This window comes from Rutidosis leptorrhynchoides, chromosome 5 (assembly GCF_046630445.1).
Source record: "Rutidosis leptorrhynchoides isolate AG116_Rl617_1_P2 chromosome 5, CSIRO_AGI_Rlap_v1, whole genome shotgun sequence".
NCBI classification, from domain to species: domain Eukaryota; kingdom Viridiplantae; phylum Streptophyta; class Magnoliopsida; order Asterales; family Asteraceae; genus Rutidosis; species Rutidosis leptorrhynchoides.
Genome location: NC_092337.1, coordinates 112,855,435 through 112,927,523, shown reverse-complemented (window position 1 = coordinate 112,927,523; position 72,089 = coordinate 112,855,435). Strand labels below are relative to the sequence as shown.

The 72,089-nt window shown below is 34.7% G+C and overlaps 1 protein-coding gene and 1 non-coding gene across 2 annotated transcripts; both read right to left on the bottom strand.

Moving 5' to 3' along the window:
• Positions 1 to 7,100: 7,100 nt before the first annotated feature.
• LOC139848940 (uncharacterized) lies at positions 7,101 to 8,745 on the bottom strand. The gene is made up of 2 exons (XM_071838621.1): positions 8,341 to 8,745; positions 7,101 to 7,766 (listed from the first exon to the last, which is right to left on the bottom strand). The coding sequence occupies exons 1-2, from the start codon at positions 8,743 to 8,745 to the stop codon at positions 7,101 to 7,103; spliced, it is 1,071 nt and encodes a 356-aa protein (XP_071694722.1).
• A 39,210-nt stretch (positions 8,746 to 47,955) lies between these two features.
• LOC139851110 (small nucleolar RNA R71) lies at positions 47,956 to 48,062 on the bottom strand. Its single transcript, XR_011760470.1, has one exon. It is a non-coding gene; the product is annotated as a small nucleolar RNA R71 (small nucleolar RNA).
• Positions 48,063 to 72,089: the final 24,027 nt, after the last annotated feature.

Below are 72,089 nucleotides of genomic sequence, written 5' to 3'. Positions count from 1 at the left end.
CTAATTGATGCGAATCCTAAAGATAGATCTATCGGGCCCAATAAGCCCCATCCAGAGTACCGGATGCTTTAGTACTTCGAAATTTATATCATGTCCGAAGGAGGATCCCGGAATGATGGGGATATTCTTATATGCATATTGTGAATGTCGGTTACCAGGTGTTCAATCCATATGAATGATATTTTTATCTCTATGCATGGGACGTATGTTTATGAGAAATGGAAATATGAAATCTTGTGGTCTATTAAAATGATGGAAATGATTATTTATGTTAAACTAATGAACTCACCAACCTTTTGGTTGACACTTTAAAGCATGTTTATTCTTAGTATGAAAGAAATCTTCCGCTGTGCATTTGCTCATCTTAGAGATATTACTTGAAGTCATTCATGACATATTTCAAAAGACGTTGCATTCGAGTCGTTGAGTGCATCAAGATTATTATTAAGTCAATTATAGTAAGATATATTACGAAATGGTATGCATGTTGTCAACTTTCGATGTAATGAAAGATTGTCTTTTCAAAAACAAATGCAATGTTTGTAAAATGTATCATATAGAGGTCAAATACCTTGCGATGTAATCAACTATAGTGAATTGTTTATAATCGATATGGACTTCGTCCGGATGGATTAGGACGGGTCTCTACAAGCTGCACCAATAGCTCGTGCTCCTTATAGACTCACACCCAGCGAGATGAAAGAACTGCAAAGCCAACTACAAGAACTATTAGAACGTGGTTTCATTCGACCAAGCACATCACCATGGGGAGCTCCTGTTTTGTTTGTCAAGAAGAAGGATGGTACATTTAGGTTGTGTATTGACTACAAAGAGTTGAACAAACTTACCATCAAAAACCGTTATCCACTACCGAGAATTGACGACTTATTTGGTCAACTACAAGGCTCGTCGGTTTATTCGAAGATCGATTTACGTTCTGGATATCATCAAATGCGAGTAAAGGAGGATGATATTCCAAAAACTGCTTTTAGGACGCGTTATGGTCATTACGAGTTTATGGTTATACCGTTTGGATTGACTAACGCACCAGCTGTGTTCATGGACCTTATGAAACGAGTGTGTGGGCCATATATTGACAAGTTTTTCATTGTTTTCATCGATGACATACTTATTTACTCAAAGAATGATCAAGAGCACGAAGAACATTTGAGAAAAGTGCTAGAAGTATTGAGGAAAGAAAAACGGTACGCTAAGTTTTCAAAGTGTGCATTTTGGTTGGAAGAAGTTCAATTCCTCGGTCACATAGTGAACAAAGAAGGTATCCAAGTGGACCCGGCAAAGATCGAAACCGTTGAAAAGTGGGAAACCCCAAAAACTCCGAAGCATATACGTCAATTTTTAGGATTGGCTGGTTACTACAGAAGATTCATCCAAGATTTCTCCAAAATAGCAAAACCCTTGACTGCATTAACGCATAAAGGGAAGAAATTTGAATGGAAGGATGAACAAGAGAAGGCGTTTCAATTATTGAAGAAAAAGCTAACTACGGCACCTATATTGTCATTTCCTGAAGGGAATGATGATTTTGTGATTTATTGTGACGCATCAAAGCAAGGTCTCGGTTGTGTATTAATGCAACGGACGAAGGTGATTGCTTATGCATCTAGACAATTGAAGATTCACGAGCAAAATTATACGACGCATGATTTGAAATTAGGCGCGGTTGTTTTTGCATTAAAGACTTGGAGGCACTACTTATATGGGGTCAAAAGTATTATATATACCGACCACAAAAGTCTTCAACACATATTTAATCAGAAACAACTGAATATGAGGCAGCGTAGGTGGATTGAATTGTTGAATGATTACGACTTTGAGATTCGTTACCACCCGGGGAAGGCAAATGTGGTAGCCGACGCCTTGAGCAGAAAGGACAGAGAACCCATTCGATTAAAATCTATGAATATAATGATTCACACTAACCTTACTACTCAAATAAAGGAGGCGCAACAAGGAGTTTTAAAAGAGGGAAATTTAAAGGATGAAATACCCAAAGGATCGGAGAAGCATCTTAATATTCGGGAAGACGGAACCCGGTATAGGGCTGAAAGAATTTGGGTACCAAAATTTGGAGATATGAGAGAAATGGTACTTAGAGAAGCTCATAAAACCAGGTACTCAATACATCCTGGAACGGGGAAGATGTACAAGGATCTTAAGAAACATTTTTGGTGGCCAGGTATGAAAGCCGGTATTGCTAAATATGTAGGAGAATGTTTGACATGTTCTAAGGTCAAAGCTGAACATCAGAAAAGATCAGGTCTACTACAACAACCTGAAATCTCGAAATGGAAATGGGAAAACATTACCATGGATTTCATTACTAAATTGTCAAGGACTGCAAGTGGTTATGATACTATTTGGGTAATAGTTGATCGTCTCACCAAGTCAGCACACTTCCTGCCAATAAGAGAAGATGACAAGATGGAGAAGTTAGCACGACTGTATTTGAAGGAAGTCGTCTCCAGACATGGAATACCAATCTCAATTATCTCTGATAGGGATGGCAGATTTATTTCAAGATTCTGGCAGACATTACAACAAGCATTGGGAACTCGTCTAGACATGAGTACTGCCTATCATCCACAAACTGATGGGCAGAGTGAAAGGACGATACAAACGCTTGAAGACATGCTACGAGCTTGTGTTATTGATTTCGGAAACAGTTGGGATTGACATCTACCGTTAGCAGAATTTTCCTACAACAACAGCTACCATTCAAGCATTGAGATGGCGCCGTTTGAAGCACTTTATGGTAGAAAGTGCAGGTCTCCGATTTGTTGGAGTGAAGTGGGGGATAGACAGATTACGGGTCCGGAGATAATACAAGAAACTACTAAGAAAATCATCCAAATTCAACAAAGATTGAAAACCGCCCAGAGTCGACAAAAGAGCTACGCGGACAGTAAAAGAAAAGATATAGAGTTTGAAATTGGAGAAATGGTCATGCTTAAGGTTTCACCTTGGAAAGGCGTTGTTCGATTTGGTAAACGGGGGAAACTAAATCCAAGGTACATTGGACCATTCAAGATTATAGATCGTGTCGGACTAGTAGCTTACCAACTGGAGCTACCTCAACAACTCGCGACTGTACATAACACTTTCCACATCTCAAATTTGAAGAAATGTTTTGCTAAAGAAGATCTCACTATTCCGTTGGACGAAATCCAAATCAATGAAAAACTTCAATTCATTGAAGAACCCGTCGAAATAATGGATCGTGAGGTTAATAGACTTAAACAAAACAAGATACCGATTGTTAAGGTTCGATGGAATGCTCGTAGAGGACCCGCGTTCACCTGGGAATGTGAAGATCAGATGAAGAAGAAATACCTGCATTTATTTCCAGAAGATACGTCAACACCTCCAACTGCTTAAAATTTCGGGACGAAATTTATTTAACGGGTAGGTACTGTAGTGACTCGAACTTTTCCATGTTTATATATATATTAAATGAAATTTTTATTTACATGATTAAGTGTTTCCAACATGTTAAGCAATCAAACTTGTTAAGACTTGATTAATTGAAATAGGTTTCATATAGACAATTGACCACCCAAGTTGACCGGTGATTCACGAACGTTAAAACTTGTAAATACTATACGATGACATTTATATGGTTATATATATAGTTAACATGATTTTATTATAAGTATGTATCTCATTAGGTATTTTAACAATGAGTTATATACATAAAAATGAGACTATTAATTTAAGAAACTCGAAAACGATATATATAACGATTATCGTTATAACAGCGTCTTCCTAGGTACATATGAATCATATTAAGATATTGATACACTTGGTTAATTATGTTAAATGATAAGTAAATATATTATTAAGTGTATTAACAATGAAATACATATGTAAAAATAAGACTACTAACTTAATGATTTCAAAACGAGACATATATGTAACGATTATCGTTGTAACGACATTTAACTGTATATATATCATACTAAGGTATATTATATATCATAATATCATGATAATATAACAATTTAACATCTCATTTGTTATAATAAACAATGGGTTAACAACATTAAACAAGATCGTTAACCTAAAGGTTTCAAAACAACATTTACATGTAACGACTAACGATGACTTAACGACTCAGTTAAAATGTATATACATGTAGTGTTTTAATATGTATTCATACAATTTTGAAAGACTTCAAGACACTTATCAAAATACTTCTACTTAACAAAAATGCTTACAATTACATCCTCGTTCAGTTTCATCAACAATTCTACTCGTATGCACCCGTATTGGTACTCGTACAATACACAGCTTTTAGATGTATGTACTATTGGTATATACACTCCAATGATCAGCTCTTAGCAGCCCATGTGAGTCACCTAACACATGTGGGAACCATCATTTGGCAACTAGCATGAAATATCTCATAAAATTACAAAAATATGAGTAATCATTCATGACTTATTTACATGAAAACAAACTTACATATCCTTTATATCTAATCCATACACCAACGACCAAAAACACCTACAAACACTTTCATTCTTCAATTTTCTTCATCTAATTGATCTCTCTCAAGTTCTATCTTCAAGTTCTAAGTGTTCTTCATAAATTCCAAAAGTTCTAGTTTCATAAAATCAAGAATACTTCCAAGATTGCAAGTTTACTTCCAAGTTTTCTAAATCCATTCCAAGTAATCATCCAAGATCAAGAAACCTTTGTTACTTACAGTAGGTTATCTTTCTAATACAAGGTAATAATCATATTCAAACTTTAATTCAATTTCTATAACTATAACAATCTTATTTCGAGTGGAAATCTTACTTGAAATTATTTTCGTGTCATGATTCTGCTTCAAGAACTTTCAAGCCATCCAAGGATTCTTTGAAGCTAGATCTATTTTTCTCATTTCTAGTAGGTTTATTCAAGGAGCTTGAAGTAGTAATGATGTTCATAACATCATTCGATTCATACATATAAAGCTATCTTATTCGAAGGTTTAAACTTGTAATCACTAGAACATAGTTTAGTTAATTCTAAACTTGTTCGCAAATAAAAGTTAATCCTTCTAAATTGACTTTTAAAATCAACTAAACACATGTTCTATATCTATATGACATGCTAACTTAATGATTTAAAACCTGGAAACACGAAAAACACCGTAAAATCGGATTTACGCCGTCGTAGTAACACCGCGGGCTGTTTTGGGTTAGTTAATTAAAAACTATGATAAACTTTGATTTAAAATTTGTTATTCTATGAAAATGATTTTTATTATGAACATGAAACTATATCCAAAAATTATGGTTAAACTCAAAGTGGAAGTATGTTTTCTAAAATGGTCATCTAGACGTCGTTCTTTCGACTTAAATGACTACCTTTACAAAAATGACTTGTAACTTATTTTTCCAACTATAAACCTGTACTTTTTATGTTTAGATTCATAAAATAGAGTTCAATATGAAACCATAGCAATTTTATTCACTCAAAACGGATTTAAAATGAAGAAGTTATGGGTAAAACAAGATTGGATAATTTTTCTCATTTTAGCTACGTGAAAATTGGTAACAAATCTATTCCAACCATAACTTAATCAACTTGTATTGTATATTATGTAATCTTGAGATACCATAGACACGTATACAATGTTTCGACCTATCATGTCGACACATCTATATATATTTCGGAACAACCATAGACACTCTATATGTGAATGTTGGAGTTAGCTATACAGGGTTGAGGTTGATTCCAAAATATATATAGTTTGAGTTGTGATTAAAACTGAGATACGTATACACTGGGTCGTGGATTGATTCAAGATAATATTTATCGATTTATTTCTGTACATCTAACTGTGGACAACTAGTTGTAGGTTACTAACGAGGACAGCTGACTTAATAAACTTAAAACATCAAAATATATTAAAAATGTTGTAAATATATTTTGAACATACTTTGATATATATGTATATTTTGTTATAGGTTCGTGAATTAACCAGTGGCCAAGTCTTACTTCCCGACGAAGTAAAAAAATCTGTGAAAGTGAGTTATAGTCCCACTTTTAAAATCTAATATTTTTGGGATGAGAATACATGCAGGTTTTATAAATGATTTACAAAATAGCCACAAGTACGTGAAACTACATTCTATGGTTGAATTATCGAAATCGAATATGCCCCTTTTTATTAAGTCTGGTAATCTAAGAATTAGGGAACAGGCACCCTAATTGACGCGAATCCTAAAGATAGATCTATTGGGCCTAACAAACCCCATCCAAAGTACCGGATGCTTTAGTACTTCGAAATTTATATCATATCCGAAGGGTGTCCCGGAATGATGGGGATATTCTTATATATGCATCTTGTTAATGTCGGTTACCAGGTGTTCACCATATGAATGATTTTTATCTCTATGTATGGGATGTGTATTGAAATATGAAATCTTGTGGTCTATTGTTACGATTTGATATATATAGGTTAAACCTATAACTCACCAACATTTTTGTTGACGTTTAAAGCATGTTTATTCTCAGGTGAATACTAAGAGCTTCCACTGTTGCATACTAAAATAAGGACAAGATTTGGAGTCCATGTTTGTATGATATTGTGTAAAAACTGCATTCAAGAAACTGATTTCGATGTAACATATTTGTATTGTAAACCATTATGTAATGGTCGTGTGTAAACAGGATATTTTAGATTATCATTATTTGATAATCTACGTAAAGCTTTTTAAACCTTTATTTATGAAATAAAGGTTATGGTTTGTTTTAAAAATTAATGCAGTCTTTGAAAAACGTCTCATATAGAGGTCAAAACCTCGCAACGAAATCAATTAATATGGAACGTTTTTAATCAATAAGAACGGGACATTTCAAAATCCATATGAGCCACTCGAGATCTTTGTTCTTTGCTCTAGAGGAGATCCACATGAAAGTTTGTTCTTGTATCTCACTTAATGCCATCGGGGCACTCCACTACTTTCCTTTGAAAACCATGTTGTTCCGATTTTTCCAAATGAGATACGCGCACATCCACATTAAGGCTTGCCACAATGAAGTACCGAAGGAAAACATTGAGCTCAAACTTGGGCCATTTGAACTTAACAGGCCCTCGAGACTAGCATTTGTGACTGGTCCAAAGCCCAACCATTTTTATGAACACGATTCCACACATCTAATACATGTTTACACGCAATGAATTCGTGATCAACCGATTCTAAATCTTCGTCACATATTGGGCATCTCAACGAATGGAGGTTAATGCCCCTTTTGTCAAGCTCCAATTTAACGGGTATGCTTTTCTTGAGTAGCCTCCAAATGAAAATATCAATCTTCTTGGGGACCAGATTGTTTCGCGATGTACCCTGCTGAGAATTGAAAGAAACTAGCGATTGTTCATCAATACGTGTCGATAATTTTTTAACGGTATAAATACCATTTGAAGCTAACCCCCAATTCCACGAGTCACTGTTACTATTGTTGAACATGAAAGTCTGCAACAAGTTGATTAACGAGTTTAGTTCAGATCCTGTACGGCCCGAAGGTGGACGGGACCAGTTCCAAGTCATAACTTGATTGCTACCTTCTGATATGATTCTGTTTTGGACACAAACAGATTGCTGCATCTCTAATCTGAAAAAGTCAAGGAAATAATTTGCCGAGTTTATCGCTTCCAATCCAATGTTCCAACCAAAAGGAAGTAGAACCACCGTCGCCAATCGTCTTGATGAAGGAGTTGCAAAACGCCAATGGAGTCTCATCAATTGCTACACAGGCACTTATAATATTATGCCAAACACTCAATGGTGAAGAATGGTAAAAACCATCTTCAACCATTAAGCCACCACCCAACCCATAAATGCTACGTATGATTTTGGTCCAAAAAGAATCGGTTTCGGTTTTAAACCTCCACCACCATTTACCCAATAAAGCCAAGTTTCTCCCGTTTAAAGTCCCAATATTGAGTCCCCCATTCCCGAAGGAATTTAAGACATTTTCCCATTTTACCCAAGCGATTTTGTGTCCCGAACCCGAAACCCCACCCCCCCCCCCCCCAAAGAAATTTCTCCTAATTCTCTCAAGATTTTTTAACACACTTGGCGGAGCACGAAATAGCATACAGTAGTACAACGGCAGACTATTTAAGACCGATTCAATTAGGACAAGTCTTTCTCCAAAAGATAGCGAACGCATTTTCCACCCCGAAAGTCTACTTTTAAATTTATCTAACACCGGGATCCAATTTTTTGCCTTCTTCATATTTGCACCAATAGGTGACCCTAAGTAGATGAAGGGAAGTTTACCGGCTTAGCATCCAATGTGACTAGCAATATGGTTTACCTCATCAAAACCTACCCCAACACCAAAAAGGCAACTTTTTTGAAAGTTAACTTTTAGACTCGAAGAGAGATCAAAACACTTTAGAATATTTTTTAGGCTAAGAGTGTTTGATCTTCCCCATTCCTCGAAGAATATTTTGTCATCCGCATATTGCAAGTGTGAAATAACAACCTTATCGTTACCAACTTCGACACCCTTAAAGAGCCCTTTTTCGATAGCCACTTTTGTAAGGATGTTAAGACCTTCCGCCGCAATGATGAAGAGAAAGGGAGAGAAAGGGTCACCTTGACGAACCCCTCTACTTAGATACAACTCATTAGTCGGGGATCCGTTAACCAAAATTGAGATGGAAGCTGACATGAGACTCGAAGATATGCATTTAATCCACTTTGATCCAAATCCCATACTGTCACAACTCGGAAAATTTCGACTAATTTTAAACCAAACTCTCGATACGATGTAATATTTTTGACACGATTAGCAAAGTCTGTTAGGTTGGATCTAAAAAATTTTGAACCATTTCATATATTCAATTGACCTTCGACTGCTCTCGACGATTCACGAACAACTAATTGTAAATAGATACATATATATATATATATATATATATATATATATATATATATATATATATATATATATATATATATATATATATATATATATATATGTGTGTGTGTGTGTATATAAATGTGTATAAAAATACTACTTGGTAATATATAAAATAATATTAAATCTATTTATTTAAAAATATATAATATATATTTATGTGATAAAACTTGTTATTTAAAACTGATTATATATATAGAGAGAGAGTAAATAGAAAATGAATGATTTCGAGTTTAATTGGCAAACGTCGGTAACACTCGGTTGATGTTTTGTTAGTTTTAATATAGATGCAGTACATGTTTATGAAGGATTAAAATAAAAGTTGAACTGTAAATCGATTACGAAGATTTTAGATTTGTTAAAAATATTTTTACCTTTTTAAGATTAAATATTAGTACTCCGTACATATAAATTCGAACAGAAAAGAAATAATTATGGAACCTTTTTGATCAGGTTTCAAACAGTTAATGAGTGAAATAATTAAATATATTTAATCTAAAAATTTAAGATTTTTAGGAACACTTTCATACGTCAACTGTTTAGCAATGGACACGATTTAGTCATCTGTGTTAAACTGTCGGCAGAGTGATAATTAATTAACCCGTAAATGATTAAATATCAATCAAGTTCACTGTTTCTGATTTATGTTTGATTGGCTAATAATTCATCCACGTACTTTATAAATACATATTACATATATACATTTACATAACAAGGAGTAATATATCACCCACCATCACAACTCAAATAACACCATGAATCACTACCGGAGTTTCACTTTTCATTGCCATAACTCGCCACCCTTTCTAACCGCCGTACAACCACCACTACAACATCATACTCCACCATGAATCACCTCACCACAACAAACCAACGTCATCTACTGCTGTAGTTGTATTTCTCGTTTCTGTTTCAATTAGTCTACAAACCAAACAACCATCGCCACTTTAACTGCCATCACCCACAGCCATTGATCTCCACCATACCCGACCATCGATTACCACTGTGTTCCACCATCAAACAACCTTGACTGGTTTCTATTTCTAGCGTGAACAAACATCACCACTTTCACTCTCTCAAAACATATTTGTTGTTGTATATAATTCCTGTCCGAGACCCATGTTGTCACCACCATTAAAACCATCATCACCACCCTTATTAACCGCAAACTACAAAACCCAAACAGTTACTCCTGCATTTTTTTTATTATTTAGTTATGCTCCTGTGTTATACCATCGTAGAACACCCACAAAGTCAACTTCTGTGATGATGTTTCCTGATGGTCGACAATTACAAATGATCAACCCCACTGACACACATAAAGTCCTTGAATTGGGCTAAATTCCTGATGGGCCGAGTATTTGCTTAGTCTGTTAGGCCTTACACTGTGAAAGGTAGCCATGATCATGGACGAATGATATTGATAATGATCACGAGATTTGATGAATAGGATTAGGAGATTAATAAATAAGATGATGATAAAAACAATTATGAAGATGATATTGCTACTCGCTATTTTCCTCGTTTCTGTTTCAGATTTCGTTCAACAAGAACACCACTCAAACCCCACTTTCATGATCAAACAACCACTCCGTCATCACCCTATAACCCACCACCTTAAAACGACACCCACACACACCTGTACACCATCAAACTAGGATATTGCTACTGCTATTTCTTTTCTGCGTTTTTATCAAAACTAAACCGAAGTATTTCATCAGCTGCTTGCGTGTTTCTCCTTTTCCTTTATGGCCGACAAGAAAACCCCTCTTGTGATTAAATAATATGGCGGCTAAGGTCTCCACAAAATCCTTTAAATCGTTCCATATATTTAATTGTAATGTTGGGCTTATAGTGATATTGGACTGTGAACGTGTTTCATTTATTGGACGTGGATTTATTTCGATTTTGGGCCGGGAATATAGATGAGTTTCATGATGAACATGATTGGGACGAAGGAGATTAACAGAAAATGAGTAAAATACTTTTAGATTAGTATGATAATAATTTCAGAAAATTAATGGGTAGCCTAATGGTTTGGTGTGTTTGTGCTTAAGTGAGAGGTCTCGGGTTCGAGTCCCAGCTCGGGCAGTTTATTTCCTTTTTAGCATTTTGAGGTAGTTTTTGTTATTTTTATTATTATTATTATTATTATTATTATTATTATTATTATTATTATTATTATTATTATTATTATTATTATTATTATTATTATCATTAAATCATTAAAATTATTATTATTGCTAAAATAAGTATTTTTAGTATTAATATCATTATGAGTATCATTATTAGTAAAAGTATTATTATTATGGTTATTATTATTACTACTACTATTATTATGATCATTTTTATTTTCAAAAATATTAAAATTATCATTTTTATTATTGTTATCATTTTTTGTATTATTATTAGTATTAGAAAAATTATCATTTTTATCAAAATTATTATTATTAGTATTATTATTTTTAATAAAATACACCTTTTAATTATTATTATTAATGTTATTTTACCAAATAAATATTTGTTATATAAAAATATATTTAAACATATATGACTTAAATATATTAATATTCTTATAATAAATACTAATTATGTATCTAAAGTATATGGAATCAAAATAGTTAATTAAGTTATTAATGAAACATATAAATTACTAAAATAACAAATACTATATAAATTCGTTTGATTACAATTATGTGTGTTAATATATATATAAATGATATAGGTTCGTGAATCCAAGTTCAACCCTATACTTGTTCAATGTCGTCCTATGTATTTTTACTACAAAATACATTAGGTGAGTTTCATTTGCTCCCTTTTTAATTGCTTTTGCAATATATATATTTTTGGGCTGAGAATACATGCGCTGTTTTTATAAATGTTTACGAAATAGACACAAGTACTTAAAATACATTCTACGTTGAGTTGTACCACTGGCATATTTTCCCTATAGCTTGGTAACTACTATTTACATGGGTATTGTAAACGCAAATCCTGTTGATAGATCTATCGGGCCTGACAACCCCAACCGGACTGGATGACCAGTATTCAACGGTTGCACAGTACTTCGTTTTGTAAATTACACTTGGTACGGTGTAAGATGTTATATAAAAGGGAATATGCGACGTTAAGTAATAGTTAAGTATGGTTACCAAGTGCTCAACCACTTAGAATGCTTTACATACACTTGCGAGTGTATTATGTTTATGATTATGAAATCTTGTGGTCTATTAATATATTGAAATGATTGTTATGATAAACCTATGAACTCACCAACCTTTTGGTTGACACTTTTAAGCATGTTTATTCTCAGGTACGAATTAAGTCTTCCGCTGTGCATTTGCTCATTTTAAGGACATTACTTGGAGTCATTCATGGCATATTTAGGACAGTACCTCGCAATGGGACCAGATATTGATGACTTCGTCCAGGTGGATAAGGACGGGTCCTCACAGGTTGTATCAGACTGGTTTAATGCTGTTTATTAGTGGGTTAATCGTAGAGGGGGTTCTCACAGTGTTACCTGTGATGAAGCATTGGCTCTTACTCCTCGTGGTCCCTATTAGGGTTGGCTGTACGTTGCCGAGAGACGGGTCGTAAAATCAGTGTCTGAGGTACGCTCAGTGGTCACCAGGCAGTTAGCTGGGAAGGCACTGAGTGGGATGCGTCCCCACTGTTCTCACAGGTGGTATCAGAGCGTTGGTCCTAGCGAACCAGGTCTTGCATTAGTGTGTCTAACTGATAGTTGTTAGGATGCATTAGTGAGTCTGGACTTCGACCTTAGCTGCATATTATAAGTATTGTATATCATTCCTAGTGGAAAATTACCTGCTAATCATTTCTAAGTCTAGACATGACTTCCTGCACTTATTTGATAGATAGTGTACAGATAAATTCATATCTTAGCGTATCTGCTAATTCATATCTTAGCATATCTGTTACTGTAGACTTTATCTAACACGTTTCCTTATTTTTCTTCGTAATCTATGGGATCTTCTGTACTATGTATAGGTATTCTATATAATTAGAATATTATCGGATATCCGAAAATCATTTCATATCGAAAAATCCCTTATTCAATCGTACGCAATGGAACTCACCATTAGATCAAGTCCCTCGAATTCCAATATGGAGTCCCACTCCAGCTCCGAAAGCAGCGTCACCAGAATGAATCAATCAATCAGCCATCCCGAATTCATCTAATGGGTTCGTAATCGACTTAATCAGTGGAGGCGAGAAGAAGGCGATCCCTTTTATCAACCGAATTCATCTCTTGGTGAAGAACCTGAAACACTTACCGGTGAACCTGTTCGTAATACCATTTTCTCTCTCATTTCCAGAGTATCTCTTCATGATTATATACCATCTCAAAACCTTATTCACTCGCTCATTCCTACCGACAATCATCCTGGAGTAATAAGTCAACGAGATTCGTACCCGAGTTGTATCGTTGGAAAATATGGTGCAAAACCTACCAACTTCAGCAACATCACCGACACCAACAGCACCACCAACATCGACACCATTACCACCAATAACACAAACCTCAACATTACATGCCTCAATATCACTATTTGTACTTCGAGTATGATCTTCATTCTACATATCGTTCAACATCGATTATCTTCGTTCTACGTATCGTTTTACCTCATTTATTTTCATCCAACACGTCAATTATGTAATCTCTAATGTTTTAGAGATTATGTATTCTAGTTCTAACGGTAAATCATATGAGTTTAATATCATATTAACTCATTAAATCTATGATTACATCTGAAGAAAATATATATGTATATATGTTTTCATAAAGATTGTAATTAAAAATTCTTTTGTACCAACTGTTAATGATGAATATATTTTAACGGGTAGGTAATACCCGAGGAATATTTGGGTTTCACATTAATAAGTTACACTGTACATTCTTTAAATCTGATTCAGCAGTCATTTACTATCCTACTTACATCCACAAAGATACGAATCCATTCACCGCAGAATAACCATTTTCATTCAATTTCATATTTGGATTTTGACCTATCAGAATCCAACAAGTGGCATAATGAAGAAAACATTGGACAAAATATTGTTAGAAACAAACGAATTAACTAATTGAAATATTGATAAGTATCCATGCTAACTGTTCCTAGCTAACTGGTTACATTTTATTTACCGCAATTTAATTATCGCAATTTATATTCTCGCAATTTTATTTATCATCATTTAATTTCTGTTATTTACTTTTACACACTTTAAATCGGGACACATGTACACAATACGTCGGATTAATTCTAAGATAATAAGTTGTACATGGGTCATGATACGTATTTATTAATTCAAATATTTGGTATGTCCTAACACAATAAGTATACAATACGTTTTGATAAATCCTAAGATAATACGTACACAATACGTCTTAGTTAATTCTAAGACAATACGTCTACAATATGTCTCTGGGTTGATGCAAAGACAATACGTATACAATACGTCGTGGGATAATTCTAACATTTTATATATATAAACCGATTATGGGACTATCAACATTGGACAATTAAAAATGAATTAAAATATTAATTATAACATATGAAACTAAACAATTCTTCAAGTTTGCCACTTGATTTCATCTTAAACCTCATTTGAATCTTGACGATTCCAATCCATGTTCAAATCTTTTATGATTCTTGAAAACACCTCGATCGAGAGGATGAACCAGCCGCACTTCATCTACGGAAGAAAAGATTGATGCATATAGTTATGCACCTGAAAAGAAAAACTCTCAGAAACTGAGTAAACGTTTAACACGTAGCTGTGCTAATTCCTTTAGTATTGTTATTACCTAAAATAATTTGGTAATCCCTTTCAAAGTAGCAAATTTTGTAACAGCTCCAGCAAACCAACTTCGACTTTCATCTGGATTAGCCTTATTATAACCTTGATATATAAATTTACCTTTCATCATCATTACCAGAGAACCGTTTATATTCCACCACATTAGCAGTAAACTTACCAGCAACTTTATTACTCATTGGCTTAAGTCTCTCCTAAGAACCATTATATTTTTTCGTTAAAACCTATTCATATACTCATTCACATCTTATAACGAGAGTTGCCATACCAAATACTGGGAAGCATTAATCATTAATTCTCGAATTTCGCAGCGTTCCTACATCAACAGTTATATATCTATATATAATGTATATCTTCTGGACCGATGGATTTCAATTCAGAATCTCTGAATTCCTGAAAAGCACTCTAGCTTACGAATTAGATCTCTGAGTTCTAAAAATACTGATGAAGTAGCAAAAACTGTAGATGGTCTTAATGGCCAAAAGTTTGATGATAAAAAAAATGGAGTGTTGGGAACACTCAATAGAAAATTGGTACCGAAAAACGGATTGAGCAAACCATGAAGGAGTCTGTAGACAAATCACCAGGATTAAACCTGTACTTAACGAATCCAGACGATTCAGTATCTGACGAAATCTCTAGCGAATATCTTGCTCCTTAATTAGTCTAAATCCTTGCGGACGAATTTCTTCATAATTTTCTGATCTTAAATATTTTAAATTCTAAGATATCATCGTATCTTTAGTTATAAATATGTTAGATATTTCTGAAGATACCTTCATAAATATCTTTATTTGAAATTATCTATCTCTTCGTCCTATCCGTGTTACGTCATAAAGGAAATTATTTTAGTTTTTAAATTACTTTAAAATTCGAGTTTGAATTATGAATGATTTCCTAGAGAAGTGTTGGGAATTGAAGCATGAGTTAGTATAATATAATGACGTCAGGCCAACGTGATTATATTACAGTAAGTCATGCTGATTTTCTAATGAAATGTGATGATTCTCAGTACCATCATCATGTGTCATGTTACACGACTCTTTCATTCTACTTAATCTCTAAACATATCACGGAAGTATTTCCTTGATATTTCTATTCTTCCGTAATTTCAACAAATTGCTAATAAATCGTGCCATTACATTTTTTTCTAATTAGAAGATTTCCTTAAATTTCTTGAATTCTGGAAATCCTCCATGACTAAAGTTAAGACGAAACTTTTCACTCTTTTGTGATAGCTTCACTCGTACGCTTCGCATGATCGAATTATTTTATCTATATTACTCAATGATGTTAAAACTCCATTATCACCTCATATTCATCATGAAAGCATTCTTATTGTTATCCCTGACGACCTCTATCAAATTTCGGGGACGAAATTTCTTTAACGGGTAGGTACTGTCACGACCCGGAAAATTTCGACTAATTTTAAACCAAACTCTCGATACGATGTAATATTTTTGACACGATTAGCAAAGTCTGTTAGGTTGGATCTCGAAAATTTTGAACCATTTTCATATATTCAATTGACCTTCGACTGCTCTCGACAATTCACGAACAACTAATTGTAAATAGATACATATATATATGTGTGTGTATATAAATGTGTATAAAAATACTACTTGGTAATATATAAAATAATATTAAATCTATTTATTTAAAAATATATAACATATATTTATGTGATAAAACTTGTTATTTAAAACTGATTATATATAGAGAGAGAGTAAATAGAAAATGAATGATTTCGAGTTTAATTGGCAAACGTCGGTAACACTCGGTTGATGTTTTGTTAGTTTTAATATAGATGCAGTACATGTTTATGAAGGATTAAAATAAAAGTTGAACTGTAAATCGATTACGAAGATTTTAGATTTGTTAAAAATATTTTTACCTTTTTAAGATTAAATATTAGTACTCCGTACATATAAATTGGAATAGAAAAGAAATAATTATGGAACCTTTTTGATCAGGTTTCAAAGAGTTAATGAGTGAAATAATTAAATATATTTAATCTAAAAATTTAAGATTTTTAAGAACACTTTCATACGTCAACTGTTTAGCAATGGACACGATTTAGTCATCTGTGTTAAACTGTCGGCAGAGTGATAATTAATTAACCCGTGAATGATTAAATATCAATCAAGTTCACTGTTTCTGATTTATGTTTGATTGGCTAATAATTCATCCACGTACTTTATAAATACATATTACATATATACATTTACATAACAAGGAGTAATATATCACCCACCATCACAACTCAAATAACACCATGAATCACTACCGGAGTTTCACTTTTCATTGCCATAACTCGCCACCCTTTCTAACCACCGTACAACCACCACTACAACATCATACTCCACCATGAATCACCTCACCACAACAAACCAACGTCATCTACTGCTGCAGTTCTATTTCTCGTTTCTGTTTCAATTAGTCTACAAACCAAACAACCATCGCCACTTTAACTGCCATCACCCGCAGCCATTGATCTCCACCATACCCGACCATCGATTACCACCGTGTTCCACCATCAAACAACCTTGACTGGTTTCTGTTTCTAGCGTGAACAAACATAACCACTTTCACCCTCTCAAAACATACTTGTTGTTGTATATAATTCCTGTCCGAGACCCATGTTGTCACCACCATTAAAACCATCATCACCACCCTTATTAACCGCAAACTACAAAACCTAAACAGTTACTCCTGCGTTTTTATTTATTTATTTAGTTATGCTCCTGTGTTATACCATCGTAGAACACCCACAAAGTCAACTTCTGTGATGATGTTTACTGATGGTCGACAATTACAAACGATCAACCCCACTGACACGCATAAAGTCCTTGAATTGGGCTAAATTCCTGATGGGCCATGTATTTGCTTAGTCTGTTAGGCCTTACACTGTGAAAGGTAGCTACGATCATGGACGAATGATATTGATAATGATCACGAGATTTGATGAATAAGATTAGGGGATTAATAAATAAGATGATGATAAAAACAATTATGAAGATGATATTGCTACTCGCTATTTTCCTCATTTCTGTTTCAGATTTCGTTCAACAAGAACACCACTCAAACCCTACTTTCATGATCAAACAACCACTCCGTCATCACCCTATAACCCACCACCTTAAAATGACACCCATACACACCTGTACACCATCAAACCAGGATATTGCTACTGCTATTTCTTTTCTGCATTTTTATCAAAACTAAACCGAAGTATTTCATCAGCTGCTTGCGTGTTTCTCCTTTTCTTTTATGGCCGACAAGAAAACCCCTCTTGTGATTAAATAATATGGCGGCTAAGGTCTCTACCAAATCCTTTAAATTGTTCCATATATTTAATTGTAATGTTGGGCTTATAGTGATATTGGACTGTGAACATGTTTCATTTATTGGACGTGGATTTATTTCGATTTTGGGCCGGAAATATAGATGAGTTTCATGATGAACATGATTGGGACGAAGGAGATTAACATAAAATGAGTAAAATACTTTTAGATTAGAATGATAATAATTTCATAAAAGTAATGGGTAGCCTAATGGTTTGGTGTGTTTGTGCTTAAGTGAGAGGTCTCGGGTTCGAGTCCCGGCTCTGGCAGTTTATTTTCTTTTTAGCATTTTAAGGTAGTTTTGTTATTTTTATTATTATTATTATTATTATTATTATTATTATTATTATTATTATTATTATTATTATTATTATTATTATTATTATTATTATTATTATTATTATCATTAAATCATTAAAATCATTATTATTGCTAAAATAAGTATTATTAGTATTAATATCATTATGAGTATCATTATTAGTAAAAGTATTATTATTATGGTTATTATTATTACTACTACTATTATTATGATCATTTTTATTTTCAAAAATATTAAAATTATCATTTTTATTATTGTTATCATTTTTCGTATTATTATTAGTATTAGAAAAATTATCATTTTTATCAAAATTATTATTATTAGTATTATTATTTTTAATCAAATACACCTTTTAATTATTATTATTAATGTTATTTTACCAAATAAATATTTGTTATATAAAAATATATTTAAACATATATGACTTAAATATATTAATATTCTTATAATAAATACTAATTATGTATCTAAAGTATATGGAATCAAAATAGTTAATTAAGTTATTAATGAAACATATAAATTACTAAAATAACAAATACTATATAAATTCGTTTGATTACAATTATGTGTGTTAATATATATATAAATGATATAGGTTCGTGAATCCAAGGTCAACCCTATACTTGTTCAATGTCGTCCTATGTATTTTTACTACAAAACACATTAGGTGAGTTTCATTTGCTCCCTTTTTAATTGCTTTTGCAATATATATTTTTGGGCTGAGAATACATGCGCTGTTTTTATAAATGTTTACGAAATAGACACAAGTACTTAAAATACACTCTACGTTGAGTTGTACCACTGGCATATTTTCCCTATAGCTTGGTAACTACTATTTACATGGGTATTGTAAACGCGAATCCTGTTGATAGATCTATCGGGCCTGACAACTCCAACCGGACTGGACGACCAGTATTCAACGGTTGCACAGTACTTTGTTTTGTAAATTACACTTGGTACGGTGTAAGATGTTATATAAAAGGGAATATGCGACGTTGAGTAATAGTTAAGTATGGTTACCAAGTGCTCAACCACTTAGAATGCTTTACATACACTTGCGAGTGTATTATGTTTATGATTATGAAATCTTGTGGTCTATTAATATATTAAAATGATTGTTATGATAAACCTATGAACTCACCAACCTTTTGGTTGACACTTTTAAGCATGTTTATTCTCAGGTACGAATTAAGTCTTCCGCTGTGCATTTGCTCATTTTAAGGACATTACTTGGAGTCATTAATGGCATATTTAGGACAGTACCTCGCAATGGGACCAGATGTTGATGACTTCGTCCAGGTGGATAAGGACGGGTCCTCACACATACACTTCATAACCTCGAAAAGATATTTCCAATTGAGGCTATCAAAAGCCTTTTTAAAATCAACTTTGAAAATAACACCTTTTTTGCGTTTGAGCTTAAGGTAGTCAATCGCTTCATTAGCTACAAGTGCACCATCGAGAATTAATCGCCCCTTTAAAAAATCAGTTTGTTCCGATCCCACTAGAGACGGTAGGATCTTTCTCAGACGATTAGAGAGAATTTTGGCTACAATCTTGTAATAGCTACCAATCAAGCTTATAGACCGAAAATCACCAAGTCCAATCGGATCCACTTTTTTGGGGACGAGAGTTACAAAGGATGCATTGCACCCTTTAGATATTTCTCCCGTTTCCCAAAAGCAACTAATGGCCTCCACAGCCTCATTTTTTATAATGCTCCAATATTTTTTGAAAAAAACGCATATTGAATCCGTCGGGCCCTGGAGCTTTTGAACTTCCGCAATCTAGGATGGCCTCATGAATTTCTTTTTCAGAAATAACCTTTTCCAGGCTCTCCATATCTTCCACTGAAATAGAAGGATAGGAAAGATATTCCAGTCAAGGTCTAAAAACATCAGGTTCAACAAAGAGTTGTTTAAAATGCTTAAAAGCTTCCAACTTAATGTCATGTGGATTTTTGTTTCAATATCCGTTAATGTTGAGCCCCCTGACGTTACGTTTGTTGTACTTGTTTCGGATAAGCGAATGGAAGAATTTGTTATTTTCATCCCCCTCAAGCACTCATAGAATTCTAGCTTTTTGTTTAATCATACTCGATTTAATTCTCTCTTTCTCCACCCAAAGTTTCCTGCTATTCCTCCACAGTTCTAATTCAGCTTCATCGAGACAGATTGATTCTGCTTTTAGTTCGAACGACATGGCTGATGATTTAAGCATTTCAATCTCTTTGTCAATTGCCCCGAATTTATCTTTACTCCAGGTCCTGAGAGTTGACTTGAGCTACTTTAACTTGACCATAAATTTACAGTCTGATCTCGAACCTATATAGTTACTTTCAGCCCACGAATCTTTTACAATATGTTCAAATTCATCATCTTCTAGCCAAATATCAAATACTTTGAATGGCTTCGGCCCAAAATCTCTGTCGTCATCTTTTAAAACAATGGGACAGTGGTCCAAATTTGGTCTATCAAGTGCGACTTCCGATAGGTTAACCCACGAGGAAAAGAACTTTTCGTTGATAAGGAACCTATCCAATTTACTAAATTTGATGCCATCGTCACTAACCCTAGTGTACGATATTCCCCCCATTGGTATATCGATTAACTCATTGGTCCAAATAAAATCATTGAACCACCTAGCTCTGTATTCAACAAAAACATAATTAAATCTTTCGGATTGATCTCTGACTTCATTAATGTCCCCACACAGCAGCCAATCTTCTTCACGATTTACCATTATATTCGACAAAGAGTCACAAAATTTCTGCTTTTTATCATCCTCATGTGGACCGTATATATTCAACACGTTTACAAGGTCATCCTTATGTTTCCACTTACCTCTAATACCAATCGCAAATTCAGAGGAAATCACATCCATAGCCTCAAAAAAATTGCAGTCCCAAATTAAAAGCAGACCCCCCGATTTTCCTACTTTTTCTTTTTGTATGAAATCAAATTCCGAATTACCCCGAAGTGATTGTACCCAACACCTGTCTACAACATTTAATTTTGTTTCCCGAAGTGCTAGAAACGAAGGTCTTTCACAAGAGATCATCTTTTTTGTTGGTCCAAATTTACTATCCTTCCCGAACCCAAAACCCCTAATATTATAAGACAGTATCTTCATTGAGTAACATTGACTACGAATTAGGATCAAAGGAGTATTACTTACAGAGCAGCAGAAGATTTCTTCTGCCACTTCAGACCCAATCGGCATCCATATTCATAAAGTTCTTCCTCATTAATCGAATTGTAGGAGCCCAGACCTAAATTCATTTTTCCTACACCACCCCCTTTCTAGGAATTCATTTTGCCCACACCACCACTTTTCTGCCTTTGAATTGTTTGGTTGGTGATTGAGGCGCTTGAATTGGCTTTGGACACTTCACTCGCCTTTGCACATGAAGAGCATCTGGAACGCAGGGTGTGGTTATCTCTCCTGGCGACATTCTTTATGTTCATCATCCTTGAGGAGGTTTTCCATCTATGGATTAAAGTCCAGCAGAAATCCTTCTTACTTGTACCTTTTTCTGTTGATTTTGTACCCATTCTCTTAAGATCTCCTTTTTTGCCCTTATCTTTGTCATCCGATTTATTTGGTTTTGACTTTGACACTTGACTTGCATTTAAATTACACCCATTCAACTTAACACTTTAATTGTTTAGGGCTTTAATTGGGCTGTTAGGCCCAATATTGCCAACATGAATGTCTTTGGCTTTAAACGAACTAAGGGTACCATCAATCCCACCTTCTTGATCTCTAATTGGACTGTGACGCCCAATATCACCAACTGGACTGTCAGGAACTCTAGATGGACTGGATGCCCCACTATCAGGTCTCGAAAGGAGAAAAAGAACAACAAGACACAAACGCGGACAGGGCTCGAGCGCACAAAACAAGCAACTAACAACAGATCCTAAGAAAAAACTATTAATAACGATTTGTAACAGCATCAGATTTTTGTTTCTTTCGTCTCAATCTCCTTTTTCTTCTGGTAATTTTAATTATTTCTCCATCTACGCTAGCTGGATCGTAGCACATAAATGCAATGCAATTGTTTTTTGGACATGTGCAGGGCACGTGTTGAGGCACATATATAAAGTCATTTATTGTGCGTATCATTACTAGATTTCTTTTTTAGCACTTATTAGTAAAGTATTTTTATCTTATGTTGGTTTTATTGTTGCATTGCTATGTTAGTGTTTGATAGTTTATACTAATATTGTGTTGTTTGATATGTACTAGAAGAAGTTAAATGTTCATGTCAAGAAAAAAAAAGGTGTATTAGTAGTTGTGTAACCAAATGCGATGAAAAGTGCATCCGCTACCACAACAACCACGACCAGGATTTTTTGTGGACTATTTAATTTTAGTTGTTAATAATCTTCCGAATACAAAATATCACATTATCACATGATTAGCAGTAACGCACTGAATAAACCTCTATCTATTAAAAAATATAATACTATCTCGCTCCAAAATAAATACTCCGTATTTATTATTGATTGATATTATTGATTTTGTGACGGTTTTAAGGAAATAAATGCTTATTACAAAAGTTATATCAGCCTAAAACTGTGCTGCCGTTTTGTACTTTTTAATTTTTGGAAAAAACGTCGTATTCTACTGTTGCTACCGACCACTATTTTAGATCTATAAAATGATTCCTCTTCACCAAAAATATCACCACTTCGGTCGCTACACACATCATCACATGCACTGCTGATACCACCACCATCGTCGTAGCTACAACCACCAGCGTCGCTGCTGATGCTACATACACCGTCGAAGCTACCGTCTCCACCTCCACCATATTTTTATTTTTAAAATTGGCGTTCTTCACAGAGATAACTAGGGTTTTTTGTTGTCAGTTGATGTCGTCGGCTGCCCGTTCTTCATCTGTTGTAACTCAGGTATGTTTAATTTCTTTTTGCTTTGTTAAACCCTTGATTTGTTGATTTTCGTCAATTTTAGGGTCTATAACGATTTATATACATCTTAAATTGAATCCTTATTTTCTAAAACGATTCAAAAGCTTCAACAAATATTTTCTTTAAAGCGATTGAAGCTGCCTCTTCTTCATCTGTAGTAACTCAGGTATGTTTTTTCTTTTTGCTTTGTTAAAACCTTGATTTGTTGATTTTCGTCAATTTTAAGGTTTATAACGATTTATATACATCTGAAATTGAAACTTTATTTTCTAAAACGATTCAAAAGCTTATGCAATTATTGTATTTAAAGCGATTGAAAGGATGATTTAGGGATTTAATCATTTGATTTAACCCCTTTCTCTTTTGAAGTTAGGGATTCTTCGATTGAAATTGGGGTTTTCATCAATTAAATCACATATCACATACGGTTAAAGGAGAAACTTTTATCATGTTTAGTTTATACTTACGTCTTTTTCTTCGATTTCTTTTCTATTTTTTTTACCCCTTCGATTAAAGGTATGCGCTTTGATTTGTGGTTTTTTGTTGTTGTTGTTGTTGTTGTTGTTGTTGTTGTTGTTGTTGTATTAGTTATGAATTACCAGCAGGAAGCGACGATGTTACAAATAAGATAGAACGTTTCAAGTACATATTTAATTAATATATATATATATATATATATATATATATATATATATATATATATATATATATATATATATATATATATATATATAGTGGTAGGATCAAGAAGGAAGTAACCAATCGGGGGAAAGCGGGGGGAAGCAAAATCTTTTTTTTTCATTTTTTGAAAAACATTTGTTCACGAACATTATAGATTGGTTGAAAATATGAATATTTAATAAAGACACTTTGTGATAAATGTTTTTATTTTGGTGGGAAAACGGTCGAAGAACTAATATATAACAATTATCGTGTTTTTCGAGCGTATGTTGAGGTTTTAGATATTAGGGTTTAGAAATTTAGGGTTTAGAGTTTAGATATAGGATTTAGATTGAGTTTTTAACACGAACGGTTTAGAGTTTCCATAAACCCAAAACACCAAACCCTAAACCCTAAACCCTAAACTCTAAATCTGGCTAAATTTTACTTCACAAAACATGAAAAAAAACATTAACATTCTTCACGAACACTATTATCTTGAATGTTATTTTTGTCGATCGTTTTCCCGCCTAAATAATAACATTCATCACGAAGTGTCTTTTTCTAAATGTTCATATTTTCGTGTGATCTTGATGTCTGAAAAAAATTCCAAAAAAAAATTATTTTTTTTTTGCTTCCTCCCGCTTCCCCCCGATTGGTTACTTCCCCATTGATCCTGTCTATATATATATATATATATATATATATATATATATATATATATATATATATATATATATACATATACATATACATACATACATACATCCAAACCTAACTTTTTCTATATGATTAAAGCAAAAACATGCATGGTTCTCTATGATTAACAACATTGTGGTCCATATTTTGGTTTTTTTTTTGTCCATATTTTGGTTGTTTAAAAAGGTAATAAAATGACAGGTTGTGATGATGAATATGTGGGACTTTGATTGAGCAATGAGTAAATATGTCTATGGTTCTTGGCTGGGTAATCTATAGGTTGCAGCCATGGCGTTTCATGTACTCTTGCTTAAATATATATATATATATATATATATATATATATATATATATATATATATATATATATATATATATATATATATATGTCTGAGCCTCATTTTCCACTTTACTTTCTTTATTGAGTATTAGAGGAGGCATGCCATAGTTTAAGAAGGGGACGGTGATCTTAACTAGGGCTACTTATGTTTTTGCTATTTGTTTAATAATTTTATATTATTTTTTATGTTAATATGCTTTTATTATTATCGTTGGTGAAAATTGTAATTTGATTTGCGCTCAAGTGAGTCGTCTGTTCTGAGTGGGGTTTGGCGATTGTACCAGATATCATTCATGTTGTGGGTGCTTCATTTGCCTTCAATGTTTTGTGCACGAGTTCATGTTTTTTAACAATCGACGGGCACTGTTGCATCTGTTAATTCTCGTACAATTTACATACTGTTATTTTAATTTTTGTGTACCGATACTCTGCGTTAAATTACATAAACGTTGAACATAACATTGACCACAATTTTGAACTTAATGGTGTTAAGTAAAACTTTTATATCAAACATGATGGATGATGATGCCTCAACTGTCTCACAAATCAGCTAACTCTTAAGGTACACCGTTTCGCTTATATTTGATTGATATTATGCGGAAGTTGGTAGCAAAACATATTTTACGGGTGGGATAACTAATGTTTACGAATAAGCTTTAAGTTCAAGTAAAAATATCATTTGTTTGTATAAAACTTTGAAGTAAAGTTCATACCGTTGTTCATCATCATAAGTATAGTAGTTAAATGTTTAGTTATGGTGTTTAAAAAAAATTCTTATATATTAGTTTTTGTAAAAATATCCAACAAGTAAATTTAATACTGAATGTAAATTAGCAAAATTGGTAGTAACTGATTGTTTAGTGGTGATATCAAAGTCATGGTTAAATTTATTAATTGCATTTTCAAGTTCTTAGGGATTCATTTTTTAATTGAAAAACTAGATTTATTTAATTTACTTGATAACACTTTTAGTATTGTTGTGGCGGGCTTCTCCAGTGACATGGGTGATTTTCATTAGACATGGCTGCTGGTTGGTTTTACTTTGTGTTTAGGTTGTCAAGGAGGTTTGAAGCTTCTGGAGTTTTGGAGTTATCTTCTTGATTACGGTAACTTTAGGGTTCATTATTATTCACGATTCATTATTATGATAATTTTTATGTATGCAATTGTTGGTATTACGATTATTGACTCTTCTTGGATGTGATCCGGTAATAGAGGTTCTGATTGCAACCTGGCAAGTTCATTATTGTTGATGACTGGGGGTTGAAAGTATTATTATGCATGTTTGGTGTTTATTCCTATTGTTGGTTTAATAAGTTAGTATGTACCTCAGATGTTTATTAATATTGTTGGTCGAATGAGGTTTTATTAACCGATGTATGCTTCATTTGTGATCGATGTTCTTAACTTAAATGTTTGGCGACATTATATCTTTACTGATGTACTATATTTGTTTGTTTATAGTTCTCTAAGAAGCGTGTTGCTAAAGTGACTAGCTATATTACTGTTATTGTTTATGTGTTAGTTTATACTATGATAGTAAGTATATGTATGTTTGTGTGTTCTACTATGGTTAATGTTATGCTATGTTATGTGTCTATTTTCATGTTTACTATTTGCATTATGGATTGCCTATCGATACACGTTTCTTTGTAGTTATTTATTTATATTTGTAAGAAGTGTTGCTAAAGTGACATGAAAGTCAGCAATTGTATGTTTTTTGTGTTATGCCATAGGTAATGTTATTTGTTTATGTTTAGGAATGATTGTTTGAGTTTTTTTATTTTTTTTATTTTTTTTTATTTGTGTATCTGAAATGTTATATTTTATATATTGTATATTGTATTGTTGTGGGTCTTTTTGTGTTGTTAGTTTATTTGTGGTTTTACTTTTATGATGTTTTTATAAGTGTAACTAAGTACTATCGAGATCTCGGTGACTCTGATGTATTCATAGTTTTTGTTGATGAATGAGTCAGGGCTTATTCCGTAGGTAACAGTCCATGTAAACTACATGCCTATGTATCTCTGTATGAGAACACTAATATGTGCAAACTGTATGGATCATCTATGTAATGATAAATGTAATGCTCTATGTGACGACCCGTCCTAATCCATAAGGACGAATACAATAACATATGATTACATTGCGAGATATTTGACCTCTAAATGATACAATTTTTACAAACATTGCATTCGTTTTTAAAAGACAACTTTCATTACATCGAAAGTTAACGGGCATGCATACCATTTCATATTATATCAACTATCAATGACTTAATAATAATCTTGTTGAACTCAACGACTCGAATGCAACGTCTTTTGAAATATGCCATGAATGACTCCAAGTAATATCTTTAAAATGAGCAAATGCACAGCGAAAGATTTCTTTAATACCTGAGAATATACATGCTTTAAAGTGTTAACCAAAAGGTTGGTGAGTTCATTAGTTTATCATAATCAATCATTTCCAATCATATAATAGACCACAAGATACTTATATTTTGAAAACAATCTGTGCAGGTCTGCTCACTGCTGTAAAAATCATTCATATGAAGAACACCGGATATTTTCAAAACAATCTCACAAACGGTAGCTAATGCATCGTTCAATGCAAAAATTTCTCACCGAGGCAGTTAATACAATACAATCTCACCAACGGTAGCTAATGCATCGTGCAATGCAAAAATTTCTCACCGAGGGTAGCTAAAACGGTAGCTAATGCGTCGTGCAATGCAAAAATTTCTCACCGATAGTAGCTAATAAATAGAAACCATTTCGGTAGCTAATGCATCGTGCAATGCAAAAATTTCCCACCGAGGGTAGCTAATGCATCGTGCAATGCAAAAATTTCTCACCGATAGTAGCTAATTGATATCGGCTAAAAAGTCACGTTTTTACCCCGGTATTAAGGCCCAAAAACAACAAAGATTCGAACTTTATCGGTAAAATACCCACTTCGTCGGTTAGAATTGAAGAACAAGTAATTACGAAGGCGGTGCAAAAAGAATCAAGAGAATCGGAGCTAAAACGAAGATTCTAGAGCGAAAACGGTGAAAGACAAGAAATCAACTTACGATCCAGTGAATCAAGGCTGACCAGCATCAAAAACGGCCTGCCATACGGCCTGCCAGTATGTAAATGGCCTGCCAAATATGGCTCACCAAGCGGCCTGCCATATTGGCTGCCAGGAAAACGGCCTGCCAAATACGGGCCACCAAACGGGCTGCCATACGGCCCGCCAGCCGTATTTTGGCAAATTCCTAGTCTATTTAAAGGGGCTTTGTTATTCATTCCAACACACACTTCAATTCACTTCTTTCTCTCTCTTGTACAATATTAGTCATACTCTCAAGGCCTTCGACTCCGTGCGGGAAACCTAGTACCCGGAGAAGAACGCTGAAGATTGTATTAGGAGCGGTCTGGAGTCTTGAAGTTGTCACTTTTGTATTTAGAACTCGTTTAATCTACTGGTACTTCTATCCTTTATCTTATATAATGTTTTATGATATTGTTGCCATGATTAGCGAGTAGTTATCTTTAGTGTTTGCTATGATGTAAGCAGTTATAATGCCGAAATAATATTATGGTCTGTGTATGCTGTTGAAATGCTTTCCGATTATGCTTTAAACTCAATCGCTTTTCCAACTAATAGAACGTAGTTATAGGCTCTGTTATTGGGAAGTCGTGAACCCCGATTCAGAGTACACTATCTGTGTCACCCCTTGGTAAGAGAAGTCTATCGGATACAACATAAGATCGACCGAGGCACACCGGTTGTAGTAAGTCTATCGAGCTTTAGATTCCGACTGAGGACTCTTTCGTAGTGAAACATCTGACTAGACCCTTAGTACATTGTCGGTCCTAGACCATGCTAGTGTAGTCACCAAGCATATAAATTTCGTACGTGCACGCTGAAGCACAGCGGTTGTTGTAAGTTGTACCTCTGCTAAGTAAGGCCATGGAATCCGGTTAGTGTTGACCAGTACACTGCACCATAACGCGATCTCAAGCATTGCACCCCGCTTGAGGGATTCTTAGTTAATTAAGGAACTATTTGTTTAGACACATAAAGGAGTAGACCGTTAGGATAACTGAACGTGTTCATGGAAGTTAGCTTGACTTGGCCATGGTGTTCTTTATGGTTGAACTCTTTTTAAAGGCCTAACTATCTTTTACCCATCATTAACGAAAGCATTGAAACGCATCACGTCTCTCAGATATGGTAAACCATGTATTCTATTATGCTTAAGAAAGTTTAGACCATTTCGGAATGTTAATACGTCACCCAACCGAGTCGCTCAATTGGATGAGCCGTCTGAACGTGTATGCCTGTAGTCAGACTGCACGGGTGTCGGGGGTAAGGGACGTTGCTGTCTATTCAGACTCTTCAAGCCTAACGCAGTACCCAGTGACATGTCTTATGACAGGTGCGTTTAGGACCAGTGTAATGAATACAGGGCCTCTGCCTATTCATGAGCCAGCATTCCATAATCTCGGCAGCATAACTGATGAAGTCATAGCATGCACTCACTTTAACCTTATCTGAATTATGAATTTTATCGCATTTACTTTATCTGTCTTATTAATTAGAAAATCCAAAATAAATATTCACTACTCCCTAACTATCTTAGGCTTAAATATAGGTTCGATTCTACTAATATCTCAAAAATACGACTCTAGGTCATACTTCCCTTACTTATAAGGAGTAGTAAGATTTAGGCCCCGCTAAATATAAATTTAAAACAGTACCTTCCTCCCACGAGTGGCTAATCCTGGCGAGCCGCTGATGTCGTGCGAGGTTTATATAAAATAGCTATTAATTTTAGCAGGAAATACTATTAAATACGATACAATTTTACACAAGATATATATTTATTTAGAGAATGGATATACTTAAACCTTGCTACAACACTTATAGGCAGTGTACCTAATCGTACAGTAGTGTAGTTTTTAGTAAGTCCGGTTCGTTCCACAGGGAAAATCTTTAAACAAAGCTTAACGCTATATTAGTTTACTTTTATAAAAATACAAATAAATATATATATATATAAGTAATATTATTATTATAAAGGGGAGTTTTTACCGTTTAATGACCGGTTTATCGATTTTAAAACTTTAGTCGCAGTTAAAACCAAATGTAAAATATTAAAAATAAATACAAGACTTAAATTAAAGCGTAAAGTAAATAACGATAATGAAATTGCGAATAATAAAAGTGCGATAAAATAAACTTGCGATAATTAAAAAGTACGATAATTAAAAGTGCAATTAAATACAATAACAATAAAAATGCGATAATTAGAAGTGCAATTAAATATAAAATAAAGGAAATTAAATATGAAATAAAAGAATTATGCTTATTTAAACTTCCGTAATCATGATGTTTGACGTGTTGATTTTAGTTTTATGCCCATGGGTTAATTGTCCTTTGTCCTGGATTATTTAATATGTCCGTCTGATTTTTGTCCATAACAGTCCATCAGTCATAAATATAAAGTGCGAGTATCCTCGTCAAATTATCCTTATACCCGAAGTTAAATATTCCAACTAATTTGGGACTTAAACTGTAACAAGATTTTAATACTTTGTTTAATAATTACACCAGGATGTCGACTGAGTGTAACCCAAGGTTTTAATATTTTGTTATCAATTATACCAAGTGTCCTTGTACATAATTTCACCCCTGTTTTAATTATTCTAGTGGCTATTAATCCATTCCCGTGTTCGATTAAATGAACGATTATTCGTACATATAAATACCCCGCCCATCGTATCCGATTGAGTGTATATGGTAATTTATAGGGACGCCCAATTGTAAATCTTTATATTAAAATTAACAAAATATCATTTAGTTAAACAAATATAAAGCCCATTAATAGCCCATAGTCTAATTTCCACAAGTGTCGTTCTTTTGTCCAAACCCCAATTATGGTACAAAGCCCAATTACCCAATTTTAGTAATTAGCCCAACATCATGATTACTTCGGATTAAATAAGCATAATAATAACTTAGCTACGAGACATTAAATTAAAAAGGTTGAACATAACTTACAATGATTAAAAATAGCGTAGCGTTACACGGACAGAATTTCGACTTACACCCTTACAATATTCGCTAACATACCCTTATTATTAGGATTAAAAATTAAAATTAAAATTAAAATATAAATTATATATATATTTTTACGTATATATTGAGAGAGAGATAGATATTAGATGATGAAAAATGATCAGAATTCGGTTGGCTTTATAGGGAGTTTCAGAAATTGGGGCTCTACGACTCGCGGCATTTTTTGCCTTCAAACTCCGCGAGTCGCGGAGTTTGAAATTACAGCTCACAAACTTTGGAGTCTTTCTTGCCGACGGATTTTTATTATTTATTATAATATATAAATAATTATAAGAATTATTTAAATATTATATTATATTTATGTGCATAGTTGACTTGTAATTTTTAGTCCGTTGCGTCGAGCGTTGAGAGTTGACTCTGGTCCCAGTTCCGGATTTTCGAACGTCCTTGCGTACAATTTAATATCTTGTACTTTGCGTTTTGAATCTTGTACTCTTGTAATTTCGAGACGTTTCTTATCAATAATTGGAACCTCTTTGATTGTAGTTTGTACTTTTGAGCTTTTTGGTCGTTTGCGTCTTCAATTCGTCAAATCTGTCTTTTGTCTTCACCTTTTATTATTTAAACGAATATCACTTTTAAATAAAACAATTGCAACTAAAAGCTTGTCTTTCTTGAGGAATAATGCTATGAAATATATGTTCGTTTTTAGCATTATCAAATATTCCCACACTTAAGCGCTGCTTGTCCTCAAGCAATATCGTCTTGAAATACTAGAATCACTTCTTTATTCTTCACACTTTGTACATCAGCGATTTCTATACGGCGGTATAAACAATGGTAGTAACGATATGGTTTACAGTTCCACATGACTATAAAAATTTAGATCCATTAAAGAAATTGGATCTTTATGAAAACATTTGATCTTTTTGAAAATTAAATCTTGCTTTTACCCTAGATAAGTTTTCCGGAATAACCCTTTACCGGTGTTTGCAAAATATTTTTGTGGGTTTGGTGGGTTTCAGATTTGAAAATTTTAGCTCAAAACTTGCGGTTTTGTGTCACCCACTTGCTAACCTTGTATTTGGAAAGCAACACGTCCAGTTTACTTGTCCCGTATATTACCTTTCGGTAAACTACCGTCCGGTTGTAAAGGAAAGCGTTGAACAAGCAACTGTTAAGGCAATGTCCCCTGACATGCTTTTAATTATGGTCTATAACGTGTCGGACGCAATTACTATCCTTGGTAGGAGCAATAGTAAAGCTCACCCTTATGATTTTTTGGTCTGGCCCAAGGTCCTGTCTTTGACCATGCTATGCAACCACCGTTCTTACGGTTGACACCCAATTTGGTTCAGGTGACCTAATGAATTCCAGGTAAATTCCTAGGATTTTACGTTCAATGGTAATGAACGCATTGAGAATAGGGTTTTCAGAAAACAAATTGGTTTGTAATTTTGATCAAAATATTTTCTCGTTCAAGCTCGAGTTTAGATATCATTAAATTCCATGAGTTTGAATTCTCAATCTTTAAGGTCAATCTCAAGGATTGAGTAATATCAGTCTTAAAAGCTGATTTTTAATCTTTAAGGAGATTATCCTTTCTGGGGATCTGATTCATTAGTCTTATCAAGCTAATTTGCACGGTGTCCCCCCATTGTACGAGATAAATCCTTCTCATGGTTAGGATAAATCTGACCACTTGGCGACCCTGTTTGATGCTGAGGTCCGTGGATTTCCTACTGATTTTAGTGATGACTTTTCTAGATTTTTCGTCAACCTACAGCTGGTCTGGACGACAACTTCATGACCTAAATCAAGAAGCGCGTGTCTTTTTCGGAAGACTTTACTTCCTTTTAATGATGGAATTAATTCATCGTGTAGATCCATCTTTCTTACAGTAAATCAGGTAAAACTTTTTAGTTTAGTCCAAAGCAAAAGTATTTTCAGTTATTTGTACAAAAATATGTGATATATGTTTTGAATAACTTGGAGAATTTTCCCACACTTGGCTTTTATTTTCCTTTTTATCGTCCTCTATTCCATTTTAAATTAATTTTAACATTTTGGTTTGTTTCTCAATTTATGTCCTTTCCGAGGTAACAATAATTTCGGTGTTAAAACCTAGTTTTATCGTTCATAAATATGTATAAACATGATTTTGAGTTCATTTAATTGAAAATTTTGAAAATTTTTACTAGAATTGGGTAGTCAGTATATAAGACTAGGGCTGTTCTTTATTATCAGAGAGCACTAGATTCTAATACAACTACTGCTTTACTAGTATTTTTAATGGTAACCAAGTGTTTAAGATAAAAAATATAAAATCCGAAAGAATTTAACCCCTTCCCACACTTAAGATCTTGCAATGCCCTCATTTGCAAGAAATCAGTAACAATTTAAATTATTGAGGGTGATTTGTGTGAAAATGATTAAATTTTTACCAAAGTTTCCAAATATATTGGCGTTTGTTTGCTGAATGATAAATGGTGTACATCATTTGTTCATTCCGTCTTGTTGTTATTTTACATATATTTTGCATCTTGTCGTCAAAATTAGTTGCTTTTGCTGAACTTAATGTCAGTCTTTGAAAATGCGTTGTTTTACCCTGTTGTGTACATAAGATAAACTGCAAACATATATACATATTTTTGATGTTTGGTATATTACCCCACATTCAAAAATTATTAAAATCTAAGAATAAAAGTTAGAAAATTATAAAAACTATTACAATATTAACATAAGTATTAAACGTATCAATATTACAAATTACAAAATAAATAAAACTAAGTAGACTAGGGATGATACTGATACCAATAGGGGTTCCAAGCATAACCATAGGTGCTATAAAATGCTTCGGCAGGGTTATACGTAGGATACGGTGATTGCATCTCTATAGACCAGGGAGGGAATATGGGTTTTGGCGTAGGAATATAGTTTCTACCTATATGTTGGCAATGAGCTATGATTTGGTTTTGATGAACTTGCCAATCTTCAAATGCTCTCTGTCTAGCATTTTCGTACTCCTGTAAAGCTTTAAACCTTTGCATTTCTTGCATTTCATTTCCCCCTCCTACATTACCTTGCTGTTGGTTTCTCTCAACCTGTGGATGTCTACCATGGTATTGTACTGCGGCGTTATTTCGCCTCTTCAAAACTTTCGCACCATGGTATACATTTAAACCTATAGTATCGCGGGGTTCTGGTTCTTCGACTAATAATCCCCCCCCCCGACTTATATCCACACCGAGATATTCAGCAATCAAAGTAATAAAAATACCACCTCCTATTATGCTATGCGGTCTCATCCCCCTAACCATAGCTGATAAATAATAACCCATACAATAAGGTATACTTACAGCGCTTTGTGGGTCTCGAATACACATATGGTAAAACAAATCCTGTTCATTTACCTTTTCCTTGTTCTTACCTTTTTGTGTAATCGAATTAGCTAAAAACCTATGAATCACTCTTAATTCAGCTCTATCTATATCCAAATAAGAGTAATTTCCCCCTTTGAATCGGTGATGGCTTGTCATTTGACTCCATACACCGTGTGTATCAAAATTTTCATCTATCTTTCTACCATTTAGTATCATCCCTCTACAATCGGCAGATGCTAACTCCTCAGGCGTATATATACGTAAAGCCTGAGCCATGTCTAGTAAAGACATGTGGCGCATCGAACCTCCTAACAAAAATCTAATAAAAGATCGATCGGTTAAACTAGCTACCCGATCATTTAATTCTATACTACACAACAATTCTTCACACCATACTTTATATACAGGTCTACGCATGGTGAATAAACGTACCCAGTCATTAAAAGTAGAATTACCATACCTCTGTGCAAGTAATTCCCTAATTGGCCCGGCCAATTCTACAGCTTCTAATGGTCCCCATTCTATGACCCTCGGTACCTCAACAACTTTAGAATGAAGAGTATGCAAACCCCTTTGATACTTTGGATAATCTATCCAAAGTCTGTCAAATCTCAGGTTCGGATGCAAATCTTCCAAGTGCATATCAGAAAATGTCATGACTGGATGAGGTATATCTTGCTTGTAGTAGTTATCCACCTCCTGTTGTTCCGCATTCTCAGCAGGAGCATTGCGAGCTTGGGATGAAGATTCACCCCTTTCAGTCTGCAAAACACATCAAACACAATTTTTGTGCATCCAAATATGCATTAGTGTCAGCAAAATCATCAATCAAAATAATTACAATGACATGATCAATTTATATCAAACTTAAGCTCATTTTCATATTTTCATCAAATCTACACTTTTTCAAATAAGCATATACGAAAATGTTCACCAAGTTCATAAGCATTCAACTCAAATAACATATCAAAATAATCATTACTAGCAATTAAACAAGTTTCAAATGGCATTATCTCTCAAAAATCAAGTTCATGAATTTTTAAACTTGAAAAAGTCCACTTTAATTCTCAAAATCATGTTTAGGCTCAAAGTTTGGATCATTTAACTACCTAAACATGTTACACTACTTAATTTAGCAACAATTCATGACAAAAATCGGCCATAACCTGTTTATATCAAAAAGCCCCAAATTTGCTCAAGAACACAAACCCTAGATTACTCTAAATTTGAAGTTTAAGGCTTCTAATCATGTTAAATAGCATCAATCTAGGTTATATAAGCATAATACATAAACAATTTAAGCATAATTACACTAAAAAGCATCAAAATCAAATTGGTGAAAAAATTGCTCAAGAACACTAATTTTCGGATTAAATGGTGTTTAGGTGTAGAAATTTACCGTTTTTCTTGAGTAATTCCTTGATAGCATCCTTCTCAACATGATTTTAGTAAAAGATTTGATGATTAACGGTTAAAAATTGTGATTTTGGGGGTGTTTTTACGTGTATTTTCGGAGTATTTTCGCTGTGTTCTTCGCAGTATTTGGTGTGGGGAGTGAACTGAGCTGTTCCAGCTCTTATATTTTTTTTCTGTAATTCGATCCCTCAGCGAGTCGCGGAGATTTCCCCTTCAAACTCCGCGAGTCGCGGAGTTTTTTTTTTTTTTTTTATTTTATATAACATCTTATATTAATTAAAACAATTAAGTAATTAATTTTAAAATTTTGTTTCCCTTGTTATTTAGGACGAGGTAGTTTCGGATCGATGTCCTAGTTCGTCCTTCGACAAAATTTTAAAATTTGTCTTTTTGTAGCGATTGTTTTAAAAGCTAAGATTTTGGGGTTTTTTTTAATGTTTTTGGCATACTTTAATTTAATAAGATTAAAAATAATGATAATAAAAGTTCTCGTCCCTCCCTCGGGTAAAGCAATTTCGGTTCAAAGACCTAGTCTTCAACTTACGACGAATTTTAAAAATCATATTTTTAACTTAATGAGATAAAGTAAATTTTTGTTTTTATATTCACACAACTTAAATATAAAATTCAAAATTAATATTAAAAATTCACACCAAACTTAAAATTTGAAATGCATAAAATTAAAAATTCATATTTTAAAAATTAAAAATTCACACCAAACTTAATTTAAAAATTCATATTATAAATTCACACCAAACTTATATTAATTTTTCAAATATTTACAATTTTAAAAATATTGTTTTTACATAGTTTACAATATTAATTTAAGATTTATATATTAATTTTAAAAACATGGTAAAAATAAAATTAAAAAATCTTTTTGGCTTTTTATCCCACTTTAATCAATCAAATATTATCAAAAATATGCGCCCCTCTTTTCGGTAAAGTAATTTCGGTTCCAAGACCTAATTTAACTCATGACGAATTTTTGAAATATTTTGGTTTGATTGATTAAAGATATTTATACCTTAAGAATAAACGTTAAATTTCGCAGTGATGTAATAAATTTTTGAATGATATCAATAATTTCGGTCGCCAAACCTAATTTTATTCAATACCAATTTAATACTTTATAGCAAACAAATTAGCGTTTATTATCAAAAGGTTAAAAATAAAAATAAAAATAAAAACTGTACAAACAAACCTGTGAAATAGATTTCTTAGTTATATTATCTATCCCATTCATAAGATAGTCGGTTTAATTGGTTTTCCATAGCTACATAGGCGTAACCTCGAGCATTCAGTGTCTTTTCTTCTAAACATATGAACGGTCCGTCTCTGCATAAAGTAACAAATTCGGTATTTGAATAGGTTTGATTATTTGAACATTTACCTCCATGTGACCATTTTTCGCATTTGTGACATCTTTCTAGGTGTCGTGCTCTTCTTTTCGCTGCGGATTTTGATTTCCCTTTACCAAATTGTAACTTATTATCTTCGCATCTGGATTCTTTTCTAACTCCGTCCATTCTTTCTCTGATTACTGATACTATTTCACTCGGTAGTGTGTCATTATTACGTTTAGTGATCAAAGCGTGTAGCATTAGACCATGGTTTAGTTCAAATGCAGTCTTCATTTCCTAAAAACCTAAAAAAAATAAAAATTCAGAATGGGGGGAGAAGACTAGTTCTTTAGGGTCTGCTAGGGAAAGACCATTCGGGTTCCATTTTCGAGAACTACACGAAAATAGACAATCTAACTCTAACAGAAATACATATTATCCTTTAAAGACTTGATTCTCCCCACACTTAGTTAGCCGTGGTATCGAAATTGTGATTAACTTCGTTGTCGACTTCCATCGGACTATCTATGTAGTGTTTAACTCTGTGACCATTAACTTTAAATTCAATCCCATTTGAATTTATTAATTCTATCGTTCCGTATGGAAAAACTCTTTTAACTATGAATGGTCCAGACCATCTTGATTTCAATTTTCCAGGAAATAGCTTGAATCGTGAATTGAAAAGAAGAATTCTGTCTCCTTCTTTAAATTCTTTTGAACTTCTGATTCTTTTATCATGCAATTTCTTCGTTCTTTCTTTATAGATTAACGAATTTTCGTATGCTTCATGTCTTAATTCTTCTAATTCGTTTAGTTGACTTAATCGTAGACGTCCGGCTTCATGTAAATCAAGATTACATGTCTTCAAAGCCCAAAATGCTTTGTGTTCAATTTCTACTGGAAGATGACATGCTTTTCCATAAACAAGTCTAAAAGGTGTGGTTCCAATTGGAGTTTTGTAGGCTGTTCTAAAAGCCCAGAGTGCATCCTCCAATTTAATGGACCATTCCTTCGGATTTGATCCTACGGTTTTCTCTAGAATACGTTTTAAAGCTCGGTTGGTATTTTCAACTTGTCCACTTGTTTGTGGATGATATGCGGTGGAGATTTTATGAGTTACTCCATATCTTTTAAGAACTTTCTCAAGTTGATTATTACAAAAATGAGTACCCCGATCACTTATTAAAGCTTTCGGTGTTCCAAACCTTGCAAAAAGACGTTTTAAAAAGTTGACTACAACTCGTGCATCGTTAGTTGGGAGAGCTTGTGCTTCCGCCCATTTAGATACATAATCAATGGCTACGAGTATATATAGATTATTATGAGATTTTGGAAATGGACCCAAAAAGTCAATACCCCAAATGTCAAATACTTCACATACTTGGATGACATTTTGTGGCATTTCATCACGTTGACTTATTTTTTCGGCCCTTTGACAAGCATCACAGGATTTGCAAAGAAGGTGTGAGTCTTTGTAAATTGTAGGCCAATAGAATCCAGCATCATAAACTTTTCTTGCTGTTAGTTGAGGCCCATAATGCCCTCCTGTTGGTCCTGTGTGACAATGGTTTAATATTTTACTAGCTTCATCTCCAAATACATATCGGCGTATTATTCCATCGGGACAACTTTTAAACAGATGTGGATCTTCCCAAAAATAGTGTTTTATATCACTGAAGAATTTCTTTCGTCTTTGGTACGATAATCCTTTTTCAAGGAATCCACATACTAAATAGTTTGCATAGTCTGCAAACCATGGAATTTCTTTATAATCTATCTTCAATAGATATTCATCAGGAAAGTTGTCTTGTATGGCCGATTCATTTAGAACTTCTAATTCAGGATTTTCAAGACGAGAAAGATGATCAGCGGCGAGATTTTCTGCTCCTATTTTATCTCGAATTTCAATATCAAACTCTTGTAAGAGTAAGATCCAACGGATTAATCTTGGTTTAGCATCTTGTTTTGAAAATAGGTATCTAAGAGCAGAATGGTCGGTATAGACCACCGTTTTTGCTAGAACGAGATATGATCGAAATTTGTCAAAAGCAAAGACAATAGCAAGGAGTTCTTTTTCAGTAGTTGTATAGTTCGTTTGTGCTCCTTGTAATGTCTTACTAGCATAATATATAGGTTTAAATCGTTTTTCAATCCTTTGTCCTAAAACGGCTCCCATTGCAAAATCACTTGCATCGCACATTAGTTCAAATGGTAGATTCCAATTTGGTGTTATCATGATCGGCGCATTAGTGAGTTTCTCTTTAAGAATATTAAAAGATTTGATACACTCATCTGAAAAGATGAATGGAGCATCTTTTTCTAGGAGTTTATTCATAGGAGTGGCAATTTTAGAAAAATCTTTTATGAAACGTCGGTAAAAACCGACATGCCCTAGAAAACTCCTAACTCCTCTAACATTGGTGGGATGTGGAAGTTTAGCAATTACATCTACTTTAGCTCTATCCACTTCAATTCCTTCTTTTGAAATTTTATGACCAAGAACGATGCCTTCTTTAACCATGAAATGGCATTTCTCCCAATTAATTACTAGATTTGATTGTTCGCATCTAATAAGCATTCGTTCCAGATTAACTAGACATGATTCAAATGTATCACCGAAGACTGAAAAGTCATCCATGAAAACTTCCATGCATTCTTCTATCATGTCGTGAAAAATCGCCATCATGCACCTTTGAAAGGTTGCAGGGGCGTTGCAAAGTCCAAATGGCATGCGTTTGTAAGCAAAAGTACCATAAGGGCACGTGAATGTGGTTTTCTCTTGATCTTCGGGTGCTATTGGAATTTGAAAATATCCGGAAAATCCATCTAGAAAACAATAGTAACTATTTCCGGCTAATCTTTCCAACATTTGATCTATGAAAGGTAAGGGAAAGTGATCTTTTCTGGTGGCGTCATTTAATTTTCTATAATCAATACATACACGCCATCCTGTTATAGTCCTAGTAGGAATAAGCTCATTTTTCTCATTTGTAATGACAGTCATGCCACCCTTCTTAGGTACGCATTGTACTGGGCTTACCCATGGACTATCAGAAATTGGATAAATTAGACCTGCATCTAGCAGTTTAATAATTTCTTTTTTAACTACATCTTGCATATTAGGATTTAGTCTTCGTTGGCGTTGCACATACGTTTTATGACCTTCTTCCATAAGGATTTTATGTGTGCAATAAGAAGGACTTATTCCTTTAATATCATGAATCTTCCATGCAATGGCTGGTTTATGAGCTTTCAACACAGAAATGAGTTGTGATTTCTCATTTTCAGTAAGAGAAGACGATATTATTACAGGTAATTCAGATTCACCATGTAAATAAGCGTATTCCAAATGGTTTGGAAGTGGCTTTAACTCTAATTTCGGAGGTTCTTCTATCGATGATTTATATCGATATCTGTCTTCTTCTTTTAGCATTTGAATTTCTTCTGTTGTTGGTTCATATCCATTAGCTATAAGTGTAGCTAACATTTCAGCTTCATCAATTGGTTCATTACCTTCTCCTAAAGAACATTCTCCTGTTCCTTGTAATTCTGGAAATTCTTCTAATAATTCTGCATGTGCATCTATAGTTTGAATATAATAACATGTATCATCTGCAGATTGTGGTTGTTGCATTGCTCTATCAACTGAAAAGGTAACACTCTCATCCTCTATACTTAGGGTCAATTTCTTACCGAACACGTCTATCATTGCTTTAGCCGTGTTTAAGAATGGTCTTCCTAATATGAGAGGAACTTGAGAATCATCTTCCATGTCCAGAACAACAAAATCTACTAGAAATACTAAAGTACCAACTTTAACTAGCATGTTCTCCATAATCCCTCTAGGATATTTTATTGATCTATCGGCTAGTTGTATGCTTATTCTGGTTGGTTTCAATTCTCCAAGGTCTAGTTTAGCGTATAGTGAATATGGCATTAGATTTATACTAGCACCTAAGTCTGCCAATGCTTCTATTGAACTAAGACTACCCAGAAAACATGGAATTGTGAAACTTCCTGGATCAGATAGTTTTTCTGGTATCTTATTCAACAGTACTGCTGAACAATTAGCATTCATAGTAACAGCCGAGAGTTCTTCCATTTTCTTTCTATTTGAGATTAGATCTTTTAAGAATTTAGCATATCTAGGCATTCCTGAAATCACATTAATGAAAGGAAGATTTACATTTATCTGTTTAAACATATCCAAGAATTTGGATTGCTCGGCTTCAAGTTTCTCTTTCTTCATTTTACTCGAGTAAGGAAGTGGTGGTTGGTATGGTTTAACATAAGGTTTAGCCTTAACTGTGTTATCTTCATTAACCTTTTCAACTACCGGTTCTTTTTCCTTATCTTGATCAGGTTGTGGTTCTTGTGGAGTAGGAATAGCTTCATCAGAAGTTACAGGTATTTCAGGTGGTTTAAGTGTTGTACCACTTCTTGTGGTAATGGCTTTAGCTGTTTCATTCCGGGGGTTAGCATTTGTATCACTAGGTAGACTTCCCGATTTTCTTTCACCTATTAACCTTGCTAGGTTACTTACTTCTTGTTCCAGATTTTGAATAGAAGCTTGTTGATTTCTAAATGCTTGAGCATTTTGTTCATTGGTTTGTTTCTGAGATGTGAAAAACTGCGTTTGAGTTTCAACTAGCTTCGTCATCATATCTTCTAAATTCGGCTTTTTATCATCGGTTTGTTGTGGTGGTTTGTTTTGAAAATTAGGTCTTTGCTGATTGTAATTATTATTAGATACTTGTTGATTGCTAGGACCTTGTTGGTTGTTGTATGGAATATTTCTGTTATAATTCTGGTTTTGATTGTAAATCGGTCTTGGCGGTTGATAATTATTCTGATAATTATTTCCAGGCCTTTGGTTTATGTATGAAATATTCTCTCTTTGTTCCATTGTTAATTCAATACTGAGACAATCTTTTGTCAAATGTGGTCTTCCACACTGCTCACAACTAATTCGTATTGAGTGAATATCCTTAGTCATCTTTTCCATTCGTCTCTCGACAGCATCTATCTTTGTGGAAATGGAATCTAAGTCATGGCTAGAATCGGCTCTAGCTGCTTTAGATGATCTAACGATATCTTTTTCTTGGTGCCATTCGTGTGAGTGGGAAGCAGTGTTATCAATAATTTTGTAAGCATCAGTTTCAGTTTTCTTCATAATAGAACCACCAGCTGCTATATCTATGTCTTTCCTTGTAGTGATGTCGCATCCTTGGTAGAATATTTGTACTATTTGACAGGTGTCTAAACCATGTTGCGGACATCCTCTTAATAACTTTCCAAATCTTGTCCACGCCACATATAGAGTTTCATTTGGCTTCTGTGTAAACGTAACAATTTCTCCTTGAAGTCTTACGGCTTTAGATGCAGGAAAGAATTGTTTAAGAAATTTTTCAACTAAAACATCCCATGTATCAATCGCCCCTTCAGGTAACGATTCCAACCAATCTTTGGCTTCTCCCTTTAAAGTCCAGGGAAATAACATGAGATATATCTGTTCATCCTCCACTTCTCGGATTTTAAATAGTGTGCAGATCCTATTAAAGGTACGTAGATGTTCATTTGGATCTTCCTTCGGCGCACCACTAAATTGGCATTGATTAGTCACCATGTGTAGAATTTGTCCTTTGATTTCATAATCTGGCGCATTAATGTCTGGATGAGTAATTGTGTGACCTTGGCCAGTGCGTTTAGCTCTCATTCGGTCTTCCATACTTAAAGGTTCCAGATTCTCCATAACTAAATTTGTTGAATCGGAATCACTAGAGGATTCTGATTTAATGGTTCGTTCCTCAACAATCTCTGTTTGAATGATTGGTGGTTCCGGAGGAAAGTTTAGTGGTTCAGGATCTACGAATCGTCCCTGAATATTCTCCAGATTCTCAATTGTGAGGTCGGGTTCAAAAAATGGATTATCGGAAATTTGAACTGGAGTACTTGGTCGACTGGATGACGATTCTAAAGAAAAATCAACGGCAGTAATATTTGCTAAATGTCTTGATCTAGTTACAGGTGGTGAACGTACAAAAGGTGGTGAACGTCTTGCTCGGTGCATTCACTGAATATCCTATTAGTTTTTAAAAGGAAAGAAAAATTATAATAAGTTATCCAATCAATAGACTTTTCTGATTTTGCCCACGTTTCGAATAGCCAAAAGATGCAGCAGAGGGGCAGGATTCGTTTAGTCTCAATATAATTGAGGACTGTTTGGCTCCAATAACCCGGTCCACGTACAAATCCAACTATTACTACGAACCAGAAAATTTTGATGTCTATCAATTTAACCACTTAAAATAAATTTTCGTAATTTTAAGAAATTTAGATAAGAAGTAGAATAAAAATCTATGTCCTAAAACTAGAATAGCGAGAAATAAGAAAGAAAAAGAGTTCGTCGAAAAAGGTCGAAAAAGAAAAATGGTTGAAAAATAAAAGGTGACGGAAAAATAAAAAAAACTTATAAAACTTAAAAATACTTGACTAACCTAACCTTATTACTACAACTAACTTAAAATTATAATCGCAAATTGAGATTACTAATTGGAATGATAATTGATACATAGGTAAAAGTCGTCTAAAAATATTGAAGCTTACAGGAAAAACTAAATCCTAAATGGAAATAACTTAAAAAGAAACTAAAACTTAAAAAGGCGTCGCAAAACTCTAAAGCACCTAAATCTTAGTCTAAAGAAAAAGCACTTAAGGAATTCTACGGCAAAGTCTAAAAATCTAGAAGTAAAAATAACTATGGCAAAAACTAAGTTTAAAACTAAATATGAGCTAAAAATACAAATATTACGCTAAAACGATTAAAAAGGGACAAAATATAAAAATATACAAAAAGTTGTAAAAAGTACAATTTTTATAAAAAATATTATTTTTATATTATTTATTTATTAAAACTATTAATTTTACAATTTAATTAAACTAATTTAACTAAATAAAACAAATTAAATAAAAAGAAACTTTAAAATAAAACTAATTATAATAATAGGTAATTAGGGTTTATAATAATAATAATTAATAAATACCCCGTAATTAATGATGTTTAGGGTTTCTGTCGGTGGCGTCAGAGAAACTCCGCGAGTTGCGGTATTTAAAGCAGCAAACCCCGCGAGTCGCGGGGTTCCAGAATTCAACTCAGGCACAGTTTTAAAGTTGACGTGTTTTTTTATTTTTATTTTTTTTTATTTTCTGTTTTATATTTTTCTGTTTTATAATCTAAAATTTATATAATAAAAACTTATATTTAAAAACTAAAATAAAAATAGAATTACTTTATAATTTTATAAATATCTTAAAAATAGATTTATATATATAAATTTTTTTTATATGTTTTAAATAAAAACAAAATACTTAAAAAATAAAGAAACTTTATAAAACTTAAATATTTAACAAAATCTTAAAAATACTTTATATTTTTTTTTTCTTTTTATATTTTCGAATATTTAAAAACGTATTTTTATATAAAAACGAATTTTAATAAAAGTAAACTAAAAATCTGTTTTTTTTTATATTAGCGTTGCGCTTCCGGCGTTTAAGAGTTTCCCCGGCAGCGGCGCCAAAAATAACTTGATGTCGTGCGAGGTGTATATAAAATAGCTATTAATTTTAGCAGAAAATACTATTAAATACGATACAATTTTACACAAGATATTTATTTATTTAGAGAATGGATATACTTAAACCTTGCTACAACACTTATAGGCAGTGTACCTAATCGTATAGTAGTGTAGTTTTTAGTAAGTCCGGTTCGTTCCACAGGGAAAATCTTTAAACAAAGCTTAACGCTATATTAGTTTACTTTTATAAAAATACAATATATATATATATATATATATATATATATATATATATATATATATATATATATATATATATATATATATATATATATATATATATATATATATATATATATATAAGTAATATTATTATTATAAAGGGGGGTTTTTACCGTTTAATGACCGGTTTGTCGATTTTAAAACTTTAGTCGCAGTTAAAACCAAATGTAAAATATTAAAAATAAATACAAGACTTAAATTAAAGCGTAAAGTAAATAACGATAATGAAATTGCGAATAATAAAAGTGCGATAAAATAAACTTGCAATAATTAAAAAGTACGATAATTAAAAGTGCAATTAAATACAATAACAATAAAAATACGATAATTAGAAGTGCAATTAAATATAAAATAAAGGAAATTAAATATGAAATAAAAGAATTATGCTTATTTAAACTTCCGTAATCATGATGTTTGACGTGTTGATTTTAGTTTTATGCCAATGGGTTAATTGTCCTTTGTCCTGGATTATTTAATATGTCCGTCTGATTTTTGTCCATAACAGTCCATCAGTCATAAATATAAAGTGCGAGTATCCTCGTCAAATTATCCTTATACCCGAAGTTAAATATTCCAACTAATTGGGGACTTAAACTGTAACAAGATTTTAATACTTTGTTTAATAATTACACCAGGATGTCGACTGAGTGTAACCCAAGGTTTTAATATTTTGTTATCAATTATACCAAGTGTCCTTGTACATAATTTCACCCCTGTTTTAATTATTCTAGTGGCTATTAATCCATTCCCGTGTCCGGTTAAATGAACGATTATTCGTACATATAAATACCCCGCCCATCGTGTCCGATTGAGTGTATATGGTAATTTATAGGGACGCCCAATTGTAAATCTTTATATTAACATTAACAAACTATCATTTAGTTAAACAAATATAAAGCCCATTAATAGCCCATAGTCTAATTTCCACAAGTGTCGTTCTTTTGTCCAAACCCCAATTATGGTACAAAGCCCAATTACCCAATTTTAGTAATTAGCCCAACATCATGATTACTTCGGATTAAATAAGCATAATAATAACTTAGCTACGAGACATTAAATTAAAAAGGTTGAACATAACTTACAATGATTAAAAATAGCGTAGCGTTACACGGACAGAATTTTGACTTACACCCTTACAATATTCGCTAACATACCCTTATTATTAGGATTAAAAATTAAAATTAAAATTAAAATATAAATTATATATATATTTTTACGTATATATTGAGAGAGAGATAGATATTAGATGATGAAAAATGATCAGAATTCGGTTGGCTTTATAGGGAGTTTCAGAAATTGGGGCTCCGCGACTCGCGGCATTTTTTGCCTTCAAACTCCGCGAGTCGCGGAGTTTGAAATTACAGCTCACAAACTTTGGAGTCTTTCTTGCCGACGGATTTTTATTATTTATTATAATATATAAATAATTATAAGAATTATTTAAATATTATATTATATTATATTTATGTGCATAGTTGACTTGTAATTTTTAGTCCGTTGCGTCGAGCGTTGAGAGTTGACTCTGGTCCCAGTTCCGGATTTTCGAACGTCCTTGCGTACAATTTAATATCTTGTACTTTGCGTTTTGAATCTTGTACTCTTGTAATTTCGAGACGTTTCTTATCAATAATTGGAACCTCTTTGATTGTATTTTGTACTTTTGAGCTTTTTGGTCGTTTGCGTCTTCAATTCGTCTAATCTGTCTTTTGTCTTCACCTTTTATTATTTAAACGAATATCACTTTTAAATAGAACAATTGCAACTAAAAGCTTGTCTTTCTTGAGGAATAATGCTATGAAATATATGTTCATTTTTAGCATTATCAGCCGCGGCCTGACGACACCGCGCGAATAAAAACCGTCCGTTTCGGCCATATCACGGGAGGAGACTAGTTTTTGGCGCCGCTGCCAGGGAACTGGTATCAGGCAATACTGCTCTCTATCAAACTTATTCACAAGCATTTAGTGGTGTCTAAGAAAGACAATTATACACGGACTTGGTTATTGGATTTTCCGAACAGTCGCCAATTATATTGGGACCAAAAGGATCCTGCCTATCCGTAGTCAGCCTGTCCACTTGGTTTGTTGGATAGTTCGTGCAGAACTCTGTTACCGAAATACCAGGGAATCAGTAGCCAGAACCAAAAACATATTCCACCATAGGATAGTTAGTTAAATTACCTTAAATTAGATTACCTTAGATTAAGTTAGATTACCTTAGAATTAGATTACCCTAGATTAGATTACTTTAGATTAGTTTAGCTTATTATAATTTTAGTTTATTTGCAAAAAATTAAAAACAAAAAGGCATACCTAGTGTATGACCCAAACCCGATCTAGACCAGGGCTATTGTTATTCGTACCTGATCCAGACGTAATAATCTCTAAAGCACGCAAGGAAGAACGAATCAGAAATCAAATGGCGTTACGCGTTACTTTAGCAGAAAACACCAAACCCTCGATTGAAGGTCAAGGAGGACCAATCAGATTTCCAGAGATTCAAGGACACTCGTTCGAATTAAAACATCACATCATCTAGCTCATTCAAAATAGCTGTCAGTTTCATGGATTACCGAATGACGATCCTAATTCTCACCTTGATAAATTCATATCTCTTTCGAACTCCTACAAACAGCCAGGGATAGGACAAGATATAGTCCGGCTATACTTGTTCCCCTATTCTCCCACTCATCATGCTCAAACTTGGTTCGAAGGACTGGAAAAAGATTCCATCACGTCATGGACGGAGATGGCTACTAAATTCCTAACCAAATATTTCTCGCCTTCTAAACAAACCAAACTGAAGAATGACATTATTAACTTCAAACAAAGTTATGATGAATCTCTTTATACTGCATGGGAGCGATTCAAAACCCTGCTGAAGAAATGCCCTAATCACCAGCTAGAACGGTCACCCAAATCTATACCTTCTATAATGGTCTTACGGTCACCCAAATCTGTACCCAAATCAATTGGATCTGCTCAAAAGTTTGGAAACGCAGCTCGGACAGTTATCACAACGCCTTGAAACCCGACCGCAGGGAAGATTGCCAAGTAATACTATCCAAAATCCCCACATAGAAGAAGCAAAGAAAATGGACTCCGTAATCCCAGAGGAAGAACCACGGAGAAGGTCAACTAGGCTAAAGAACAAATCGACATATACTCAGAAGCTGACTCCTGAAACTCCAGTTCACATACATTATCCTGGAAGGCTACAAGAAGAACCATCTAAGCTTGATTCCTTCAAACTTGATGGAAGATTCCTGGACACTATGTCCAAAGTTCCCAACCAGAAGAGATACATCCGAAGGCTTCTCTCTACAAAGGAGAGGATACCAGACTCTAACAAAATTCCACTGAGTGAAGTATGCTCTGCATTACTCAGAAACTCTCTACCACCAAATCTAGGAGATACGGGTCGATTCGTTTTTCCATGTTCAATCTACCAATCTGGAACCATTCATGCGCTAGCAAATTTAGGAGCAAGTATCAACCTAATCCCCTACTCTCTCTATCAGAGATTAGAGTCAGGAGACTTGTCACCAACTAAAATGACAATCCAACTTGCCTATCACACAATTCGATATCCTAAGGGCATAGTTGAGAACGTCTTGGTGAAAGTCGACAAATTCTTGTATCCTACGGATTTCGTAGTGATGGATATTAAGGAAGACCTACACACACCAATAGTGTTAGGAAGACCTTTCATGAATACGGCTAGGACTGTCATTGAGGTGTACAATCAAACCTTGATCTTACGATCACATGGGGAGAGCGTTACCTTCAAAATTGACCGACCAACCGATCTTTCTAGACAGGCAGAGATGTTTGCTATTTCCACCAGACTGATCACTTCCGATGACGAGTTTTCACCACCAGCCAATGATTTCGAGATGGGTGTCGAATCACAGTCTGTAGACGACCCAGAAATGGAAGAAGAGGATCCCAGCGAAGAAATAGAGGAAGAGAAGGAATCTGAAGAGGAAGAGGAAATGGAAGACGTAAAAGAAACTGCGACAATACTCGCTCCAAGCACTGAGCGTCATGAGGAAATAATGAGGCTTAAGACGGAAAATCACAGTTTAATCATTCGCTTCAAGAAGAAGACCGACAAGGCTGAGGTTAAGGACATAGAAATTGATCCTGCATGTGTCAAACTAGAGAATCAGAATACTGAAGAAACCCGTTCATCAGACGCATCCTCAGAGGAACAAGATACCGATGATGATGAGGATGAGCAACATGAAGACATTCTGAATAACTCACACTCTCCAACTGAACCAGATCAAGGGGAGCCAGACTCTTCTTCAGATCGAATTCCGGTCATATCCACACACGCAGACATGATCACCTTCATCAACGATACTGATGAATTTGAAGACATTCTCGAAGCCATCCAAAAATCAACCATTGATTTTTTGCTACGCTTAAAAGAACGAATTATGGCTATCAGAGAAGAACACCACCTCTATCTCCGAAGAGAAGACAATGATGTTGAAATCCTAGAAGAACGCATTTAAGACTTTATCAATTCTCTTCACGATCATATCTATCATGAAGAAAGGCAACAAGAGCACAATTCAGTGGTTCGCACTATTCTTGAGACAAGATTCTGTCGAGATCAGAAGATCATTTAATCTAAGTGTAACAGACTGAAACCCGGGCTAGTTATAAGTGGACTATTTTGACCTTAGGGTTTGTGCTTAGTCTTAAGTGCTTTTATTTTAATTATGTTATTAGTGTTTTATTATATTTGTGTTGTGTCCAGTTTGTGACAAAGGTTCCAGAACAGGTTTGTTTATTTTATTTGGACCTCGTTTAGGTTACCTAATCCTGTGCGAAAGATACCAGATAACTGGTAAATATCCGTGTGTGATGGGGTATTGTGTTTAACATAAATATATAAGCTTTGACCTGCTTATTTTGTGATGTTTCCAGAAAATTCATTCTTCACTCCCGTACCTAACTTCTACCTCTTCAAACCCTAATCCTTAAACATTGATCTTGAGCTCAAATTGGTGTTAGAATCGTGTTTATTATCGTTTACTGAGTCTATCAAGGTAAGTAACATGTGTTTTTGTGTTTAATTCGTTGTTAAATTCATGCTTTTGTGTGAGTTTTGTAAAAAGCTTGAATTTGTGTTAAAACTAGTTATTTAAGTATTGTTATGGTCAAATTGTTGTGGGTTTTGAGTCTATAACAAGTAGTGAACAAGTTGTGGTCGATTTTGGTGTTTAAAACGAGCTCTAGATCGAGATTTGAGGATTTCATCGTGAAGTCCGTAGCCTTTGTTCAGTTACTGAGGAAGATGAAATCAGACGGCCGACTATCGGTCGACAGTCGAACGACTGAGGGTTCAACCGACCGACTGTTTAGTGAACCGACCGACTGAGATTTACCTTCGACCGATTGATGTATTACCCAATGAATCAACCGACTGGAAAGGTCAGTCAACCGATTGTGTCGACGGTCGATCGACTGTAAGTGTCAGTCGACCGACTGTGTGTCCAGGGCCAAATGTTTTACCAAAGTGCCTTTTTCTAGCCGTTATGCTGCCCGTTTGTATTTTAGTGTCCAGGATGTAAATTTTGAAAGTGCATAAGTGTTAAGTATGAAAATTTTAGCGGACGCATTTTTTACTAATTCGCTATAATTCGCTGTCAGTGTGTCTAATCTTGATGGGAACACTATTCTAACTTGGTTTTTGCTGTTCTCAGGAGATAAGGACAAGGAGGAAGCTCAGAAATAATAACTGAGCAGTTGCTGGTAATTGGTGAGTGGGTCTATCTACGGATAGATTTTAAGTAGCATATCATGCTACTGTGGTTGACTTTTTAACATGCATAGTGTAGAAATTGCCATGTTAGAATAATAATATCGTTGCCTGATGTTGTATGTGAATTTTGTGTACACTGTGTGAATGGCACCAGTCAGGCCTAGGGAGACTGGGGACTCGAGACCGTGCCTAGGAGAGGTTAGAGTCCGTATGAGGTCAACCGTGCCTAGGGGAGGTTGGGTCCATAGGCTACTAATTGTGGAGTATAGTGTGAACGATGCACCGCCTGCATCTGGATAACTATACTGTGAATTGAGTAGCAGGGACTATCGGTAGACTCAGGCCCGATCAGCTGGGAGTCGTGTACTCGTACAATCCGCCGATCCTCGTATTGACTTATTGTATGCTAGTTGGTGGTTAGCATGTATTGTTGTTCGTATATGGCTTGTGTGTGGCTTAAGCTATATTTGTTAGATAGATTCCATTCACTTAGCGGTGCGCTAATCCCCCACATATTCTCCCCTTGCAGGTTTAGGTACTGCTAGTCGGGATGGGTGCTGTTGCAGAAGACATGTTTGACAACCTAACTCTGATGTGGACTTTTGTTTAAATAATGTTTTGTAATAACGTAACACCGTTGTGTAAACTTAAACGTAATTACACGGATTAATGTAATGACGTGACATATATAGTGTTTGTAAATAAAGTCTTCCGCTGTGTGTTTAAAAAAAATGGCCGGTTTTACAAGTTGGTATCAAAGCGTGGTTTGGCAACAAAAACGTGCGCGTACTTTGTTCCCAAACCCTGAGGCAAGTGAAACATGTCTGTGGGAGTGGGATCTAAGTGAAAATAGGATATACGTGTGTTAGTTGTGATTGAACTAACTGTTATCCACTAAGCTTTTGTGTGAGCTGTTTTGTAGCACAGGTATCGCTGATAGAAACGCAACTGGCCCATCCAACCCCGGAACATTCAGAGCACCAGAAGAGGGTGTTGAGTCTGATGATGATCAGAGTAGTTACATCCTCCAGTTAGAAAGCAAGCTAAAAGAGGCTGAAGATAAAATTAATGAGCTTGAATTAGCGAGGCATTCTGGAAATGATGATACACCACCTGAATTCCCAACCGCGCAATCCCAAACGATACCCAATGTGCACCAGAACCAGTTTCAGAATCAAATACCTAACCAATACTATATGCCACCGCAAAACACTTTTACTTACCAAAATCCCATGATGATGAACCCGTACCAAATGCAAATGTTTCAACTACCTTACATGCAATCACCCAAAAAGTGTACTTATAAGAACTTCCGTGATTGCAAACCCTCTGAGTTCTTTGGAAGTACTGATCCGACTGTAACTCTTAATTGGTTGCGAGAAATTGAAAGGGTATTTGAAGCGTGCCAGTGTGAACCCGATCTGAAAGTGACATATGCTAGTCGAATGTTGAAAGGTAGGGCTATGATTTGGTGGGATTCTTTGATTTCCAGTATACCAAAAGAGCAAGTGAGTATGATCACATGGGAGCAGTTTCATGGGAAGGTGTGTGAATAGTATTGTAATCCGTTTGATATGAACCGAATCAAGACTGAGTTTCTTGAAATGAAGATGACACCTCAAATGATGATCGATGAGGTAGTAGAGAAGTATATGGATAAACTGAGGTTTGTACAACAGTGGGTGCCAGATGAAGCATCTCGTATATAGCATTTTGTTAATATCATTTTGCCAGAGTACCGAACTTTTGGTAGAACGGCTACGTCATTGTCTCAAGTGGTTGTGATGGCTAAGATGGTAGAAAGTGATGTTCAGGCCGCCAGAAACAGAATGTTTGGTAATATGCTACAACAAGGTGGGCAAGTATCTGGTCAATCAGGATCTAAATCCAAGAAGTCTAGTGGGTTTAAATCGAAGGGTAAAAGTGGTCAGAGTAGTTCTGGGTCTGGATCAGGTAAAGGGAATTGGTGTCACACGTGTCGATCTTCTCATAGTGGTCAATGTTCTGAGGCTACAAGAAGATGCTTAAAGTGTGGTGTTGTTAGGCATGCGTCTTCAGCATGTCCGTATCCAAATAGTGTGTGTTGGAGTTGTCACAAACTAGGGCATCGTGCGGTTAGTTGTCCGTCGAAGAGTGGTAGTTTCGGGGCAGGGTCAGGGCGCGTTCGGCATCAGCCGGAGGGTCAACTGCCTCGAGTGGGCAGAAGAGGAAGAACCCTCCAACAGCAGAGGCTAGAGCTTTTCAGATGTCGGTTGAGAATGCCGTGGCAACCGATGAAGTGATCACCGGTATGTTTCTAATCAACTCAATACCTGCTCGCGTATTGTTTGATTGTGGTGCCAATAGGTGTTTTATGTCCCTAGATTTCTGTGCTAAGTTGAATTTACCAGCTACTATGTTACCCAAGCCGGTTAGTGTAGAAGTAGCCGATGGTAAGATCACACCCGTCACAACATATGTGTCTGGGGTTTGTATAGAGATCGAAGGGAAGTCTTTCCCGGTGACTTGTTTAGTGTTACCTATTCTAGCTTTGATGTAGTATTAGGAATGGATTGGCTGAGCTCGCTTAGGGCTAATATTAAGTGCGATGGGAAAATGATTACCTTTCGTTCGACCGATGGAACCCGTGTTGTGGCCCGGGGGGAGCGGGGCGGGTATAATTTTCCGTTGATAACCATGATGAAAGCAAAAAAGTCGATGGCAAAGGGCTGTGATTCGTTTCTTACGTATGTGATTGATACGACGAAAGAAAGGAGAATAGTGGCCGATATTTCGATAGTATCAGAATTTCCCGAAGTGTTCCCAGATGAGTTACCAGGTCTGCCGCCGGTAAGGGAAGTCGAATATAAGATTGAGTTGGTTCCTGGAACAACTCCAGTTGCAAAAGCTCCATACCGATTAGCGCCATCTGAAATCCGTGAAATGATGTCACAGATTCAAGAGTTATTAGATCGTGGGTTTATCCGACCGAGTTCTTCACCGTGGGGTGCTCCGGTATTGTTTGTTAAAAAGAAAGATGGGTCAATGCGTATGTGTATTGATTATCGTGAATTGAATAAAAGAACAGTGAAAAATAAGTATCCGTTACCTCGAATAGACGATTTGTTCGATCAGTTACAGGGTGCTTCATTCTTTTCTAAGATAGACTTACGATACGGATATCATTAGGTTCGTGTTGCTGAATCAGATATACCGAAAACAGCGTTCAGAACAAGGTATGGTCGTTATGAATTTCTTGTCATGCCGTTTGGGTTGACGAATGAGCCAGCAGTCTTCATGGATCTAATGAATAGAGTGTGTCGTCCATTCTTAGATAAGTTTGTGATTGTGTTTATTGACGACATATTGGTGTATTCGAAAACAGAGAGTGAACATGCTGAACATCTGAGGTTGGTTTTGAACTTGTTAAAACGTGAGCAACTATTTGCAAAATTTTCAAAGTGTGAATTTTGGTTACGTGAAGTGCAGAATTTGGGTCATGTGATTTGTACCGAGGGTATAAAAGTTGATCCGACAAAGATAGAAGCGGTAATGAATTGGAATTCTCCGAAGACTCCGACTGAGATTAAGAGTTTTCTGGGATTGGCTGGTTATTATCGCAGGTTTATCAAGGATTTTTCTAAAATAGTAGGTCCGTTGACTAAGTTGACTCGTAAAGATGTAGCCTTTCGATGGACTGATGAAAAGGAAAAGGCTTTTCAGATTTTGAAACAGCTACTGTGCCAGGCACCAGTGTTAGCTTTACCAGAAGGTTCAGATGACTTCGTGGTATATTGTGATGCATCATATGCTGGGTTGGGTTGTGTATTAATGCAAAGAGATAAAGTAATCGCCTACGCCTCGCGACAATTGAAAGTTCATGAGAAGAATTATCCAGTGCATGATCTTGAAATGGCTGCAGTAGTGTTTACTTTGAAACTTTGGAGACACTATTTGTATGGAACCCATTGTGTTATTTGTACAGATCACAAGAGTTTGCAGTATATCTTCTCACAGAAAGAATTGAATATGCGTCAGAGACGATGGCAAGAGTTGATCAAAGATTATGATTGTGAAATTAAATACCATCCGGGTAAGGCAAATGTGGTTCCAGATGTGCTAAGTCGTAAAAGGTCAAGTGAAAATGTGAAATTCCTTTGGTTGAATATAACTTCAGATTTGATTAACAGCTTAAGATCCGTTCAGGCCTGTGCTTTGGAGGACGAACATATTAAATCTGAACAAATGATCAAATGAAAAGCGAACTTAATTGATGACTCACGTGGACTAAAAACCTTAAACAATCGTGTTTGGGTGCCTAAGCTTGGAGATTTGAGGGATTTAATCCTGACAGAAGCTCACAAATCCAGATTAACAGTACATCCGGGTAGTAATAAAATGTATCATGACATGAAAACAGTGTATTGGTGGCCAACAATGAAATCAGACATCGCCCGTTATGTCGAAAAGTGTCATATTTGTGTCAAGTGAAGGCAGAACATCAGAAACCTTATGGTTCGCTACGTCAGTTACAAATTCCAGAGTGGAAATGGGAACATATAACGATGGATTTTGTGACTAAACTACCAAGAACTCAGAAACGACACGATATGATTTGGGTAATAGTGGATCGTCTAACTAAAAGTGCTCATTTTCTTACTACTCGTGAAACAGCTTCATTAAGTGAGTTAGCCGAATTGTATGTTAAAGAAATAGTTAGTCGACATGGTGTGCCGTTATCGATCATTTCAGACAGAGATTCTAGATTTGTGTCAAATTTTTGGAACAGTCTTCAACAGAATCTGGGTACACGTGTGAATTTAAGTACAGCTTATCATCCTCAGACAGACGGTCAGAGTGAAAGAACAATACAAACTTTAGAGGATATGTTAAGGGCTTGTGTATTAGAATACAGAGGTTCTTGGGATACGCATTTGTCGTTGTTCGAATTCGCGTATAATAATTCATATCATTCGAGTATAGGGATGCCGCCCTATGAAATTTTGTAAGGTCGTCGTTGCAGAACTCCGACTTGTTGGTTAGAAGCCGGGGAGAAACAATTTAAAGGTCCAGAAATTGTTCAATTGACAGCCGAAAAAGTTGAAATTGAGCGAGAAAAGTTGAAAGCCGCTAGAGATAGACAGAAAATGTATGCTGATCCACGTAGATGTCCGGTAACCTTTAGTGTGGGTGAACGAGTGAATTTAAAAGTTTCGCCATGGAAAGGGGTTATCAGGTTCGGTAAACGTGGTAAGTTAGCACCGAGATTTATTGGTCCGTTTCCGATCAGTGAAGTGTTAAATGATCAGACTGTGGTGTTAGATCTTCCGTCAGAATTAGCCGGTATTCATAATACATTCAACGTGTGTTATCTTCGTAAGTGTAAAGTCGATGATGAAACGTAACTCCTTCCTTTAGAAGGTTTAAGGGTCGATTTAAATAAGAAATTGGTGGAAGAGCCGATCCGTGTAGTTGACCGAAAGGTGACTAAGTTGAGAAATAAAGAGATACCGATGGTATTGATTGAGTGGAAACACAGTTTGGGTTCTAATCTTACGTGGGAAATGGAAGAGTTGATGAGAAATCGCTACCCTCATTTGTTTGACCAAGACCAGATTCCAAGGACAGAATCTTCTTAAGGGGGTGGATTTGTAACAGACTGAAACCTGGGCTAGTTGTAAGTGGACTATTTTTCCCTAAGGGTTTGTGCTTAGTCTTAAGTGCTTTTATTTTAATTATTTTATTAGTGTTTTATTATATCTGTGTTGTGTCCAGTTTGTGACAAGGGTTCCAGAACAGATTTGTTTATTTTATTTGGACCTCGTTTGGGTTACCTAATCCTGTGCGAAAGATATCAGATAACTGGTAAATACCCGTGTGTGATGGGGTATTGTGTTTAACACAAATATATAAGCTTTGACCTGCTTATTTTGTGATGTTTCCAGAAAATTCATTCTTCACTCCCGTACCTAACTTCCACCTCTTCAAACCCTAATCCTTAAACATTGATCTTGAGCTCAAATTGGTGTTAGAATCGTGTTTGTTATCGTTTACTGAGTCTATCAAGGTAAGTAACATGTGTTTTTGTGTTTAATTCGTTGTTAAATTCATGCTTTTGTGTGAGTTTTGTAAAAAGCTTGAATTTGTGTCATAACTAGTGATTTAAGTATTGTTATGGTCAAATTGTTGTGGGTTTTGAGTCTATACCAAGTAGTGAACAAGTTATGGTCGATTTTGGTGTTTAAAACGAGCTCTAGATCGAGATTTGAGGATTTCATCGTGAAGTCCGTAGCCTTTGTTCAGTTTCTAAGGAAGATGAAAACAGTCGGCCGACTGTCGGTTGACAGTCGATCGACTGAGGGTTCAACCGACCGACTGTTTAGTGAACCGACCGACTGAGATTTAGCTTCGACCGATTGATGTATTACCCAATGAATCGACTGACTGGAAAGGTCAGTCGACCGATTATGTCGACAGTCGACCGACTGTAAGTGTTAGTCGACCGACTGTGTGTCCAGGGCAGAATGTTTTACCAAAGTGCCTTTTCTAGCCGTTATGCTGCCCGTTTGTATTTTAGTGTTCAGGATGTAAATTTTGAAAGTGCATAAAATGTTAAGCATGAAAATTTTAGCGGACGCATTTTTTTACTAATTCGCTATAATTCGCTGTCAGTGTGTCTAATCTTGATGGGAACACTATTCTAACTTGGTTTTTGCTGTTCTCAGGAGATAAGGACAAGGAGGAAGCTCAGAAATAATAACTGAGCAGTTGCTGGTAATTGGTGAGTGGGTCTATCTACGGATAGAGTTTAAGTAGCATATTATGCTACTGTGGTTGACTCTTTTACCATGCATAGTGTAGAAATTGCCATGTTAGAATAATAATATCGTTGCCTGATGTTGTATGTGAATTTTGTGTACACTGTGTGAATGGCACCAGTCGGGCCTAGGGAGACTGGGGACTCGAGACCGTGCCTAGGAGAGGTTAGAGTCCGTATGAGGTCAACCATGCCTAGGGGAGGTTGGGTCCATAGGCTACTAATTGTGGAGTATAGTGTGAACGATGCACCCCCTGCATCTGGATAACTATACTGTGAATTGAGTAGCAGGGACTATCGGTTGACTCAGGCCCAATCAGCTGGGAGTCGTGTGCTCGTACAAGCTGCCGATCCTCGTATTGTCTTATTATATGCTAGTTGGTGGTTAGCATGTATTGTTGTTCTTATATAGCTTGTGTGTGGCTTAAGCTATATCTGTTAGATAGATTCCATTCACTTAGCGGTGCGCTAATCCCCCACATATTCTCCCCTTGCAGGTTTAGGTACTGCTAGTCAGGATGGGTGCTGTTGCAGAAGATATGTTTGACAACCCAACTCTGATGTGGACTTTTGTATAAATAATGTTTTGTAATAACGTAACACCGTTGTGTAAACTTAAACGTAATTACACGGATTAATTTAATGACGTGACATATATAGTGTTTGTAAATAAAGTCTTTCGCTGTGTGTTTAAAAAAAAAATGGTCGGTGTTACACTAAGGTTTATAATGCCTTAGCCGGATCTGCACTTCCGTTCTCACGAAACCAACGAGCAATACTGACTCTCATCCGGAAGCATATGGATCTTTCCACCAGATGAAGAGACCCGTCCTAATCTATAAGGACGAATACAAATACATATGGATACATTGCGAGGTATTTGTCCTCTATATGATATATTTTACAAACATTGCATTCGTTTTTAAAGACCAACTTTCATTACATCGAAAGTTGACAGACATGCATACCATTTCATAATATTCAACCTATAAATGACCTAATATGTCATTTACTTAATAATAATCTCTATCGAACTCAATGACTTGAATGCAACGTCTTTTGAAATATGCCATGAATGACTCCAAGTAATATCTTTAAATTGAGCAAATGCACAGCGGAAGATTTCATTCAATCATGAGAATAAACATGCTTTAAAGTTGAAAGAACCCGTTCATATACATTATAAACGATTCACAATAGTTGATTACATTGCTAGGTATTTGACCTCTATATGATACATTTTACAAACATTGCATTCGTTTTTAAAAGACAATCTTTCTTTACATCAAAAATTGACTGGCATGCATACCATTTCATAATATTCACTATCCAACTATAAATTGATTTAATAATAATCTTTGATGAACTCAATGACTCGAATGCAACGTTCTTCGAAATATGCTATGAAAGACTCCAAGTAATATCTTTAAAATGAGCAAATGCACAGTGGAAGATTTCTTTAACACCTGAGAATAAACATGCTTTAAAGTGTCAACCAAAAGGTTGGTGAGTTCATTAGTTTATCATAATCATTTATTTCCATCATTTTAATAGACCACAAGAATTTCATTTCCAGTTCTCATAAATATACGTCCCATGCATAGAGACAAAAAATAATCATTCATATGGTGAACACCTGGTAACCGACATTAACTAGATACATATAAGAATATCCCCTATCATTCCGGGATCCTCCTTCGGACATGATATAAATTTCGAAGTACTAAAGCATCCGGTACTTTGGATGGGGTTTGTTAGGCCCAATAGATCTATCTTTAGGATTCGCGTCAATTAGGGTGTCTGTTCCCTAATTCTTAGATTACCAGACTTTAATAAAAAGGGGCATATTCGATTTTGATAATTCAACCATATAATGTAGTTTTAATTACTTGTATCTATTTCGTCAAATATTTATAAAAGCGCATGTATTCTCAGTCCCAAAAATATATATTGCAAAAGCATTTAAAAAGGGAGTAATGAAACTCACCATACTGTATTTCGTAGTAAAAATACATATAACGTCATTAAACAAGTGCAAGGTTGGCCTCGGATTCACGAACCTAAATTAATTATATATATTTATGTGTTGGTCAATATTTGTCTAACAAATTAGGTCAAGTCATAGTGTACCACAATCCTAATGCTCGAGACTAATATGCAAAAGTCAACAAAAGTAAATTTGACTCAAAATAATTTCCAAAAATCTATACATAATTAATATATAGTTTAAATATCGTCGTTTTATATTTTTAAATATTTTTAAAAGATTTATTAGAGTAAATAATATAATTTATTTATTAATAAATAAAATTTTATATTATATTTATATAATAAAATATACTTTTATATATATTAAGTAATAAAATTTATAGGGTTCATTTAATATTATAAAGATAATATGATAGGTATTATTAAAGTAAGTTATTACACGTAGTAAAATAGGTTTGTATCAAATATTTATTTGATAAAATAATATCTATAATGATAGTAAGTAAAAGTTGTATTATTTTGTAATAATAATTATTATTATAAAAATATCAATATTTATAATTACTAAGATGACATTATGATAAACGATAATTCTAATTATGATAACTTTAATATTTACGATAATTTTTAATATTATCTTTAAAATAATAATTCTATTTAAAATAATAATAATAATGATATTTTATAGTAACAATGACATTTCTATTAAAATGATAATTTTTGTTAAAATGATAGTTTTAATACTAACGATAATTTTAATAATAATAGTAATGATAAAAATAATAAGAACGATAATTTTATCTAAATTAATATCTTATAATATTTTAATTTCATCATGATACTCTTACCCATTATTTCCTAATCGTTTCGATTAATTGCTTTTAATCGTCTTTTATATCGTGTTCGTAATAATGATAATAATAGTATTCAAAATAATTAGGTGTTACAAATATTTGTTTTAATTACACTAATATTAATAATGATAGTTACTATAACATTATTAACGATAATACTAATAATTATCTTAATGATAATATAGTAATAATAATATTAACAATAACAATAACCATTTTTAAATAATGATATATATATTAATAATGATAATAATAATAATAATACCAATAATATAATAATAATAATAATAATTGGATAATAATAATAATACTAATTATAACTTTAACGATAATAACGATAGTAATAATAATAAAAAATAACAATTTTTTTAATGATAAATCCTTTTATTGATAAAGATAATAATAATAATAAGATAAAACTAGAACGACGATAATAACGACGATAATAATAATCATTTTTAATAATAATACAAAAATTCGATGGACTATAACTTCAAATCCGTTCATCGAAATCATTCGATATCTAAATGAGAAGTTCTTAATTTTTCATTAGCTTTCCAACGACATGCATATCTTATACCTTATCTCAGTCGCATATATAACTAATTCAGGATTCAACATAACCTAACTAAAGGCAATATCAAAAGTACAAATATGCATAATCCTATATACTCGAGCACTAGTCAAGGATACACTATTAGTATGTAAAAGTTAAATTATGAGTACTCACGTATCAATATTGAGATTCAATATTGCAGGAAAGGTACGTAGACGCAACGGAGATGATAAACACTATATTAACCTCACGAGCATACCCATGAACCATACCCAATCACCTCCATAGCTATAACCCATAATTTCCTTAATCTAATCCCACTCGAAAAACAATTTCAAAATCACTCGGACAGCACTCTGACGTAATACTTTATGTATACTAATAATATCTTGAAATAATACGGAGTAAATATATATATGTAAATCGATTGAGAGAGTTTAGAGAAAAATATTTTCAAGTTTCTATGAAATAATGAAACCTATTGAATTCTATTTATAATAGATTTTTGAATTATTAAAGTGAATTATTAAAATATGAATTATTAAAGTGAATTATTAAAGTATGAATTATTAAAGTGAATTATTAAAGTATGAATTATTAAAGTGAATTATTAAAGTATGAATTATTAAAGTGAATTATTAAAGTATGAATTATTAAAGTTAAAGTAAAGTAAAAATAAAGTAAAGGTAAAGTTTAAGTATAGTAAAAGTATAAAACAATATACGTATAATACGCGTATAAATATATAATATTAATTTAAATCATTATATATATTTAATAAAATAAAATATAAATATCGTTATCTTTATCATACTGGTTAAGTAATGAGTTGTCAAAAGTGGTTCTAGATATTTATAAAAGTTATATACGTTTTAATAATAAAGTTGTTTTTAAACTGAAAACGTTTTTCTTCGTTTGAAACTAAATCAAATAAATATAATAATTTTGTTTTCCAAAACCAAATATATTTTTAAGAATCATTTTGTTTAAAGGTTAAAATAATGGAAATCGTTATATCATAAAATGTTTTAGAAAAGTAGAATCATATATATTCATAAAAGGTTTCAAGTTTTTAAATTACAGTTTATTGGTGAAGCATGGGATAAAGTGTAACATCCCGCATTTTTCCATTTAATTTTTTTAACGCCCGTCTTTTATTTTAATAATATCCTCAGTATCTCGATTCGTATCCTCCATTAGCTAACATTCTTAAAATATTTTTGTTATTGGATTATAACATCTCTCGTACTCTCGTGTAATTCAAAATAATTCGTTTGGTTAATTCACGCACCCGCACCCGAACTAGAGGGACTAAACTTGCAAAGAGGCCAAAGATTTGACTAGGTCAACTAGTCAAACCTTCAACCTCCTCCTCTCATTTTCTCCCTTTCTCTCTTTTCATACTTCCATTTTTCCTCTCAAGAACTCAAACAAGATTCATCATCTAATTTCGGATTTGGAGGCTAACATCAAAACAAATTACATATTTGGAATCCTCTCTTCATCCTCTTCAACTTGATACCAATTTCATCTCATTTGGGTAACTTTCTAAAATCACTAGATTTTGTGTTCTTGATGTTTTTGAATTATAAAAGTGTTAATTAGTGTCTATGGCTCGTGTATAACATGAATATATGTTTTGTTTGTTCGATTTGTTGATTTGAGTAACTAGTTTGAACACTTGAAAATGGGTTTGCTAAATCTTTGATTTTGGAAGATTAAATGTTGTTAAATTGTTAAAGTTCATGTTTTAATTGTGTTACTAGTATCACTAGCTTCGTTTTGATGCGTAGGTTGATTAAGAAAACTTCAAATACATGATTTGTGATTTTTGTGAATTTTGATTAGGGTTTGATGAACTTGAAATGAACTTTTGATACTTTGGATGCCATGAAATATTGTTAGTAAGTGTTTAGTTGTATTGCATGAGTAATTACCTTCGAAACGGCATATCATATGTGTGGATTGGATTCCCGAATCATGAAATGCATTTCAAGAACTTGAAACTTTGAAAATGGACCTTGAATGATCACTTGGTTTGAAAACTCGGTTGTTACAAATGAGGTTTTTGATTGATGAATTGTGTTTAGTTGCATTCTACGTCAAAAGAGCTTTCCAACGATATAAGGTGCGAGTCCTAAGTGTTAGCGGTTTGTGTTTTATGCACAAAAAGGTTTTGGATTGAGACTTGAACATTTGGGACTGGCCAGGCACCAGCACCCGGCCTTTGCCGCGGCGCGGCCCTTTCCTGTCGCGGCGCGACATATAAGGGGGCCAGGTTCTGACCTCCTTGTCCCAAATGTGAAAAATGTTTGGCCCGTTCTAGACCTCCGATTCACATGAGATTTGTTCTAACATGCTTATATATGAATAAAAACCTCAGAAAAATAGTTCGGGACCCGACCCGAACGTGTTGACTTTCGTTGACTTTGATCGGCCAAAGTTTGACTTTTTGTCAAACTTAACCAAATGATTATGCAACCTTCCTAACTTGTTTCTGTACTTGTATCTTGCATGAAACTTGACAATTTGATTCACATGCTACATAATCGAGTCGTAACGAGCCATAGGACTAATTGAGCACATTTCACCCGACCTTGTGTCGTAACCGGTAAATTGATACAACTTACTTGTTTAGGTCAAGGCTAAGCAACTTTCATGCACACGTTTACCTTGTGAAGTACTTTTATACTCGTGCACTCGAGGTGAGATCATAGTCCCACTTTTTCAACAATTTTTATATTTTTAAATCGTGGGCTGAGAAACTTATACGTTACATACTTATATACATTTCATATGTATATATACCTTTCATACTTTTATACATCGAACACGAATACGAATACAAAGATACGGACGAGTTTGAACGAAAATCCTCAATTCAATTATCATTAATTACATCAGATGGTGTAAGCGAGACTATGTTGTGTGGATCCATACGGGTTTGACTAACCCTCATTCGGACGGTTCGCTACCGTTAAGCGAATGAAATATATTCTAGTACGGTGTATGTTCTAATACTTTTATGCTGAGGTAAATGATACGGTTAAGCTTTGATAATTGGGTGCTCGGTAAACAACAATACTTATGGAATTCAAACGATTCGGAAAATCGACTTATACTATAACTTGTGGTTCAACTTATTTTACTTACATACTCATTTACTAAACCTATGATTTCACCAACGTTTTCGTTGACAGATTCTTCTATGTTTTTCTCAGGTTTTGAATGCTTAAGTGATACATGCTTCCGCACTCTTTTGATACTTGCTTGGATGTCGAGTATACATGCATATTTGGAGCATCTTTTTGGCTACTTTTAAATTGTGTCGCATAGGTTTCAATTGTACGTTTAACATTGTAATGTAACTAGCCATCGAACTTCTTTTTGTAAACTTGAAACACCCTTTTACATTGAAATGAATGCGACATATTTTGGTCAAACGTTGTCTTAAAGACTTATGACCATGTAATGGGACCTACGTAGTCGACGCCGTCACTTGACGATTTTTCGGGGTCGCTACAAGTGGTATCAGAGCGTTGGTTGTAGGGATTTAGAGTTCATTGGTGTCGACCCCGAGTCATAGGGTACATTAGTGAATCTAGACTACAACCGGCATATAGACTGAGGTAGGAACTACTTGACTATTTGTGCATTATACTCGAACTCTCCTATCATATCTAACTCTTATTCGATTTTGATATCACGTTGTTAAATTTGATTGACACGCCACCTTGACTTTATGAAGTAATGTTAAATGCACATGTGAATCAGGGTAATATAATTTCCGGGATTATATTACGGTGGTTCACATGGACGTTCCGACATTATGACATAAAGAATTTAAGGCGGGTTAAGGAAATTTTCTCTTTATCCTTATTCCATATCACGGTTGGTATTATTGAGAATACTAACCAACGATATTCTTGTGTCTTGAAGGAACAATGGCTCGTCGACGCGCTCCTCCCGAAACTCCCGAACAAGCTATACAACGAATGATAGCCACCGCCGTGGATGCGGCCATGGCCGGTCACTCTTCCAACAACAATAACAATAACAACAATAACAACAACAACAATGGAGCCGGTAATTCAAACGAAGGGTGCTCCTATAAGAACTTCATGGGGTGCAAACCTCACACTTTTGATGGAACCGAGGGACCGGTCGTGCTCACCCGATGGTTTGAGCAAACAGAAGCCGTCTTTAGCATAAGCGGTTGTCGGGACCAAGACAAGGTCATATTTTCCACTCACACCTTCGCCGGTATCGCTCTCACATGGTGGAATACGTATGTACAATCGGTGGGTATCCACGAAGCCCACGCTCTCTCTTGGGTCGACTTAAGAGGAAAGATGATCACCGAATACTTCCCGCGCGAAGAGACCCGCAAGCTTGAACACGAGCTAAGAACTTTAAAAGCAGTCGGGAATGACCTAAAGGCCTATAATCAACGATTTTCTGAGCTAGCCTTGATGTGCCCAAATCTCGTGAGTACCGAGTCTCTAAGGGTTGAGCTGTACATGGATGGTCTTCCTAAGAGCATCAAACAAGGAGTAATGTCATCCAAACCCGCTAATCACCAAGAGGCTTTGAATATGGCCCGCCAATTGATCGAAACGGTGGACGAAATTGAGGTGTCGGCATATAAAGCCGAGGATAAGTCGGGTGGCAACAAAAGAAAATGGGAAGCCCCCGAATTGAGCAACTACAACAACAACCCCGCCAAGAAGCCTTTCACCTCCAACGATAAGAAAGGCTATGCCGGAAGTCTACCATCTTGCAACAAGTGCCACAAACATCATTATGGCGAATGTAGCAAACCATTTTGCAACAAATGCCGCAACCGTCATTATGGTGAATGTGGTAAGTTAACTTGCCACCGGTGCCAAGGAAGTGGTCATACGGCCAACGATTGTACGAGCGTCGCCCCCGTCGCCCAAAAGGCGCCCAATGCACACCGGTCGGGCGTTTGTTTCGAATGTGGCCAACCGGGTCATTTTAAGAATGCGTGCCCGGAGAAGAAGACAAACCCCAATACACGCGGCCGAGCTTTCAACATTAACACCGAGGAAGCCAGAGATGACAACTAGTCACGGGTATGTTTCTTCTCGACAACCCTTATATTTCATGTTTATTCAATTCGAGTACCGTTAGACATTTTATAACCAAGGCCTTGAGTCGTACTCTTTGCACACCACCATATCCCCTAGACACTACCGATGCCATGCAGGTGACCGACAGAAAACTATTACGTTAAACTTTTTGGGTGGAGAATTTGAATTTTGACTTGACACCTATAGAACTAGGGGACTCAAAACCTATTTGTTAAGAAGAAAATGATCCCTTACATGTGTATAGATTATCGTGACCTAAATAATTTTCGGTTAAGAACCGATATTCTCTTTCCCGTACCGATGACCTCTTGATCAATCACAAGAATTCCGTGTGTATTCCAAAATCGACCCCCATTCCGGTTATCTCCAAAACGGTTTTCAAAATTCGTTACGATAGTTATGAATTTCTTATAGTGTCGTTCAGTTTAACAAAGGCTTCCTCCGTATTCATGGGCCTGATGGGCCTGATGGATAGACAGATCTGTCATCATATTCATATGTGATGTTCTAACCTATTCAATTCAAGCAAAGAAGAAAACGAACAACATCTTTGTCTTACGCTCGAACTCTTGAGGAAAGAGCAACTCTATACCAAAATCTCCAAGTGTGAACTTTGGTTAAACAAAGTCCAAATTCTAGACCATGTTGTTAGTGGTCAGGGTATTACAATAAATCTCGCAATCGAAGCCACACGTAATCGGGAAACCCTCACGACTCTGACTTGTACTCGTAAAATCTTAGATCTCGCCGATTATTACCGCAGATTCATTTTCGACTTTTTCTCGTGTTACTCGTCCTTTAACCCCGTTAACTCCCCCAGGAAAGGACTAAACCTCTCCGTGTCCTAACTTTTAACGCGATTATTCACCCCAACCTTACTAACTAAATTCATTTAACACAATGAAATTCAAATATGGAAATATTTCTACTCGAACGCCCGAAAGACATACTCCCTCGACTCGAAATCAAGGAAACTGAAATTCGTTATTTTTGCACGAACGATTGGAATACTTAATTATGGATCCGATCAATCTTCTCATCACCACGTACCACGTTACATAACACTGTTATTTCACTATGACCGTCTGATATTACTGGGACCCAAGATAACACACAATCCAAGGATACTTCCTTTCTCTTTGACTTATCGTCCTCATGCTCCTGATACGGACAACTACTACTCAACCCCGAACTATACAACTATGTGTTCTATCTCGTTTTCCCACCAGGTCTCAACATTTGACCACTAGATGCGCGATATGGCTACCTCAGGATGTGATCTCATCCTATTCTAAGTTCTCATTCCACTCCTGTCCTTTTGCTTGTACTTTTGTATAAGGAAACCTTTTATATACTTTCTCAATGGAGAGAGAGACTCATCATGTATTACTAGTATTCACCACGAGGGTGAATAGCCCTGAAAAAAAAAAAAAATGTTCTCTGTAGCCGGTAAGGAACTTGTTCCAACGAACATTTTCAAACCCTAACTAGCTTGTTCAAACATATCTTAATTCTATTCCAACACGGTGTACCATTGTCGACTATCTCGGATCACAATACTCGTTTCACTTCTAGTGTTACAAGAAGCCTTAGAGACACGTTTAAACATGAGTACCATGTATCATCCACAACCAACGGACCAAACAAACGTACGTTTCACATCTTGGAAAGACATGTTACAAACATGTATTGTTGCCTTTAGTTGTCTCCTCTCACACAACAGTTACCATTCGTGTATTGACGCCGCACTTCCGAAACCCTATATGACCGCAAATGTCATACCCCTATTCGTTGTACCAAAGCATGTGGCAAGCAAATCACCGGATCCGAACTCATTCAAGAAATAACAGTTGAGATTGTACAAGTCCGAGAAGGACTCAAGACGACTCGTAGTCGCCAAAAGGGCTATACCGATATTCGACGTAAACCTCTCGAATCCTAAGCCAGTAACCGTGTAATATTGAGAACTCGCACCTTGGGAAGGTGTAATCCGTTTCGGGAATCAGGGAAAGTTAAAATCACGATATATTAATCCTTTTGAAACCTCGGGGCGTATTGGAACCGCTCCTACCGTTTAGAACTTTTGACTCAATTAAGTTTCCGTTTACCCTACGTTCCATGCAACAAACTTAGAGACGTGTCCTACGAAACAGGAACGTGCTACTCTCCTAGATAAACTTACTATTGATGGCAAACTCCCCTTCATGGGAAACTGGTTGAAATTGTGGATCGTAAAACCAAGTCTTAATACAAACTGAGATCTCGACTGTCAAAATTTGTGGGAATGTCCGAGGACGTATCTTCACTTATTCACAGCATTGACAACACCAGGTCTCGAGTAAGAAACCACGACTATTGCTTCCAACTAAATTTCGGGACGAAATTTCTTTTAAGGTGTGGGTAATGTAACATCCCGCATTTTTCCATTTAATTTTTTTAACGCTCGTCTTTTATTTTAATAATATCCTCAGTATCTCGATTCGTATCCTCCATTAGCTAACATTCTTAAAATATTTTCGTTATTGGATTATAACATCTCTCGTACTCTCGTGTAATTCAAAATAATTCGTTTGGTTAATTCACGCACCCGCACCCGAACTAGAGGGACTAAACTTGCAAAGAGGCCAAAGATTTGACTAGGTCAACTAGTCAAACCTTCAACCTCCTCCTCTCATTTTCTCCCTTTCTCTCTTTTCATACTTCCATTTTTCCTCTCAAGAACTCAAACAAGATTCATCATCTAATTTCGGATTTGGAGGCTAACATCAAAACAAATTACATATTTGGAATCCTCTCTTCATCCTCTTCGACTTGATACCAATTTCATCTCATTTGGGTAACTTTCTAAAATCACTAGATTTTGTGTTCTTGATGTTTTTGAATTATAAAAGTGTTAATTAGTGTCTATGGCTCGTGTATAACATGAATATATGTTTTATTTGTTCGATTTGTTGATTTGAGTAACTAGTTTGAACACTTGAAAATGGGTTTGCTAAATCTTTGATTTTGGAAGATTAATTGTTGTTAAATTGTTAAAGTTCATGTTTTAATTGTGTTACTAGTATCACTAGCTTCGTTTTGATGCGTAGGTTGATTAAGAAAACTTCAAATACATGATTTGTGATTTTTGTGAATTTTGATTAGGGTTTGATGAACTTGAAATGAAATTTTGATACTTTGGATGCCATGAAATGTTGTTAGTAAGTGTTTAGTTGTATTGCATGAGTAATTACCTTCGAAAAGGCATATCATATGTGTGGATTGGATTCCCGAATCATGAAATGCATTTCAAGAACTTGAAACTTTGAAAATGGACCTTGAATGATCACTTGGTTTGAAAACTCGGTTGTTACAAATGAGGTTTTTGATTGATGAATTATGTTTAGTTGCATTCTACGTCAAAAGAGCTTTCCAACGATATAAGGTGCGAGTCCTAAGTGTTAGCGGTTTGTGTTTTATGCACAAAAAGGTTTTGGATTGAGACTTGAACATTTGGGACTGGCCAGGCACCAGCACCCGGCCTTTGCCGCGGCGCGGCCCTTTCCTGTCGCGGCGCGACATATAAGGGGGCCAGGTTCTGACCTCCTTGTCCCAAATGTGAAAAATGTTTGGCCTGTTCTAGACCTCGGATTCACATGAGATTTGTTCTAACATGCTTATATATGAATAAAAACCTCAGAAAAATAGTTCGGGACCCGACCCGAACGAGTTGACTTTCGTTGACTTTGACCGGCCAAAGTTTGACTTTTTTTCAAACTTAACCAAATGATTATGCAACCTTCCTAACTTGTTTCTGTACTTGTATCTTGCATGAAACTTGACAATTTGATTCACATGCTACATAATCGAGTCGTAACGAGCCATAGGACTAATTGAGCACATTTCACCCGACCTTGTGTCGTAACCGGTAAATTGATACAACTTACTTGTTTAGGTCAAGGCTAAGCAACTTTCATGCACACGTTTACCTTGTGAAGTACTTTTATACTCGTGCACTCGAGGTGAGATCATAGTCCCACTTTTTCAACAACTTTTATATTTTTAAATCGTGGGCTGAGAAACTTATACGTTACATACTTATATACATTTCATATGTATATATACCTTTCATACTTTTATACATCGAACACGAATACGAATACAAAGATACGGACAAGTTTGAACGAAAATCCTCAATTCAATTATCATTAATTACATCAGATGGTGTAAGCGAGACTATGTTGTGTGGATCCATACGGGTTTGACTAACCCTCATTCGGACGGTTCGCTACCGTTAAGCGAATGAAATATATTCTGGTAGGGTGTATGTTCTAACACTTTTATGCTGAGGTAAATGATACGGTTAAGCTTTGATAATTGGGTGCTCGGTAAACAACAATACTTATGGAATTCAAACGATTCGGAAAATCGACTTATACTATAACTTGTGGTTCAACTTATTTTACTTACATACTCATTTACTAAACCTATGATTTCACCAACGTTTTCGTTGACAGATTCTTCTATGTTTTTCTCAGGTTTTGAATGCTTAAGTGATACATGCTTCCGCACTCTTTTGATACTTGCTTGGATGTCGAGTATACATGCATATTTGGAGCATCTTTTTGGCTACTTTTAAATTGTGTCGCATAGGTTTCAATTGTACGTTTAACATTGTAATGTAACTAGCCGTCGAACTTCTTTTTGTAAACTTGAAACACCCTTTTACATTGAAATGAATGCGACATATTTTGGTCAAACGTTGTCTTAAAGACTTATGACCATGTAATGGGACCTACGTAGTCGACGCCGTCACTAGACGATTTGTCGGGGTCGCTACATAAAGTTCAAAGGTTAAATAAACGTATGAAATCATCTTAATGAAAAATGTCGAGTTACTTAACTTGTCGATATCCAACATCTAAGTTATTCACACTTCACGTTCTTACTTATAAATCACTTTACCATTTTCCGAATGTTGTCAAAAAGAATAGATTTCTTAAATCACAGTGGACCTCATAACATAGACCCGTAATCATATCATAATGTATCTGATAAATCAATCATTTGATATTATCTTCTAATTCCATCGATAAACATATTGAAACAAATACGTTCATGTAAAGTATTATACGTTTAATACTTTATTAATATTCTCAAGTTATAATATATATATACATATATATACATATTTATTTATATATAACGGTTCGTGAATCGTCAGAATTTGGTCGAGGTTATAATGAATGTATGAACACAATTTAAAATTCTTGAGATTTAACTTAACAAACTTTGCTTATCGTGTCGGAATAATATAAAGATAAAGTTTAAATTTGGTTGGAAATTTCCGGGTTGTCACAGTACCTACCCGTTAAAGAAATTTCGTCCCGAAATTTGAGTGGAAAGGTTGTGAATGATAATAAGTATGTTTTCATGATGCATATGAAATGTCCCGTTCTTATTGATTAAAAACGTTCCATATTAATTGATTTCGTTGCGAGGTTTTGACCTCTATATGAGACGTTTTTCAAAGACTGCATTCATTTTAAAACAAACCATAACCTTTATTTCATCAATAAAGGTTTAAAAAGCTTTACGTAGATTATCAAATAATGATAATCTAAAATATCCTGTTTACACACGACCATTACATAATGGTTTACAATACAAATATGTTACAACAAAATAAGTTTCTTGAATGCAGTTTTTACACAATATCATACAAGCATGGACTCCAAATCTCGTCCTTATTTAAGTATGCGACATCGGAAGCTCTTAATAATCACCTGAGAATAAACATGCTTAAAACGTTAACACAAATGTTGGTGAGTTATAGGTTTAACCTATATATATCAAATCATAAT

Bases quoted from the DNA above. Each gene is read 5' to 3' on its own strand.
- LOC139848940 (XM_071838621.1), bottom strand. From the start codon at position 8,745: ATGGGATTTGGATCAAAGTGGATTAAATGCATATCTTCGAGTCTCATG. The intron at 7,767-8,340 runs GTAAACCATATT...GTGCCTGTGTAG, and splicing joins TTGGGGTAGGTTTTGATGAG to CAATTGATGAGACTCCATTG.